The sequence below is a fragment of the Rana temporaria genome, chromosome 3, assembly GCF_905171775.1.
Source record: "Rana temporaria chromosome 3, aRanTem1.1, whole genome shotgun sequence".
NCBI lineage: Eukaryota > Metazoa > Chordata > Amphibia > Anura > Ranidae > Rana > Rana temporaria.
In genome coordinates this window covers 161,199,358-161,270,431 of record NC_053491.1, presented here as the reverse complement: position 1 = coordinate 161,270,431, position 71,074 = coordinate 161,199,358, and the positions used below count along the sequence as shown (strand labels likewise).

Below are 71,074 nucleotides of genomic sequence, written 5' to 3'. Positions count from 1 at the left end.
TTACAATGAGCTGACCTGTGACACGGACATTATGCTGGTCTTTTTTTGTATTTTTTTCGTACATACCGTTTTATCTGTATTTCTGCCCGGATTTCCCGCGGGAGTGGGCGTTCCTATTCACAGGGTAAGTCATTGACGTTCTTCCAACTGGCGCATACAGCTCGTCACAAGTTGCCGAAAGAAACCGAACGTCAGGTCGGCTCTATAGGGCGCTATACGGTCCGAAGAACGTCAATCACTTACCCTGTGAATAGGAACGCCCACTCCCGCGGGGAATCCGGGGAGAAAATACAGATAAAATGGTATGTCCAAAAAAAAAAGACCAGCATAATGTCTGTGTCACAGGTCAGCTCATTGTTATGTTAGGGCGAACCCCCGCTTTAAGGTGAAAAAAGATCTTGCGATTGCCGGCATCCAACCCCTCCCCCCCCCCGTTTTACTTACCTGAGCCCTGGAAAAAGTGCCATGTCGCGAACGCGCTCTTCCTTTTCCTGAGCTTCTCGGCTCTTCTTTGGATAGATTGATAGCAGTGCAGCCATTGGCTCGGGGGCGGGACCGAGTCCTGTATTCAGCGGCTATGGATGCCGAATATAGGACTTGGGAGCGCGCCTGCAAGGTAACCCCCTTGGGTGAGTGCCTCCCAGAGGGGGTTATCTGAGGCGGGGAGGAACCGACGAGACAGCCACTGTGGGACCCCAAAAAACGCAGTTCAGTGCCACTCTTTGCAAAACGAGTGGAGGTAAGTATGACATGTTTGTTTAAAACACAAAGATGAATACTTCAAACTGTTAACCAGTAGACAATATACATCAAAGTGGCACTTCCATCAGTAGAAGAAAAACTGTCTGGATAGTACATGTACATCAATGACATGTTTGTTATTTAAAGCGGAGTTCCGGCCACAATTTCACTTTTTAAATATAAATACCCCTGTAATACACAAGCTTAATGTATTCTAGTAAAGTTAGTCTGTAAACTAAGGTCCGTTTTGTTAGGTTGTTACAGCATTTAGACACTTTATAAAATAGAAATTGACTGGGGCCATCTTAAGTGTGGGCATCATGAAGCCAGACTGTATGACTTCCTGGATTTCAGCCTTGCAGATCTCGCACATGCTCAGTGCTGCACAAGCAGTGTCAGATCAGGTTTCAGCACCTGTGCTGTCCAAGTCACATGATTCTTTGAGACTGGGGAGTGCACAGACTCCTGGAAAGTTACACCCACTACATTCCCAGGAGTCTGTGCGGTGTAGGTTAGGAAGCATTAAGCACCTAGGTGCAGGAAGTGGGAAGATTAACTATTCTGCCTAGCAACAACACTTTGAAGGCATCTAAAAAAAAAATATGTTTTTCGTAAAGGACTAATGACATTTTTTTAAAACTACTGATGTAATGTTATATTTATGGGTGGAACTCCACTTTAAAAAAAAATGAAAATTTGAACCTTTACAACCACTTTAATGTGTCTACATTGCCCAAGGCTGGGGTAAGTTTAAGGCTGGCCATACACACAACAATCTGATAGTATAATCTATGTACAATCTATTTTTTATTCAATGTAAAAAATGTAATATGAGGAGACAAACCTATACAATCCAAATAATTTCTATTTAGTGACACAGATATATGGTACAGAAATTTTAATTTTGTGTTTTCTTTTTATTGCTAATTGCAATCTCTGTTGGAAATATTTCCTCTACTTTCTTGCCCTCATTCACAAGGGCAAACCTCTACAATGGTGATACAGACAGCAATACAAAATTATACTGTACTGTAATTTAAAAACATATGCAGACTGTAATTCAAAACACATACACCAAGAGGATCTGTAGTGAATGACACCAGGAAACCTAAATCGGACTGATTAGAGCTCACCTTTTATAATCTGATGAATTTAATATTTTCCCATTGATATCTGTCCCTTGAGAAAAAGCATTGCCTTATTATAAGAATGTATTTACAGGTCACCCCCAAACAGAGGCGTATCTAGTGAAAATAGCGCCTATGGCAAGCACTGAAACTGTGCCCCTGTCGAAACATTTGAAACCCATCTTTCAGATAACCTTAACAAAAAAAACAGCTAACAAAACTAGTGATATTTATCATCCCTTGTGATATCTTGGGTAGTGGCATATCCTTTTTATGGAGAAATCTGGGGCTTATTAGACCCCTGATCCCTCCTCTGCCCTCCAAGGCCAGGTAAATGCAGAACCAATACTGGAAGTGATGAAATATTCATCACTTAAGGCCTCAGTTTTCACAGAGGAGAGGGAGAAACTGATGTTCCTCCTTCTTTGTGCGCTGCCAATCCGACCAGATGGAATGGGATAGCCTGGGAGAACAGGGGAGGGCTGTGGCTGAATAGGGATAGCGCTGCCATTGTCCATTAGCAAAGGTGCTGAAAAGGAGATCCTGCCTATGCTCGGGAGGAGGCAAGATGAGACCCTCAGACCCTGGCAAGTGCCTTGCTGCCCAGCCACTCATGAGCGCCCCCTTCATATGGCGCCCATGGCACTTTCCATGGCTGCCATACCCTAGATACGCCACTGTCCCCAAATCAGTTTCAGTCTTTAGTTATGGGCAGGTGGGCAGAGTCAAGGAAATCATTCCTTCTTGCCCTGTTTAGCCATCAGTGCATCTGGAACAAGAAATTACTTTATTGTCGCTATGGTGTTGGGCTTGTGAATCTAGGGAAATAGTACAATTAAGTACATTGTGGTGGTGACCGTAATGGTTATATCCATCAATAATATACTAAGCATTTGTCCAGATCAAGGGTTTCACCAGACAATCCCCACAGCAATGTTGTTTTTGATTCGTTATTAATGATGGATAAACTGGTCAATGCATAAAGCCAACAAATGTTAGCCAGTGTTAACCATTTGAAAACTGTATGTTCTTCATTTACTAAAGGAGTAGGGGTGGTTTACTTTTTAAAGCGAATGGTCACCGAGATTTGTAAATAAAAAGAACCGTTTATTTTAAATATATACTACAAAAACATCTTAATTTCCCTTGCACATGATTAAGTGTTCAAATGACCACAAATGTGTGATAACACAAGCACTTACCTCCAATGTAAGGTGGCATAGACCCTGACCACCAATGTATAGGGGACAGACACTGACCACAAATGTTTGAGAGCACAGATACCAACCACTGCTATATAGGGCACAGACATTGATCATCAATGTAAGGTGGCACAGACCCTGACCATCACTATATAGGGGCACAGACACTGACCACCAATGTAAGGAGGCACAGACATTGACCTCCAATGTAAGAAGGCATAGACACTGGTCACCAATATAACTTGGCACAGAGGAAACCACACTAGGGCTCTAACAAGTGGTGAAACAAATAACAGTTAGCACAATACAATAATACATACTATAACAAATATCATAAAACATAGGTGCAGCACTAAAATATAATGAAATAAATATGTATGCAGTGTAATTAATCATAAGTACACAAATCAGTGTGCATCACCCTATATTGAATCAAAACCGAAGAAACGTCCAAATTAGATGGAAAAATGAGAGAGAACAAAATAAAGAAAACCAACTTAGGGACAGCAATCTTCCAATCAGGGGCATTGCTAGGTAGCAAAAATACCAGGGGCCAAGGCTGGAAACCGGGGGGGGAATATGCTGTATGTGATGCAGGCTTTTTTTTTTTTGCTTGGCTGTGACCCACCTGACCTACATACACTGACCTACCTGACCTACCTACACTGATGGTAGTAACCTACATACACTGACCTACCTGACCTACATACACTGACGGTAGTGACGGCAGTGACCTACATACACTGAGGGTAGTGACCTACATACACTGACCTACATACGCTGACCTACCTGACATTCACTGACCTACATACACTGACCTACCTGACCTACATACACTGACGGTAGTGACCTACATACACTGACCCTACATACACTGACCTACCTGACATACACGGACCTACCTACAGTACACTGACCTACCTGACATACACTGACCTACCTACACTGACATTTACATACACTGTCTCTGACCTACCTCAGCTCAGCCGTGGTGTGCGGTGTCACTGCAGGCAGGCAGTCAGTCATTCCGTCAATCATCTGAGGAGAAGAGGAGAGCCAAGGAGGAGAGCCGAGGAGCCTGGAGGGGAGAAGAGCCAAGGAGCCTGGAGGGGAGGAGAGCCAAGGAGTCTGGGGGGGCTGAGGAGCCTGGGGGGAGCTGGAGGAGAGCTGAGGAGGAGAGGAGAGCCGAGGAGGGGAGGAGAGGAGCGCCGCCTGAGCACCGAGCGGAATGTGGTGCGGCGGCCGCATTGTAATTCCCACCTTTTGGAGCCTGCAGCACCCATGATGGACGTCACACATCCGTGGTCCTGGCAATGGACCAGTGGGACATCCATCATAGGCGTTGCACAGGCTTCAGAGGGCGGGACCTGCTATGGCACTCGGCCACACTCGGCCACATTCGGCGATGCTCGGGATCAGATCAGTCCGGCGCTCGCCGCTCACTCAAGGATGACAATGCAGACCTGTCAGCATGAGACTCTGGGCTTTTCGGGGTCACATTCGGGGCTCCAGCCCCCCCTAGCCCCCCTTCCCTACGCCCCTGCTTCCAATCAAGTGGAAAGGAGGGATAGGTGTAGATTCTCAAACACTTCCAAACTTTTCCTGTTGTAAAAACACACAACACCTTGGTGCACAAAAAAGAGAGGGGCTTACCGGAAAGTTATGTGACCCCCAATAAAGGGTGGGCATCAGTGTGTTTCTCCACAATGGCCTGCTTTACTCAAAACCACATGTCAAAGAATTATGTTGCCATAGGTTGCTAAGCACACGTGCTCATTGTGGGAATGGATCATGAAAAAAGGAAGAGACAATATCCATAGCATAACCCAGTTAAAAAGCAGCAGTTTAATGTGGTAGATGAACTTAAATTAAAACAGAACTTCCTGATTGGCCACAGTTCCAGGGTGTCTGCCTACACTTTATAATGACAGTATGGGAACTTCCTGATTGGCGGCAGTTCCAGGGTGTCTACCTACAATTTACAATGACAGTTTAGTGCTTACTCCCATAGGAACTACTAGATTTGCAGGTCTTTCCCACACATAGCCCAGCAACAGGAATTTTCCACATGTTCTTCAAAGGCTCAATAAACAGTTGAGGTGTTTTGTTTTGTTTTTGTTAATTTAGGGGATACCTTGGATAGGAATGAGGCATGGGATGTCAAGAATTGAAGAACTCGAACAAACATTTGAGGACTTGCTAATGTCATTCCGTCAATCATCTGAGGAGAAGAGGAGAGCCAAGGAGGAGAGCTGAGGAGCCTGGAGGGGAGAAGAGCCAAGGAGCCTGGAGGGGAGGAGAGCCAAGGAGTCTGGGGGGGCTGAGGAGCCTGGGGGGAGCTGGAGGAGAGCTGAGGAGGAGAGGAGAGCCGAGGAGGGGAGGAGAGGAGCGCCGCCTGAGCACCGAGCGGAATGTGGTGCGGCGGCCGCATTGTAATTCCCACCTTTTGGAGCCTGCAGCACCCATGATGGACGTCACACATCCGTGGTCCTGGCAATGGACCAGTGGGACATCCATCATAGGCGTTGCACAGGCTTCAGAGGGCGGGACCTGCTATGGCACTCGGCCACACTCGGCCACATTCGGCGATGCTCGGGATCAGATCAGTCCGGCGCTCGCCGCTCACTCAAGGATGACAATGCAGACCTGTCAGCATGAGACTCTGGGCTTTTCGGGGTCACATTCGGGGCTCCAGCCCCCCCTAGCCCCCCTTCCCTACGCCCCTGCTTCCAATCAAGTGGAAAGGAGGGATAGGTGTAGATTCTCAAACACTTCCAAACTTTTCCTGTTGTAAAAACACACAACACCTTGGTGCACAAAAAAGAGAGGGGCTTACCGGAAAGTTATGTGACCCCCAATAAAGGGTGGGCATCAGTGTGTTTCTCCACAATGGCCTGCTTTACTCAAAACCACATGTCAAAGAATTATGTTGCCATAGGTTGCTAAGCACACGTGCTCATTGTGGGAATGGATCATGAAAAAAGGAAGAGACAATATCCATAGCATAACCCAGTTAAAAAGCAGCAGTTTAATGTGGTAGATGAACTTAAATTAAAACAGAACTTCCTGATTGGCCACAGTTCCAGGGTGTCTGCCTACACTTTATAATGACAGTATGGGAACTTCCTGATTGGCGGCAGTTCCAGGGTGTCTACCTACAATTTACAATGACAGTTTAGTGCTTACTCCCATAGGAACTACTAGATTTGCAGGTCTTTCCCACACATAGCCCAGCAACAGGAATTTTCCACATGTTCTTCAAAGGCTCAATAAACAGTTGAGGTGTTTTGTTTTGTTTTTGTTAATTTAGGGGATACCTTGGATAGGAATGAGGCATGGGATGTCAAGAATTGAAGAACTCGAACAAACATTTGAGGACTTGCTAATGTCTCTGGCTTCTGCAAACTGACTTCAAAAGTGCTGTCCACCTGTGGGAGTGATGATGTGTAAAACTATAAACAAGTAAAGGTTCCAAAACTAAAGGAGGTGCTGCTCCTTGCAGGAATGCCAAAGCACCAGGCTACTGCTGTCCCAAGCTATATAAATGGGGTGGTTTCTGGCTACTTTGCGCTGGCACTAAGCTGTCCCCTGGACCCAGACAGGTAAAGTATTGCATCCTTACTGTACTTTCTATACAGGCTTGGGATAGGTAGAAGCAGTGGCGATCCTGACCTCCCTGGGGCCCTAAGCAAAATGGCATGTCACATTAAAGTTGAGAAGCAGGGGGGGGGGGGGTTGGGCTGACATGTCACATTAAAGATTAAAGTTGAGAAGCGGGGGAGGGGGTGTTCTGCTATCGGAAATGACATCTTACATTAAAGTGAGAAGCGAGGGGTGGTGACTTCTTACCTCTTCTCCCATGCAGCCAGCGAGTTGAGAAGCGGGGTGAGGGGCCGAAAATGACTGTTCAGTAATTTGGGGGGCCCTAAGCGGTTTGCATAGTGAGCCTATAGGGCGGATCGGCCCTGGGTAGAAGTGTAAGTTACTTACTCAGTCCCTTTAGGTAAATCCTGAGACCCAAGGGGCTGCTGTAGAGTCACACTGCTGTATAGGCCTGGACTGATTTAACCAGTTCCCGACCCCCGCATGTACATATACGTCCACAATATGGCACGTACAGGCACATGGGCGTACACGTACGTCCTTGCCTATTAGCGGGTGGGGGGTCCGATCGGGACCCCCCCCGCTACATGCGGAGGTCGGGTCCGCTCGGGGAGCGATCCGGGACCACGGCGCGGCTATTTGTTTATAGCCGCTCCGTCGCGATCGCTCCCCGGAGCTGAAGAACGGGGAGAGCCCTATGTAAACACGGCTTCCCCGTCCTTCACTATGGCGGCGCATCGATCGCGTCATTCCCTTTATAGGGAAGACACAATCGATGACGTCATTCCTACAGCCACACCCCCCTACAGTTGTAAACACATACTAGGTGCACCCTAACTCCTACAGCGCCACCTGTGGTTAACTCCCAAACTGCAACTGTCATTTTCACAATAAAGAATGCAATTTAAATGCATTTTTTGCTGTGAAAATGACAATGGTCCCAAAAATGTGTCAAAATTGTCCGAAGTGTCCGCCATAATGTCGCAGTCACGAAAAAAATTGCTGATCGCCGCCATTAGTAGTAAAAAAAAAAAAATTAATAAAAATGCAATAAAACTATCCCCTATTTTGTAAACACTATAAATTTTGCGCAAACCAATCGATAAACGCTTATTGCGATTTTTTTTACTAAAAATAGGTAGAAGAATACGTATCGGCCTAAACTGAGGGGAAAAAAAATTATATATGTTTTTGGGGGATATTTATTACAGCAAAAAGTAAAAAATATTGCATTTTTTTCAAAATTGTCGCTCTATTTTTGTTTATAGCGCAAAAACTAAAAACCGCAGATGTGATCAAATACCACCAAAAGAAAGCTCTATTTGTGGGGGGAAAAAGGACGCCAATTTTGTTTGGGAGCCACGTCGCACGACCGCGCAATTGTCTGTTAAAGCGACGCAGTCCCGAACTGTAAAAACACCTTGGGTCTTTAGGCTGCATATTGGTCCGGGGCTTAACTGGTTAAGGATGTTTTCAGCTAAGCTTAGCTGAGGCTGGTAAAAGGTGTGAGGCTTCCAGCTGCTCTTCTCTCTTTCCTCTCTTTCTCCTGGCCTTCCTTCCTGCAGGGGCAAAGCCCCCCAGTACAGGGGTCCCCTCCAGGCAACTGAATCCTGCATTCTGCTCCCTGACTGCCAGGCTCCTGAGTATTTATGGGTTGTCTCTCTGCCTGCTGAGTCTTACCTCCTTAGGGATTGGTGGGAACTTCATAAATATTCAGGCTGCAGTCTCTGCTCTTCCACCCACTATATTCTAGAGCTATCCACATAGTTGTAGAAAACAGGGGAGGTAGCAGAACCACAGCCCTTGGAGCACTGCACAAAAAAATAATAATTAACCACTCCTTCTCTGCCTACAGAGGAGCCAACTAAATTTACCTCACCTAGCTACTAGGAGGGTGCTACAACAGTATTAGAACTTCCTGATTGGCCACACTTACAGGGTGTCTGATTACACTTTACAATGACAGTATCAGAACTTTCTGATTGGCTTCAGTTCGAGGCAAAGGTGGCCACTCATAAGGGATGCAGGGGCGCCTCCCCCCCATATCCATGCACCCGACCCCTAATCTTCATGCAGAGTGCCAAGCACATGGATTATAAATGTTTTTTTAAGCACATGATTAGAGCCTGAGCCCTTCTACATTAAGGTTGTTTGGGATGTTTCTACTACAGCTTGAAGTGCCTGCAACAACTGCCTCGTCTGCATAGGCGTGTGCAGGGGGGGTGTCAGGTGTGCCTGGGCACACCCTAATCATCCCAGGTGCCAGTGCCATTCAGTGTTGAGAAGTGTAGGGGGGCACATGAGCCATGGGGCAAGGGGGACCCACTGTGCCTTGTCACGCACTACATCCTCCCTCCGTCTCTCTCACCCCCTCTCTCTCTCTTGCCCCCTCTCTCTCTAATCCCCTCTCTCTTTCTCACCCTCCTCTCTCCCCCTCTCTCTCCCCCTTCCTCTCTCTCACCCTTCCACTCTCTCTCTCTCACCCCGTCTCTCTCTTAATCCCTCTTTTTCTCACCCCCCTCCCTCCCCCCTCTGTTCCACCCCCCCATCCCTCTCTTCCCCCTCTGTTTCCCCCCCCCCCTCTCTCTCTCTCTCTCTCTCGCCACCCTCTCTCTCACCCCACTTTCTCTCTCAACCCCTTCTCTCTCTTTCCCACCTCTCAACCCCTCCTCTCTCCCTCTTACCCATCTCTCTCTCCCCCCAGTTTCATACCTGCATGTGCATTGAGCAATAGGCTGCGCACACCTATGCTCGGCTGCCTAGTCTTGATTAGAAATTATGTAAGAATATAAAGCATTGGGTGGTTGTTAGTATTATTGCTACTATAAACCAGTGTTTTTTTATACTGACTAGTAGATGAAAGTTGCTTCTTGGGAGGTCGTGTTAGCCCCCTCCTGCCTGACAGAGGCCAAAGAGCAGCTGCTTGGGTTTTCTGACAGCTGTCAGAATAGAATAGCCTGACAGGGGAGAGTCCCCCATTCGGACCGTCAATGTGGATAGAGGAACCTGCAGGCTAAACAGAAAATCCTATCAATGTATGCCAGCTTTACAATTAGAAAACCATCAAATGAGCCCCTTGTGTAATGTAATGTAATGTAATGTAATGACATTCCTCCAGCTATTATCTGTTCTACATATCTATGAAAATTTGATAGCATAACTGAAAACTGCAAAGTGTGGGGAATGCAATCAGGGGAGTTGCGTGTTAGTTCAGCCAAGTTTGTGAAATGAGTGACAGGTGATGCTCGTCACATGATGCTGACTACATCTGTCGCACCTCTCTTTTCAGTAGTAGGCATCTAGTTAGCCAAGTCACATCTGAAGCAGTCTGAACAGTCCCCACTTCCTCCCAAATCATTATTACAAATAGTAGCATAGTAAACATTGCCTAATCACTCACAGAATTAAATGGTAGCTATCTCAATGTGTCCAAACTAAAGAATTTTAATAAGGCCACAATGCAGTGATGCTACTTAGGAAAACAAGTTTCCTAAAACATTTACATGTTTGTAAGTTTCTTTTAGGAGACAACACATGGCACTGCCTGTCAAACTCAGCGATTAAAGTCCATGGGGCTGTGTCACAACCATGATCCAAACATTTGGCTTGCAGTGCATTTAAAAAAAAAGCATTTAGAAAGCAGCACGACCACCTTCTGAACACCTGTCAGGAAAAAGAAAAGCTAACTCAGCTATCATGTGTGCCCAGAGTAAGGCGGACTCAGTGAGAACAAACAATTGGTTGGCACATGCAGTAGTATGTATCTATGATCAGACTTAAAACAGACAGTGGTTGGCACTTGCAGTCAGGCCCGGACTGGGACAAAAAATAGGCCTGGACACTCTTAGACTGAGCAGACAGTTTTTCCAGGGACCGAGGGGCAGGTGTTCACGGGGGGTGGTTGGTGACGAGATATTCACGGAGTAGGTCCTCTGCACTTTAATGTAAAAGGCCACTGTGATATAAAGGGGACAGCACTGTAATGATTAGAGTGATTAGATTAGAGTGATTCAGCCTGTGTGTCCTCTCCGGATCATCCTATCAGCAGAGCAGGAGCAGGAGGAGCTGCAGATCGGGATCATATTAACAAGTGGGTGATTACCTGCTTATTGTGCAGATCTCCATCTCCCTCGTCTCCTGCTATACTGATAGGGAGACATCATTGGAAGGGCAAGAGAGCCGGAAGGGAAGACACAGGCATGTCCGCATAGTGGGAGGTGAGCGGCGACCGTGATCTGTGTTAGCCCTGTCTGGAACGCAGTCATCACTCCCCTCCCACTGTGAGGCCCGGTCATCAACAGGCCACAGACTGGGCGGTCTGTGTCCACCGGGCAAATTCCCATTGTGCCCTATGGCCAGTCCAGGTCTGCTTGCAGTGGTCAGGTTCTAAGATAATTATGTGATATGTGAAATACTACAGTGCTATTACATGTAAATATAGAAAAAATAAACCACAACAATAACCAAATAATAATTGCTGCATAAATAAATAACGGTGCACTAAACCAATATTGAATGTGAAAATTAATAAATGTGCTACTATTAACTATAGTGGTAAGACAGTGTTAACTGAATAGTGTCAAACCTAACCAGGTGAATGAACACATAAGAACTAGAGTTGAGCGGACACCTGGATTTTCGTGTTCGGGTCCGAACCCGAACTTAAAAAAAAAAGTTCGGGTTCGGGAACCCGAACCCGAACTCCGAACCCTATTGTAATCAATGCGACACGGACTTTTAGAAAAAAAAAATTGCGGAGGTCCCGCAAATTCAATAACCAGACCCTTTAGGTCTGGTATGGATATTAAGGGGAACCCCGCCGTCAATTAAAAAAAAAATGACGTGCGGTTCCCCCTAAATATCCATAACCAGACCCTTCAGGTCTGGTATGGATATTAAGGGGAACCCCGCCGTCAATTTAAAACAAAAATGACGTGCGGTTCCCCCTAAATATCCATAACCAGACCCGTTATCCGAGCACGTTGACCTGGCTGGCCGCAGAAAAGAGGGGGGGGACAGAGTGCGGCCCCCCCCTCTCCTGAACCGCACCAGGCCACATGCCCTCAACATGGGGAGGATGCCCCATGTTGATGGGGACAAGGGTCTCATCCCCACAACCCTTGCCCGGTGGTTGTGGGGGTATGCGGGCGGGAGGCTTATCAGAATCTGGAAGACCCCTTTAACAAAGGTGGACCCCCAGATCCTGACCCCCCCCTGTGTGAAATGGTAATGGGGTACACTGTACCCCTACCATTTCATGAAGGAAGTGTAAAGTCTTGTAAAAAAACACACTGACACCGTAGAATAAAGTCCTTTATTAATAAAAAAAAAAAAAAAAAAAAACTCCAGCGGTGATAATCCACTCGTTCCCGGCTTCCTGCTCCAACGTTGTCCCGATCCTGCGACGGCTGCGGGTGATCTCCAGCGATGAGAAGATCGAGCGACGGCCGGGTGATCTCCGCTCCAGCGATGAGAAGATCCATCCGGAGCGCAGCATCGCCGACCTCCTCTCACCGCTGGACACAGCCCAGCGAATGACACGCTGGAGCTGTGACATTATTTATATAGAGGAGGCAGGGCCACCCGTCACGTGACCCCGCACCCTCTGACGTACCCTCTGCTACGTCACTTGGTAAGCCCCGGCTTCCCTCTTCCTGGGCTTCCCCAGTGATGTAGCAGAGGGTACGTCAGAGGGTGCGGGGTCACGTGATGGGTGGCCCTGCCTCCTCTATATAAGTAATGTCACAGCTCCAGGGAGTCATTGGCTGGGCTGTGTCCAGCGGTGAGAGGAGGTCGGGGATGCTGCTCTCCGGATGGATCGTCTCATCGCTGGAGCGGAGATCACCCGGCCGTCGCTCGATCTTCTCATCGCTGGAGATCACCCGCAGCCGTCGCAGGATCGGAACAACGTTGGAGCAGGAAGCCGGGAACGAGTGGATTATCACCGCTGGAGTTTTTTTTATTAATAAAGGACTTTATTCTACGGTGTGGGTGTGTTTTTTTTTTTACAAGACTTTACACTTCCTTCGTGAAATGGTAGGGGTACAGTGTACCCCATTACCATTTCACACAGGGGGGGGGTCAGGATCTGGGGGTCCCCTTTGTTAAAGGGGTCTTCAAGATTATGATAAGCCTCCCGCCCGCATACCCCCACAACCACCGGGCAAGGGTTGTGGGGATGAGACCCTTGTCCCATCAACATGGGGACATCCTCCCCATGTTGAGGGCATGTGGCCTGGTGCGGTTCAGGAGAGGGGGGGGCCGCACTCTGTCCCCCCCTCTTTTCTGCGGCCGGCCAGGTCAACGTGCTTGGATAACGGGTCTGGTTATGGATATTTAGGGGGAACCACACGTCATTTTTGTTTTAAATTGACGGCGGGGTTCCCCTTAATATCCATACCAGACCTGAAGGGTCTGGTTATGGATATTTAGGGGGAACCGCACGTCATTTTTTTTTTAAATTGACGGCGGGGTTCCCCTTAATATCCATACCAGACCTAAAGAGTCTGGTTATTGAATTTGCGGGGACCTCCGCACATTTTTTTCCCCCCGAACTCCGATCCCGGACCCAAACTTTTTCCAATTATTCGGGTTCGGGTCCGGGTTCGGGAAAAACCCAAAGTCCGTACCGAACCCGAACTTTACAGTTCGGGTTCGCTCAACCCTAATAAGAACCAGTAGGTAAATCATGCCAATAATCAATATGATAGATACAATTATAAACCAACACACCCCCTGTGGAGGGAGAACCAGTTCACAGTAATTGACTTGAATGGAAAAAATCCTCTGCACTTCCTATGCACTTCCTCTGGCTGTCACAGGCTAAACGTGGAGACTCTTCACACCAGTACAGCTCATATGAAACAGAGGAGTAGAGAAATAAAAAACCATGGTGCAATATGTAAGGCCAAGTGGGAGACAAAAGACTGCACTGTGTGGATGTACACTCACGAATCCGCGGATAACAGAAAGCAACTCGTAATGCCGCTCAGATAGATGATCTCCTCATTCGGATAACATCCGTCGATCCCGTCATTAGGCTCCTCCCCCGCGCGTAACGTCACTAGACACATGACTTAGTGGTTGGCACTTGTAGTAATATGTTTAGAAAAAATGTTACTGCGCTGATCCATCTTCTACGCGTTTCGCAATACTTGCGTCATCAGGAAAGCTTTCCTGATGACGCAAGTATTGCGAAAAGCGTAGAAGTGGTTTGGATACATACGAAGGGGGAGTGCACAGCGCGCAATCATCTGTTGAAACACAGGGGAACAAAGGCGAGGAACGCACGCCGCTCGAGAAACAACATAAACGCTGGTGAGCGGCTATAACGCTCGACACTGCCAAGGATACTCAGTGCCGGTCAGAGGCACTTTTCTTGCACTAAGGAAATCTTGCAAGAGGGAGAAGGAGGTTATACCCAGTGGCTATTAGAAAATAAACTATTTTGTGGCCTTTTATTGTTCGGGGTCTGGTGAGTGTTCAGTTTAGCCGTTGGTGATGGTGGCACGTGTTTGTCGGGTGGAAGAGACAGCCGCACCTTTAATAATCTATTTTGTATAAGAAGCATTACCAGCATTGAACTTTTCCTTCCTTTTTCCTGCATCGGAACTCACCGTTCAATTGACAAATTTTTTGCTGTTCCATTATTTTGAATTTTTTTGTATCGTTTGCACATTTATTAGTTATTTATGGGACTTTGATCATAATTTTATTTTATTTTATTTTTATTTTTTTATTTATCCACATAAGGAGCACTATCGGCGGTAAAATTCCCATCATGGGAGCACAACGTGCATTGATTTTGTCCTTTGTCGTTCCATGTTGACAATTAACCGCTGTTTTTTCACTTTCAGCATTTTGTTTATTGCACATTCTATGCAGTTTTTATAATATTTATTTTTGGTATATAAATGTGATATCCTCACACATGTTTATCCATATGGTACACCACTAATGTCGTTGCACTAGATATAGCACGTAATATATACTTGTTTGTGCACTAATTTAGCACATGGCTTAATAGCACTTTATGAAATTGCACTTTCAAAAAATCTTTGGATCAGCGCAGTAACATTTTTTCTAAACACATTTTTAACCTCCTGCTGGAGGTTCACACAGTATTGCAGCAGATCACTTACATATTTAAAATATAATTATATTTTTGCACCGGTGACATCCATATCACTTGTAGTAATATGGTGATCAGACTCAGAGTGGACAATTGGCTGGCACTGGTAGTGGTATGGTTCTATGATCAGACTCAGAAAACACAATTGGTTGGCACTTGTAGTGATATGGTGATCAGACAATTGGTTGGCACTGTTAGTGGTATGGTTCTATGCTCAGACTCAGAACACACAATTGGTTGGCACTTGTGGTGATATGGTGATCAGACAATTGGTTGGCACTTGCATTAGTGTGGTTGTATGATTCTGCCAGCCCTGTGTGTCTGAACACTGTGGATGAGATGAGTTTGTGCCGATCCGATTGCTCCTGTCACCTGTCACATGTCACCCCATCCCGGCTGCAGACAATTGTCGGGTCCTCCTCGTACATTAATAATCGCTGCCACTTGCCTTCAGCAGCAGTTGTAGGAAGGCTGAGAATTAGAAATCATTGCCATGAGACATTAGAGAGTCTTAGGAGAATGCTGCACATCTGGTTTCGCTTACCCTAGCCCCTTCAGTGGGCTCTGCATCTTATTCCAGCAGCTAATTGTATAAAGTGACGGGAGGCTGGTGACTGCCTTCACTACTTCAAATAGTCTGCATGAGATTAGAGGGGATCAGTCTCCTTAGGATCTCACATAGAGCTTGCAATCAATCTCTCCTGTCCGGATGGATATCCTCCCTGTACAGAGATCAGCTCACTGGTAACAGCACATAGGCCCTGGAGATCAATAGAAAGTGACATTGTGACAGTGCACAGCTTCATTATGATCACAGGTCACACTGCAAGAGAGGGATCTGTACTGATCACTATATATTATTCTGGGTATCTGCCAGGCATGCAAATCAAATGTCATGCAGTCATAAATCATGTTCTTAGGCTTTTATTATGCACAATCTCTGAACTGCCACTTTTGTCTGGTATGCATGCTGTGTGATCTATTAAGTTTGTAATAGTTAACTCAGGTGCTGTTGGTTTGTGTGTAAGAGGAGACTGGCAGCACAAGGCTCTGATGTCGCACACAGGAGCTGTCACCCTGCACTAGACCTCTGCACCTCCCACCCTACATGGACCAATAAGATCTGCCTTGATGCATGCATTGTTATTCATCAGAACACCGGCCAATCACAGATGGAATTCCATTGTAACCAAACAGGCTAAGTTGAAGAGCCTGGAGAGAGGACTTACAATCAAAGAGAAGGATCTTACCTAGGGTACAAGGACTGGACCACTGCATCCATTCATCATTCACTAGAGAGATGATTGAAGAATCACAAATAAAGGACTGCCTGAAATTATAAGTACCTGCTTGGAAGGCCAACAAAAAAAGCTACAGGAACAAATAAATGTTCTGGAGATGGAGAAGGGGACTTCTTTGGGACTTTGTCACTTGTGTGTCCTCCTGACCCTATTCATGGTGATCTTCCCCTGCTCGCATGGAAACTGGATGTAGGTACCTTTCATTTCTTTCATTGTCTTCAAATGTCCATAGATGATGATCCACATTGCACATTTTGTTATTCTTTGAAAAAAAAGATGATTTTATACTTTTTATCCTGTATTGATTAAAAGCAGCACCTATGATGTGTGTTCTTATCCAAGCGCTTCATCTTCTCACTGTGGTCATTAGAACCCAAGTATCCAATATGCGGTCATTTGTTCAGATCTATAGCAGAGAAGATTTGTAGTGTTCCAGTATCAGCACTCTCTTCCTAAACAGCAAAGCACATCTGGAGTCTCCAAACAAAGAACATGACAGCTCTCCAACATGTTTACATGCAGCTCGAAAATATGTTATTTCATTCCATCTCCATTGCAAGTTCAGTTCTGCTTTGTCAAAATATTCCTAGCTGACCTCCTTTGTTTCTTTCAGGGACTGGAGGATTTGGCATGTTCCAAAAAGGCATATTTTATAAGATGGATTAAAACATTATGGGTCAAGTCTGCTCTTTGCCCCCAGAGAAAACTATTTCTTGGAGGGTAGTTCTTTTTTTTCTGTTTGCAATTGGCAGCATTGTTACAAATTCATGCAATGCTGATTTTATTTTTATTTTTTAAAATCTAAGAAATAAATAATATTATGTCCTGTACATTTAGCTTTTGTTTATCCTGTATGAAATTGGCAACATTGTTCCAAATCCATGAAAAGTTTTTTTTCTTTCTTTTTTTTTTTAAATCTAAGTAATATACAAAATAGTTACATGTAGGTTTTGTTTTTCCTGTTTGCAATTGGCAATATTGTTCCAAATTCATGCAAAGGTTTTGTGTGTGTGTGTGTATATTATATATATATATATATATATATATATATATATATATATATATATATATACACACACAAATATATATATATATATATATATATATATATATATATATATATATGCAAGGTTTTGTGTGTGTGTATATATATATATATATATATATATATATATATATATATATATATACACACACAAATAAACATATATATATATATATATATATATATATATATACACACACACACACCACACACAAAAAACCTTTGCATGGATTTGGAACAATATTGCCAATTGCAAACAGAAAAAATAAATATATATATATGTATATATATATATATACTAATCAATAAATATATTTAAAGTACAGGTTATCTAATTTAGGTTTAGCGTTTTCCATTGCCATTGTTCAAAATTCATGTAAAGGAAAAAAAAACGCTTTTTTCTGTTTGCAATTGGCAACAATGTTCCAAACCCAAATTTTTATTTTTTATTTTTTAAATAATCTGATACATTTACAAATATTTCACAAAGAAAACAATGTACGTTTAGCTCCCCCCCTCATTTGGGAATATTGTTCGAAACCCAGTCAAAATTATTTTTTTCCATCAAAGTCAGAAAATAAATACAATTACTTGATGTAAAAAAAAAAATATATATATATATATATATATATATATATATAGAGAGAGAGAGAGAGAGAGAGAGAGAAGGAGAGAGAGATATGTGTGTGTGTGTATATATATATATATATATATATATATACACATACTTTACTTATATATATTTATATATATATATATATATATATATATATATATATATATATATATATATATATATATATATACACATTTTTTTTACATAAAAAATGCATGGATAGTGTTTAACATGGATTCCAATGGCCCTAGTACACACCAGTGCAGTGCATTCCAGTGAAGTCAACGAAAGTAGAACATGTTGCATTTATTTTGTATGGAACGCATCTAGAATGCTGCAAAAAAATGCATCAAAAATGCACAGGAGCGCACATGTCTTCAATTGAGATGAAGAATAAAAGGGGGGGGGGGGCACATTGAAAAAAAGCATAAACTCGTCAAAAATGCACCGGAATACATGAAAAATTTGCATGTAGAAACACATCCAGAACACAAAAATTGTGATGTGATGTGAACCTCAAAGTTTTTGTTTTTTTTTAATCTAAGGAACAAACAAAACTATGTCATGCAAGTTTTTTTTTTTTTCCGGTTTTTCAATTGGTAACATTGGGGTTAATTTACTAAAACTGGAGAGTGCAAAATCTGGTGAATGGTGGCCAATCAGCTTCTAACGTCAGCTTCTTCAATTAAGCTTTGACAAAAAAAAGCGTGGAAGCTGATTGGTTTCTATGAAGAGCTGCACCAGATTTTGCCCTCTTCAATTTTAGTGAATCAACCCCATTGCTCCAAACCCATGCATACATTTTTTAAATCTAAGAAATATGTTGAAACTCCTGCAGAATGCTTTACAAGAATTTCTTAGATTTATATATTATGTATGTTTGTTTTAGGTCTCTTTTTTGATTCTGAAACATAGTATTTATTTATTTGATTTTAAATCAAAATTGTTCCAAACTTTCTTTCGGTTCTCCGTAGTTGGAATGGCAGTTTTTTGGATCTGGAATAGGCGTTCGCACGTTGCACCCTCATTGTTAAAATTGGTAGCCTTGACAGAACAGCAAGTATTAGTTACATTGCACAGCTGTCTTCTAGTCATTTGCTGCATCTCTTTTGATTCTGGATTAAATAGATTACTGTGTGATGTTGTGATACCTTATCTGGATCAGATCTTTTATGGATGTGCTAATCCTCTGGATTCCTGTAGCATAGTTGAAACCCTGTGTACTGTTTTCCATGTGCGTTTCTTTGTTCTTCTGTTTGATGCTGGTGACATAAAATGCACTTCAGATAAGAGCTATATATATTTTCTTATTGTATGACATTTTTTTTTCTTGTTAGGAGTCTCTGGCCAAAATAGCCATAAATATCGCCAGTCAGTCTACTTGCTTGTTAGAAAATTGCCACATGTTAACACTTGGGTCTGAAGAATTCAGGGCTTTATTTACTAAGCAGCATTAAGCCACAAATACTGGAATTCTATACATTTCTGGTGCTCTTACAATAGGGACCTTAGCTCGGAGCGACTACATTATTTGTCCAAGTTAGTATCCAACTAGTCCAATAACTATTTTACGGTTTGCTGTGATAAATTATAATGGCTTCTCGAACCAAAACACGTGGATTGTTAAAGGAGTAACTTAACTGTAAGGTGTCATGGCATGCAGGTTTATATACTATTTATTACTGCAGTACTTCATTTGTGGTGTATGCAGACATTAAAAAATGAAGAAGAGGGGTGTACTGCGCTAATTCGATAAATGGTAAAAAAAATGAAGTGATCAGTGGTGAATGTTTGCTCTAAACCTATCTTTTTCAACCTTTTACCCAGTGGATCCTTTAAAATACTTTTTAAGGTCTTGGGGAACTCCTGCTGAAGCCACATCAATGGAGCCCAGTGGGAATAATGACCCCTATACTGGTGGCCAGTAGGAAGAATGCCCTTCTTATGGTGGTGGTCAGAAAGCTTCTCTTACAGACACTATGGGGGTTATTTACGAAAAGGCAAATCCACTTTGCACTACAAGTGAAAAGTGCACTTGAAATTGCACTAAAAAAGTGCACTTGGACGTCCAGTCGCTGAAGATCCGAGGGGGACATGCAAGGAAAATAAAAAACAGCATTTTAGCTTGAACGTGATTGGATGATAAAATCAACAGAGCTTCCCCTCATTTCAGATCTACCCCTCATATTTACAGCGACTGCACTTCCAAGTGCACTTCCAGTGCAATTTCAAGTGCACTTTTCACTTGTAGTGCGAAGTGGATTTTCCTTTCGTAAATAACCCCCAAACTGTCTAAGGCCACTCATCCTTGTCACCACACTTACAGTACAAGTGTTTGCATGAGTACAGCCAAAACCTGTCATTGATTTGTAAAGACCGCTGTACGCAAACACTTGTCTATCCTGGGTGCCTCCCAGCCACATTGACATGTCAACTGCGCCAATGTGAAGGCTTCATTCATGTGGGCATATGTATATTTTCCATACGAAATGCAGGTTTTTGTTAGCAGATGATCCTGTGTAAAATAGTATTGCAAAGTGGATTTGCCTTTTGTAAAGAACCCCCTAGAAAGGATCATTGGGTTCATACAGTTAGCTTGGCCAAGTGGCGTTGGTCCAGACACATTGTAGGCACCATTAAATGGGAGGTCAGTTAGCCTTAGCTTTAAAAAAAACAGCAAACTCTGGAGAAACCCTGTTAGAGAAAGGGTTTTCTGAACTATGGAGGTTACTATGGAGTTAATTTACTAAAGGAGTTGAAATTGCTCTTAGCAAAGTGAATTTTTACACTGACACTGACCATGGTAAATAAGGTGAAGGTGTTCACCCTAATCATTTGCAAGGAAATATCCTGTGTTTTTGTCATTTACCTTTGCAGATGATTGGGTGTTCAAAGAGTACAGTTTTACAATATTTACAAAGCTTAGTAAAAATTAATTTGGGCAGCAGTCACTATCCTTTAGTAAATCAACCCAATGTGTTTGGCTGACCCCAGCTAGGTCTTATGAGCGAGGTGAGGTTACACATAAGCATAATTTATGCACATAAATGTGCACCTATGTGCGTAGATTTATTCTAATGGCTAGAATAAGTGAATATTCTTTCCAACAGATTGAGTTTACACTCCAAAACTTTAAACGTCATATGGCTGTGAACGTGCATAAAAAAAAAAAATTGTGCCATTTTTCTGCCAACTTCAAATACAATATTGGTGCAAAAAATGAATATTTCTGTGTGCATGAGGCCTTAGAATGAGTATTGCACTGGGTTCTATCTCCTGTACCAGTCACGTGCTAACAGCCATTTAAGTGTGTGTATGACTGTGTGTCCCAAGCGTGTCACGATCCTACGGGGTAAAATGACCGCACCAGCCAAGCAGACTCTGGCTGGAAAAAGCGCCCAGAGGCGATTCAGTTCGCATGAGTTGCGCTATACAAGTCATTCATTCAAGTATGTGCTATTAAATAGACTCCATCAGTTTTCTCAACCAAGAGTCAGCTTACTTGCAAAAACCTGTTTGTAGACTTTCTTGTGCATCATCTTTAGAAGAGGTTTCCTTCTGGGACGACGGCCGTACAGATCAATTTGATGGAGTGTACAGCGTATGGTCTGAGCACTGAGCGGCTAACCCCATCAACCTCCGCAGCAATACTGGCAGCACTCATAAGTCTATTTCCCAAAGACAACCTCTGGATATGATGCTGCCAACGTGCACTCAACTTCTTTGGTCGACCATGGCGCGGCCTGTTCTGAGTGGAACCTGTCCTGGTAAACCACTGTATGGTCTTGTCCACCATGCTGCAGCTCAGTTTCAGGGTCTTCTTATAGCCTAGGCCATCTTTATGTAGAGCAACAATTTTTTTTCTAGGTCCTCAGAGAGTTCTTTGCCCTGAGGTGCCATGTTGAACTTCCAGTGACCAGTATGAGAGAGTGAGAGCGATAACACCAAATTTAACACACCTGCTTCCCAATCATGCCTGAGACCTTGTAACACTAACGAGTCACATGACACTGGGAGGGAAAATGGCTAATTGGGCATAATTTGGAAATTTTCACTTAGAAGTGTACTCACTTTTGTTGCCAGCGGTTTAGACATTAATGGCTGTGTGTTGAGTTATTTTGAGGGGACAGTAAATTTACACTGCATTAGACTGGAACTAAGGGGCCAAGCGTGACCCCCTGAAATACAAACCCACACCATAACCCCCCCTCCACCAAATGATTTGAACCAGCGCACAAGAGTAGCTACAAAGGGTGGGTCAACTAAATATAGGCCTACCTTACATTTAAGTACACAATGGGGTTTATTTACTAAAGCTGGAAAGTGCAAAATCAGGCTCACTTCTGCACAGAAACCAATGAGCTTTCAAGCTTTATTACCAAAACTTAATTGAACAAGCTGGGGTTAGAAGCTCATTTGTTTCTGTGCAGAAGTGAGCCTGATTTTGCACTTTCCAGCTTTAGTAAATAAACCCCATTGTGTACTTAAAAGTGGGGTATGCCTGTATTGAACCCTACTGACTAATACTGGGATGCCATTAAAGTTCATGTGGGTGTAAAGGCAGGTATCCCAATACTTTTGGTAATATAGTGTATATATTGCAGTTTTATGACTGGTAGCAACTTAAAAACAATACAATAACAAATAGTTTATGAAAATGAAACCCAATTTTGAGTAAATATAGTATTTTATTGATTTTACAAAGTTATAATCTGAAAGCAGTTTCACTGGTTGGCATTTCAGCACAGATTTACCTTTACAGGATTACAGATTTACCTTTCTGTTCGCCACTTAGACTGTCTAAATATAATATGCATCAAATTAATGACTTTTTTTTATATAACTGGTTTATTGTTTTTAAAAAGTAGTCACAATACAGAACAGTAAAAATAAAAGTGATGTATCACATTAAACAGTCATTTTTGAAAAATGACAGCTGGTCCAAGACGTGGATAGGCTGCATGAGAAAGTTGCAATAGCTAAAGAATACTAAATGGTTGCAAACTAATCAGCAATTAGGTTTACAATACTTGGTTACAAATGCTGCTGTATCTAAGACAACATCATGAAACCTCAGCTTAGGTTCACATTAGAGAGATCAAATCGCATGACAAGTCGCAGCCTATTAAAGGCAATGGCACTGTTCCAATTGGTGCAACACCAATTTTGTGGCGGCGCAACGATTTGCAAAACTAGTTCCTGCACTACATTTGCCGATTTCAGGTGTGACTTCAATAGACATCTGGGCATGAAGCCACACAGATGTCTATCAAGTAGCACCTGTGCTGATCTTGCTACTTTGAAATCGCACTACTTCAAGTGAAGTAGCACGATTTCAAAGTAGCATCAGTGTGAACCAGGGCTCAAACTGTAATTAGAAAATTAACTTGAAGTACCATTTTTTATATCTCGAGTTTGCCTGGCAGGTTCAGAACAGCAGGTGTATAACCACCCAACATGGAATACTGAGCAATAGAACCATATGATATAGTTTTAGTGAGAATATTGCTTGTCAATAGCAAAAGAATATATAAAGAACAAAACAAAGAAGAATGGGGAAAAATAAAAGTGAGGAGGGAGAGTAAAAGAATGCTATCCTGATGCTAGCGACCATCTAGGCCAGTGATGGCAAAACATTGGCACCCCAGATATTGTGGAAACTACATTTCCCATGATGCTCATGCACTCTGCAGTGTAGATGATCATCATTGGAAGTTTCAAAACATCTGGGGTGCCAAGGTTTGCCATCACTGATCTAGGCCCACTTGTTAGTGGGAAACTGGACACACCATAGGCAAAGTAAAGTAAAAAAACCCAGAGCAATCCATGTAGTGTTTTCTGTAAGTGGACACAGCTCCCAGACTAATGCCCTGTACACACGATCGGAATTTCCGATGGGTTAAAATCCGATGGAATTTTCCGGCGGAATTCCGTTCAAGCTGTCTTGCATACACACTGTCAGACCAAATTCCAACCGTCCAAAACGCAGTGACGTAAAACACTACGATGAACCGAGAAAAATGAAGTTCAATGCTTCCAAGCATGCGTCAACTTGATTTCTGAGCATGCGTGTTTCACACAGACGTTAGGAATTTCCAATAAACTCCGATGGGAAAAAGTCCACTGGGGCCCGCACACGGTCGGAATATCTGATGAAAAAATTCCATCAGACTTTTTTCATCAGAAATTCCGATCGTGTGTTAAATTTAAGAGAATTATGAAGACTAGCAGTGAGAATTTCCATGAGTTTAACATCTCGGATCCTTGTGTGAAGCTCAATGAGAGAAGGAGGCTCAGTGTTTTTCCATTTAAGAGCGCCCAGGCTTCAAGTCATGGTAACTATATGTGATAGCAAACTTTTGGCTGATTTAAGAAATCTAGTCGAGGGTAAATCCAGAAGGTAGGGAGAGACAGAGACAGGCAGTCATGTACTAGATCTGCCGTCTTCCAGTTTGGTGTAATAAACATGCAGTACCATGTTGGAGGAACCCAACATACATTTTACAATGCCAAAATCTGTCATTGGCTAATGGGTATATAGTATGGAGAAGCTCATAATGCATAATGCGTGTTTAGATGCTTGAGACCATATTGCTTGCCGAAAGGCAACTCTTCCTCCAGAATATTCTTCCATTTTTCATATAAGTATTTTTATATGAGGTTTGTACAGGCAGTGAATTTAATTAGTTGCAAGAGGGACCAGTTAGAGAAGTTTCCTCATTTCCTAATTTAGAAAACTGTCATGTGTTTGATAATGTCTGAGCATAGTGAAAGATTGTAAAGCCTCATACACACAATCGGACTTCCATCTGACTTTTCCATGGATTTTGGTCCGAATGGGCGTCGGCCGTGAACTTGTTCTACATACATAAGGCAGAAAATTTTCAACCAACTTTCACCAAATCACATGGTTTTTCAGCTCTTTACCACCACCCTTTGGGCAACTTCTGCTATTGTTGTCTGATCTTTAGCATCGATTCTGATCATGCGTGTTTGTACTTTAGTCCAATGGAGTTGTGTACACACGATCGGATTATCCTTCATCGGACATTTGTTGCCGGAAAGTTTAAGAACATTCACAGCGAACAACCCCAAAAAATTGTCTGATGGAGCATACACACGGTCGGATTGTCCGATAAAACATGTCCGTCGGACAATTGTTGTCAAAAAGTCCAATCGTGTGTATGAGCCTTTGGAGTCAATACAACACTTGTTTTGGCTCGTTAAATTCCTTTTGAAGTTCTGTAAAGGAACATAATTTTCTAGCTCTGACATCCGCCAGGTGTCCAAAGTGAAATAAGGCCTTAGACATCCAGGGTTGAGATAATTGTGAGGTTAGGCTATCTGTAACTGATGGAATAAAGAAGGGTGTCAATAGGGACGAGTCTGTAATCAAAGTATATACATTGTTTGCGTTGCCATATATTTCTAAGAAACGCAACAAATCTAAGCAGTTTAGATCATCCTGTATCCACGTTGCTACTCCATACTGTGGATTTGGGGTAGATAGGTGCTATTCACATATTCTGAACATTGGTCCAATGGTTGTTTACATATAAAGTAGACCAGGAGGCCAGTGACCTCCAATTAAATGACGTTTTATTGGACACAAAAGTGTGTTTTTGGGAAAATGCAGTTGTGTTCACTGTTAACATGTCTAATAAGTACCTGTACTATTTTACCCAACAAGCTTTCCTCTTAGTACTTTCCAGTAACAATAAAGGATCTAGGTCAATATCTAATACTTTTTTTTTTTATTAAGTTTTACCTGATCGCTATTTATCTTCAACCAAGCCATCCTAGGTGTGTATCTGCATATGTATGTATGGGGGAAGGAGTCCCTCTTTAAAAACATATTTTTTTACTTATTTTAAAACGCTTTTATTTTTTTTACCCACTTAACCTCATACCTATCACAAGGGGTCTGCAAAGCCCCTATGAGATAGTACATTTAGCATGACAGGTCATTTTTATGGTGACATCAGGGGCCACCTACTCATGATGATTTCCCTGCACTGCTTCCACAGTATTCAATTTTTTCCTACTCTGGCCAAAGCCAGACTTGATCTCAGTACTCAGGGCAGAGGGCACCCAGCTTTATAAAACAGAGAACAGATAGGTTTGCTGATCTCCCACCCCTTGCCATCCTAACAATCCAGCCTCCTATGACTTCCTTGGTGTTATTGTTAACCTCAAGTGTTGCTCAGGCTCATTATTGTATGTAAAAGCAGTTGCCTTGAGTGATGCTTGGGCTTAACTGTTATTAAATAGGATTCCGAGCAATGCTTGGGTGTAAATGTTAAGGCGGTAGGTAAAAGAGACCATAGGCAGAGCAAGTATCATGGCAGATATATTATTATTTACCCAAAGTTTTCAATATATGCTCTATATATGGGAAACAAACAATCCTTAAGACTGACCAATAACATATTTTATACAGTATAGAATTGAAAACTCAATAATTTGATTACTCATATATATATATATATATATATATATATATATATATATATATATATATACACTGTATAGCACTGTATATACTGTATAGCACTGTATAATCTCTAAATCTTTCAGACTTTCTTCTCTGTATATGGACAACACTGACTTCAGGATGTCCTAATTGTCAATCCAAACTTAAAGTAGAACTATAGACAAAACATTTATATAGTTATAACCCATCCGATTTGTAATTTTTTTTGTCATCTGTGTCCCATTGTGGAGATTTTCCTTCACTTCCTGTCCCCTAGCCAAACAGGAAGTAAGAGGAAATACCTGCAAATTAAGGGAATTCATTGGGGACCCCCAGGTCACCAGAACTAGTGTCTCCATTTACCCATTTATTACTGTGTTGGGGACAACACAAAATGTGTGATTTTCTTTTACTGTCCCTTTCAATAATAATGGTAAACAGGACAAATAAACATAGTGAATCTCCTTAAAGCGGGAGTTCACCCGAAAACAATTTTTTAACATTAGATTGAGGCTCATTTTGTCGACGTTCGGCTACTTTCGGAAAATCGTGGCGCGATGTATGCAACCGTTCGGAAGCCTGTCAGAAGGCTGTCAATCAAATAGGAACGCCCAGTCCCGCAGCCCATACCCGGAAGCGGCGGAGAAGATCTCTCTCTAAAATGGTAAGTACTGCTTCGATTAAAAAAAAACCACCCGATTCCCCTTGACAAAATGAGTCTCAATCTAATGTTAAAAATGTACTTTTTGGGTGAACCTCCACTTTAACGGGGACACAGACAGCAATACAAACATTTAAATCCCTCGCCACTCTATCCAAAACAAAAAAGTTTTGCCTTTAGTTATATTTTAAGAAAGATAAGCAAAAGATAGTGCCTATCATTTTTCTTATAGATAATCTTAGCTTGAGTTTTTTTATCAAGTTGGTTTTGTAAGTTCATCTTATAGTAGTACTAAAGCCTCAAATTTATTCACAGTATACATCTATATATGCCAGTGGAGCAGAGAATAAGACCCCTTTCACACTGAGGCGTATTTCAGGCGTTTTAGCGCTAAAAATAGCGCATAAATAACACCTGAAATAATTCTGCCCCAGCATTCTCAATGTGAAAGCCCGAGGGCTTTCACACTGAGGCGACGGGGGTGGCAGGAGGAAAAAAAATCTCCTGCAAGCAGCATCTTTGGAGCGGTATAAGAGCGGGGCGTTTACCGCTCCTATACCGCTCCTTCCCATTGAAATCAATGGAAAACCACGGAAATATCGCCGGCAATGCGCCTATGCAGTATTAACCCTTTTAAAACCGCTAGCGGACGAATATCGCTGTAAATACTACGGTATAGAGGTGCTAAAAATTGCGCCGCTATACCGCCACCGCACCTCCACTGCTCTGTGAGAAAGGGGCTTAAGAGATGTTTAAGAAAAGTGCATAAACACTTACAATTTGCTTTATTTACAAAGAGAGTTCCTCTGCACTCCTGCACTCTGCACTCCTTCCCTGAACTTCTGTTTGAGAGCACACAATTATAACTACCGGTACATACACAATCCCCCTACCCTCCTACTTGAGACTACATGTCACATAATGCCTGTGCAGGCAGCGTCAAAATGTGAGCCTGGAGTCCCTCTGAGATCGCACTCATAAGAGTGGCTCCGAAGGACCCTGCAAGGGAATGGAGCCACCCAAGGAGAGGAACCCTGGAGCAGAAGAAAGGAAAGCTTTTAAAAAATAAGCAGCGGACAAGGTAAGTACAAATGTCAGCTGCTATAATCGTTATAAAAAATGTAGGGTTCAGCAACACTTTAAATTTGTCAGTCATTTCTTAAAAACCAACCATGATGGAGAGTGTGAAGGGTCATTTTCTGACATCTTATGTGAGGCTAGATCATTATCAATGTTTAACTCAAACACCTCATTATGTGTAAGTGGAGTATTCTTTCTTTATGAAGCAGCAGCAGCTGCTGACTTTTTTCTCATTCTATGACTATTCATCTTAGCAATTCAATGAGATGGATCAAGCATGCGCGTTAGAATGTCTGACGAGTCAATTACTTGCCCCCCACCCTGTGCTGGCCAATGTGGTTCCTGCCACTAGCTTGTATGTCCTGTAGTGATGTAGAGCAGACTGGAGATGCCATTGTAGCATACAGGGAGTAAGCATTCTACCAAAATATTTGTAACAACCCGGGAGCAGAAAAGTGATGGGTATCCAATACACGGCCCACCAGAAAGGTACATGTATTCAACCTTCTTTTACAGAAGAGAACCTATGGTGGCAGGTGCAGGTAAAAGATACACCTGCAATATAATAGCATGAAATACAATAATTAGAGTACAGATAAAAGACACACATTCGCATTCTATCATAATAACATCTTGAGATACACTACATAACTGGAGCACTGTTTGCTAGGCAGAGTACCTCAATCTGAAATCCAGGTCTCACATACACTTTCCATATTTATAATATGCAGAATATTACACAGCTGCTGGGCCCAAGCATCTTTACAACTCCAGGCAGATATAAAAGACACAAATTAGTGCAGCTCTGTAGTCATTAAATTGATTGTAAACGCTAGATTTTTTTCCTTAAAGTAACAAACATGGTATACTTTACCTGCTTTGTGTAATGGTTTTGCAGAGAGCAGCCCCGGTCCTACTTTTCTCTGATCCCCCACTGGCACTTCTGGCTCCTCCGCCGAATGCCCCCATAGCAAGATGCTCGTGTGTGCTCGCTTCCGAGCCCTGCTCTGTGTGTCCATAAGAGCGTGGCTTGGTCCTACCCCCTGCACCCTCCTCACTGGTTGTGGTTGACAGCAGTGAGAGCCAATGCTCCCACTGCTGAATCTGAGCCAATGAGGAGGGAGAGAGTTGGGAGAGTCTCTGTTCTTGCGCACATCACTGGATTGAGATGGGGTCAGGTAAGTTTAAGTGAGGGGGGAAGCTGCATGTGGAAGGTTTTTTACCTTAAGCCCTGGTTCACACTGGGCTGCGGGAGTGAAGCCGTGCGAGTTCAGCTGGACTCGCACGATTTCACTCCCGCTGGCAGTCCCGATTTTGGCCGCGATTTAAGAGACATCTGTGCAAGTTTCTGCACAGATGTCAATGTAGATCGCGGCCCGAAATCGCAAAAAGTAGTACAGGAATTACTTTATGAAATCGGTGCAGCGCCGCAGATGCGGCGTCGCACCGATTTGGACGGTGTCATTACCAACAATTGGCGGAAAATGCCGCCGATTTGAGATGCGATTTCACATGTGAAATTGCATCTCAAATGGAAGCAAATCGTACCCAGTGTGAACCTGGGCTAATACATAGAATGAATTTACAACCACATTAATACAGAAGTAGACCTGGTATCAGCTCCTTGCAATCCACCGTACAGGGGAGCTCAGATTAGGGGAGGGAGAAGCAACACAAGGAGAGAATCAGTGTAAGGAACATGCTGAGAGAACAGATTTTGGCCTTGTACACACGACCGTTTTCCTCGACAGAATCCATCAAGAAACTTGGTGGCAGAGCTTTTTGGCCGAGGAAAACGATCGTGTGTATGTTTTTCGTCGAGAAAACTGTCGTGGAACTCGACGAGAAAAAAAGAGAACAGGACTCGTCAGGAGTCTCAATTTCCTCATTGTGTTTCTCGTCGGGCTGGTTTACGATGAGAAACATGTTCGTGTGTATGCTTAGAAACCCACGCATGCTCAGAATAAAGTATGAGACGGGAGCGCACCTTCGGTAAAAGTAGCGTTTGTAATGGAGATAGCACATTCGTCACGCTGTAACAGTCTGAAAAGCGCGAATCGTCTCTCACCAAACTTTTACTAACACGCAGTAACATGAGATTAGCAAAAGCAGCCCCAAGGGTTGTGCCAGTGGAATCGAACTTCCCCTTTATAGTGCCGTCGTACGTGTTGTACGTCACCGCGTTTGAGAACAACGAGATTTGGTCTTGACAGTGTGTACGCAAAGAAAGCTTGTCAAGATTCTCTAAAAAGCCTGACAACGAACTCGTCGAGGAAAACGATGTATCTTTTACGACGAGTTTCTCGGTCGTGTGTACGAGGCCTGACAGAAAGGTGAGTTCTTCTTCTTTCACTATTCAATGACAAGGTGGGGGTGGAGAGGAGACCTGTAAGGTTAAAATCAGGTCTCCTGTCCTGCTAGACAGGGTTGTGCTGTGTGGCAGAGCTGTGTAAATATCTGGAGTAGATGGACAGAAATACAAATCCTTTAGCAGGTAAAACAGTATATGGAATTCATCTATGTATTTAGATGTTTGTCAGGAGTTCAAATTTAACCATTTCTGTTTTGTAGAAGGTGCTAAGGTAAATCAGCTGTAATATACAGATCTGGCTTTTTAGTACATACAGAAAAAACAAAGGATAACAGCAATGTATATCAAATCTCAGCCCAGGTCATAGTTTTTCAAGTGAAGTTTATTTTAGCATATAGTATTCAGGGCATAACAGAATTCATATAATGATACAAACATAAAACTGAGATATACCCTCCCACAGCGTCCAATAACATCTCTGCGTTGACACCCGATTCAGTCTCTCTACTTCTCAGCTCACCTCTTCTGTCTCCTTACAAATCACTAAATTACTAACTGGCATTTCTTCCTGAGTGTCACACCACTTCCTCAAACTCAATCTTTCCAAAACTGAGCTCATAGTATTTCTTTTCCCTGTGCCCTCTCCCAAGACTATTCCATTGAGATCACAACTATCAGACCTTCCTCTCTTTCCAGAATAATAGATGTCATCTTAAAAATAAGACCTATCTTAACAAATGACATAATAAAGTGCCTAATTCACTCCAATATTAAATCTCGCCTCTTCAGGCTCATTGGCCTACATTCAGGTTATTCCCTATTCAATCTATCATGGATGCTGCTGACAGATTTAATCATATCCAACACTCTTTGCCAATCCCTCCACTGGTTTTCATTACCCCAATGCATAAAATTCATAATATATAGAGCCATTCACCAACCTTATCTCGGAATATCAACTGAAATCGTCCCGCCTGCTCCTCCCAAAACCTTCTGCTCTGTAACCCCCTTATCACCTCTTCCCAAGTTCACCTCCAGGACTTCTTTTCCTAAGTTCCTAAATATAAATATACAAGAGTTCCTCAAAAAGTTCCTCCACTTTATTTCACAGCCATCTTCACCACAGTTGACAACTAACTCTAAGGCCTCGTACACACGACTGAGGAACTCGTCGGAAAAGACACATCGTTTTCCTCGACGAGTTCCTTGTTAGGCTTGTCGAGAAACTCGACAGGCTTGCTTTGGGTACACACGGTCAAGACCAAATCTCCTCGTTCTCAAACGCGGTGACGTACAACACATACGACGGCAGGGGAAGTTCGATTCCACTGGCACAACCCTTGGGGCTGCTTTTGCTAATCTCATGTTACTGATGTTACTGTGTGTTAAGTCAAAGTTTGGTCGGAGACGATTTGCACTTTTAAGTCTGTTACAGCGTGACAAAAGTGCTATCTCCATTACAAACGCTACTTTTACCGAAGGTGCGCTCCCGTCTCATACTTTATTCTGAGCATGCGCGAACACGAAGTGTTTCTCGTCAAAAACCAGCCCGACGAGGAACACGACGAGGAAATTGAGACTCCCATCGAGGAAAAGGAGAACTTGTTCTCTTTTTTCCTCGTCGAGTTCCTCAACAGTTTTCTCGATGAAAAGCATACACACAACCGTTTTCCTCGGCAAAAAAGCTCTGCCACCAAGTTTCTTGATGGATTCTGTCGAGGAAAACGGTCGTGTGTACGAGGCCTTATACTAAACTGCAAGGTCAGCCGGCTTGCCAGACAGACTAGTCACATGACACTCTCAGACACAACCAGTTACTACTCCTCCCACCCTCATTGTTTCCAACGAAAATATAAAGGTGCGGAAACTTTTTGAAGACCCCTCGTACAATGATTCCTACATATGAAAGCTACTAATATTAAATTTTTGCATTCTTAAAGGAGAATGTTCTTTTTTTTTCTGCAGTATGTTGCCAAAAATACTGTTACCATTGATCTAATCATCTTTATTTACAACCTGGTAGCTGCCAAAAATTCTATACCGTAACAGAGAAAAGAAGTCAAACAAAAGTTTTTCACTGAAACACTTATGCCTTGTACACATGGTGAGACTTTCCGTGAAAAAAAGTCAGACAGGCTTTTTTTCTGGGAAATTCCGGACGTGTGTAGCCTCCATCTGACTTTTTTTATTGGAAGTCCGATGGACCTGTTCTCACGGTGGACTTTTGCATGGTCGAATGTCCGACCGTGTGTACAAGGCATTAAAAAGGTTTTTAAACTCTAAAAAAAAAAAGAAGGAAAACACCTGCAAGACAAAGGCATAATGAGCTTGTAATGCATCACATACTAGCTGATTATAAAATACTCACCTTAGAATGAAGCTTTCAATCGGTGCCGCTGAGACGGCTGACATTTTCCCCAGGAGTTTCTTTCGGGCGCTGTGAGTGGCCGAAGCTGCAATGACATCACTTACGCACATTTGCGCAGGAGCCGTCGTTCATGGCACAGGACTCAGGAAGAATGGCACCCGTGGCCGTTCCTTCAGAGCGCACGCGCCAGTGATGTCACTGACTGCATGTAATGTACATATCTCTTAAACTGTACACGTTTGGGAGATAATTACACTACCTATAGGTAAGCCTTATTATAGGATTACCTACTATAGGTAAAACTCTTTAAAGAAGAAACAATAGTGCAAGGAGCAGGAAAATAACCTTTGTCCTATTCATTTTGTGTTTGACTCTCTTAAGGCCCATACACACGGTCAGACTTTCGACCAACAAACTTCAAAATCAACAAGTTTTCACATTTGTCCGATCGTGTGTACGCTCCATCGGACCAACTTTTTCGTGTTTCATCGGACGAAAAGTTTGGTCTGCAAACAGACAAACTTTACGACAACAAAAGTCTGATGGTGCCTAGTCCGACCGTGTGTACAGCAAGCCATCGGACTTTTGTCCGAAGTACAAACACGCATGCCCAGAACCAATGTTAAAATCAACCAACAATAGCAGAAGTTAACCAAAGAGTGGCGATAAAGAGCAGAAAAACCATGTGATGTTGGGAAAGTTTTAGAAAAGTTTGCAGAAAAGTCCGAAAGTGTGTATGCTATGGGTGTGACCGGACAAATCACTTCGGACAAAAATCCAAGGGAAAGTTTGTTGGATGTCCGACCGTGTGTACGAGGCTTTAGACTCATGTCATTACAACAAATTTTCTTGATGTGTTTAAAAAAATTATTTATCTTTTACCGGGCTCTTTTGCTTGTCAGATGAAGACTTGATCAGGTTAATCATTTTTTAATTCACTTGCGGGTATTTTTTCTTGTAGGTGGCTTGGTGTTACATCTTTTGGTGTTCCAGAGAAGTTGGGTTGTTCCAACCTTCCTCTAAGTGCCCGACAGAAAGACATGTGTAAGAAGAAGCCATACTTGTTATCATCCATCCGGGAGGGAGCCAGACTAGGAATTCAAGAGTGTAGGAACCAATTCAAGCATGAAAGATGGAACTGCTCTATTGCACCAGCTTTATATACTACTAGTTCTTCCTTGTCCCTTTCTTTTCTGTCATCATCATTAGCATCAGCTCATTCAATCTTCGGCTATGAGTTAACCAGTGGTAAGTTATTTGTTCAGGCTTTATACATATGGTGCATGTTTTAGCTAACCACTTAACCAGTCCATCTTCAAGATGAAAACTGAAATTATACCATAAACAAATTTTCCTAAAAAATCGCAGTTTATTTTTCTACTAAACACTTTCTCTTCTCTTTTTTTTGTGGGCCTTTTCAGGTTTATTAAATGCTGCAGTGGAGAACTGTACTGAAAATTGTTACATTTCTTTTAATAATTTCACGATCCTGCATATTCACACCGCTCAGTTACAAATTAGAGCTTTCATATGGTTGACATTATCTGACTCAAAACCACATTACTGTAAAAATCTGAATTATATTTAAATTGCTACTAGCTATTTGAAGGGAAAACTTGTTTTAAAAGCAATTATAAGAGAAGCGTAATATGTCATAGGCACTCTAACTGACGAAGACTACCTTCTAGCTAACCCATTAGCCTAATGAGATTTATCCCATATTTGGCCAAGTCATCCTTGTCTAGGATTTCTGGTGAGAGCAAAAACATCCGCGATCCAGCCACTGGCATGGGCAATCGCACACAGAGATGGTATAAATGGCAGACCCAATTAGTAAAGTAGGTTCCAAATCCAGTAAGGGCTGTTTAAAAATGCTGTCACTTAACAGAGATTAATACTTTTTGGACATCAAATATTGTTACTTAGAGATCTGATTTTATTGACTGTGCCTCTTACAGACACGAATCCTGTTTTGTCAGGGTGTAATTGAGAACAAATTAGTTGAATAAAGCAAGTAGTGGAAATAATTTTGACAAGTAGTGTGATGCCAACCCTAAAACCAGAGATGGAAGTTAAAAAAAAAAAAAAATGTCCCACCACCATACAGCTATATTATGACAAATGGAGCGTCTTGCTGGCTTGTGGATGACACCAACACTCAGTCTTTATCCCCTCACATATAAAACCAGGAAGACTGTCACACTGGGAATCGGCTCCTAAATTTGAGCTTTGCTACAGCCATTTACATGACTAATGCGGCATCCATCGGAAAAACCTTGGATGTTTTTTCCGACGGAATTCCGCTCATGCTTGTCTTGCATACACATGGTCACACACATTTTCTCTGAACTTTCGACCACCAAGAACGTGGTGATGTACAACACTACGACAAGCCGAGAAAATTAAGATCAATGTTTCCGAGCATGCGTCGAATTGTTTCCGAGCATGCCTCGGAATTTTGCGCATCGGAATTGCTACAGACGATCGGATTTTCCAATAGGAATTTTTTCCGTCGGAAAATTTGAGAACCAGCTTTTTTCTTGGCGGAAATTCCGACAGCAAAAGTCCGATGGAGCATACACACGGTCGGAATTTCCGTTCTAAAGCTCACATCGGACTTTTGCTGTCGGAATTTCCAATTGTGTGTATGGGGCATTAGTCGGTAGTAGGGGTGCAACGGATCATCATTGATCCGTTCAGATCGGCACACCACGCAATCCGCGGATTGCGGCCATAGGAAAGGCCGCGGCTTCGGCCTAGCTCCGGAGCGGCGGCCATCTTGGTACACCCGGTGGTGACGGACTAGGTGAGATGTGGGGAGATGTGGACATTACAGGGGGAAGATGTGGACATTACAGGGGGGAGATGTGGACAATATGGGGGGAGATGTCGACATTACAGTGTGGAGATGACGTGGATATTACAGTGCGGAGATGATGTGGACATTACAGTGGGGGAGATGTCTGTGGATATTACAGTGGGAGAGATGTCTGTGGATATTAGAGTGGGGGAGATGTCTGTGGATATTAGAGTGGGGGAGATGTTTGTGGATATTACAGTGAAGAGATGACGTGGATATTACAGTGGGGGAGATGACATGGATATTACAGTGGGGAGATGATGTGGACATTACAGTGAAGAGATGACGTGGACATTACAGTGGGGGAGATGGCGTGGATATTACAGTGGGGGAGATGACGTGGATATTACAGTGGGGGAGATGACATGGATATTACAGTGGGGAGATGATGTGGACATTACAGTGAAGAGATGACGTGGATATTACAGTGGAGGAGATGGATGTGGATATTCCAGTGGGGGAGATGACATGGATATTACAGTGGGGGAGATGACATGGATATAACAGTGGGGGAGATGACATGGATATTTCAGTGGGGGAGATGACATGGATATTACAGTGGGGAGATGATGTGGACATTACAGTGTAGAGATGACGTGGATGTGGCAGTGGGGGAGATGACGTGGATATTACAGTGGGGGTGATGACATGGATATTACAGTGGGGGAGATGACATGGGTATTACAGTGGGGGAGATGACATGGATATTACAGTGGGGGAGATGACATGGGTATTACAGTGGGGGAGATGACATAGATAATACAGTGGGGGAGATGACGTGGATATTACAGTGGGGGAGATGAAGTGGATATTACAGTGGGGGAGATGACGTGGACATTACAGTGGGGGAGATGACATGGATATTACAGTGGGGGAGATGACATGGATATTACAGTGGGGGAGATGATGTGGATATTACAGTGGGGGAGATGACATGGATATTACAGTGGGGGAGATGTGGACATTACAGTGGGGACTATATATGGTGGTGATCAGAAAAATGATCCGATCCAAGGAACGATCCGAACCGTGAGTTTTTTGATCCGTTGCACCCCTAGTCGGTAGTTAGAAATGGACATTTATTGTTTACTATCACACATGGTGCTCTTTGCAAGCAGATGTGTCAATCATCCGTCCATAAAGAAACACCATTTTATTGCAGCATGTTATCTACTATGAATTATAAATCTCCAACAAAGAGAAATAAGAGTCCTTCTGTCTCTTGGCCATCTTTGTATCATTGTTACCAGCATTCAACATGTCCAGAGATTGCCATAGAAGCCTGTATTGAATCTCAGTTGAGGATGTTTCATGCACATACCATGCTGTTTCCCTTTTATATAACATGCAACATTGTTATCAGCCCCCAAACAGAAGTGTTTTTAGGAAAGTAAATGATATTAATTTATATTGCTTTGAATTAGTGGTGATAAATCCACTTTTATATTGGAGAATCTACTGTTATTCATCTTTACTAAGACAACACTCAAGCGCTGTGGCCTCTCTGTGAAGTGTTTTGACGACTCCTGCATGTGGTTAAACGAATATATTTTTTCCAATAAAAATATCACTTAGCACAAGGAAACCACGGTGAGATCTAATTGCAACATAAAAGCAAACATTAGAAACTCATGGGAAAACAGAAACTTTCTTTTACTGAAATGTTGTATACTGCAGAACTCAGCAGGTTTCTTAATACACATGTTAGCAATGTAAAAACCTTAAATGAAATTCATAACAAAAGAAAATATTTCTTGCCTCTTATAAAAATGCACCCCGGTCCTAGCCTCATTTAATATCAAATAAAAAGGTCAGTCTGATTGACTGATTATTTACACACATCTGTTTGAAGGGAAATAAGTTGTGCCAAAAATAATCTCTGTCTTTGTAGAAACCAAAGCCATGATAATTGGTAGTTTGAGTTTTGTTCAATACATAGACGTATAAAATATATACAGATGTGCTATGTTCCTTACATACATTTGTAAAGAAGGTTAACTTGGTAGTGTGACTCCAATTTAACGGGGGTTAATTTACAAAGGGGAAATAGGCTGTCCACTTTGCAAGGAAAGTTTCCCCTAGCTTAACAAATAAGGTGATTCTCTGGGACAAGGTCATTTAGAGCCCAGGGTGAACTTGCCACACTACACCAGCCCTCCCCCCCCCCCCCCCCAGATGTATGAGCATTTAGAGCTAGATTCACGTAGCTCGGCGTAACTTTTGGCAGGCGTAGCGCATCTCATATGCGCTACGCCGGCGTAAATCAGGGAGCCCAGAACGGTATTCTGCAAGATCTGGCGCCGTACGTTGCGGCGGCGTAGTGTAAATAGGCAGGCGTAAGCCCGCCTAATTTAAATGTGTAAGGTAGTGGGCGTGTTGTATACAAATTAGCCGTGACACCATGTAAATGTTTTCACGAATGAACGGCGCATGCTCAGAGTCACATCGCATATACTCCCTAAGATACGTCGGCTCAATGCTTTCGACGTGAACGTAACCTATGCACAGCCCCATTCACGTACCACTTACGTAAACGACGTAAAATTCGACGGCTGTTCCGACGTCCATACTTTAACATTGGCTGCGCCTCATATAGCAGGGGTAAAGTTATGCCGGACGTAAGCCTTACGTAAACGGCGTAGCGGGCGCAAGTACGTTCAAGAATCGGCGTATCTAGGTCATTTACATATTCTACGCGTAAATCTACGGAAGCACCCCTAGTGGCCAGCGTAAATAGGCAACCTAGATACGACGGCGTACTAACACTTACGTCGGTCGGAGGAAGCTATAATTCAGGCGTATCTAGCTCCCAGAATGGCACGCATAGATACGACGGCGCATCTTTCTACTTACGCGGCGTATCTATAGATATGCCGATGTAAAACAATGCTGAATCTAGCTAAGTGTCAGAAAAAATTCCACCCCCTAAAAGAAATTGAACATAAATCTGCATGTTTACCCCCTAAGCATAAATTCCCCTCCTCCCAGGACAAATTTGCCCCCCTGCTGAAATCCCACCTCCCAACAACAAATCTTTACACCCCCAACACATATGCCCTCCCCCAAAAAAATCACCCCCTCCTAGCACAAATCTTCTACCCCTCAAATTTCCCCTATGAGTGCACAACCCCCCACCACGCTAAATATCCCTTCCCAGCACAAATACTTCCACCCCCTCCAAAAAAATAGCTTCCTAGCACACATGCACCACAATTATTCTTACTAGGCCAAATCCCCCCCCTACCATATCACCTCTTTTAGCACAATCCCCCCAAATCCACCTCTTCCACCTTCTAGTACAAATCCTCTTCTCCTATCCCAACACAAATCCCCCTACATCCCCACTCCCAGCACTTCCACGCAGAATTCTCTTCCTAGAACAATCTCCCCCCCTTTCTGCCCCAGATGTCCCCCTCCCAAAACAAATCCCCTCCCCCTAATCTCCTCACAGCACCCCCCACCACCCACAATGCCCAGGGCAACCTCCCGTCCTGCCCACCCCTCCTGGCCCTGACCTCTGCTGACTTCCATAATCCAATCCGCCTTGCACTTGATTGATTTTCCTTGCACTTGATTGAGTATTATTTTCAAAGAGAATTTTACCACATTCAATAACCTAAGGTAAAATTTCCTTGCAAAGTGAATACCCTTTGCAACCCCAAAGTGTCCATGACATTTACGGCAAACCCCAATTCATCCAGTGGAAAATTATACAGCCTTTGATGTCCTGTGTAAGGTGCTTTCCTGGACTTGTAAAATTCTTTGTTCTGATGCCAAGTTACCCTTGCAGAAGCTGTTGAATGCTACTCTTACTGTTTAGTAACTGTGCAACAGCTTGAATTAGAGCATCTAGAACCCAATAGTCTGTACTGAAGTTCTTAAGTAGCCATGTCTCCTAATTGTGTCAAACAGGCAAAAAATGAAACATACTTGGCTTAATCTCCGAACCATGACCAATGCCATGATAGTTCATTTAATATATCGTAGCAATACCTGTCTCCCAACTGTAGGAAAAAGCACTCTAGTGTGCAGGATAGTGCATCTGCAAATGCCCCATCCCAAACAAACACTGTAAGCTCTGTCTTAGTTTGCCGTGATTGGGGCAAAAAAAGCTAAATAAGTGGAGAGCAAATATAAGAGCGTATTTTTTGCCTGGTTTGTGTTCAGGGGAGAACACTATTATATGTGTTGTGTATTTACCTTATAATTTTTATGTAAGATTAATAGATCTGATAGTTATAAGGAGACCTCCCATCACAGAGCTGGTTCAGGCTTGGGCAAGTTTGTGACAACAAAGTCAGAATTCTCTTCGCTGAGAGCCTGAGCTAATCCGAGAGCCTGAGCCAGCTTCTCCCTTCCCCTCCACTGCTGAGGGCTCCAGTGAGCACGGGGGGAAGCAGAGCGGAGAGCCAGTGACTTACTGGCTCTCTGGTCAGGGATCACTGAAAACTGAGAGTTTGAGTTTTAGAGGCAGCGGGGGATTTACAGTACAAGTGTTTTCATGAGTACAGCCAAAACCTGTCATTGATTTGTAAAGGCCGCTGTACGCAAACACTTGTCTATCCCGGGAGCCTCCCAGCCACATTGACATGCCAACTGTGCCAATGTGAAGGCTTCATTCACATGGGCATATGTGTATTTTCCATACGGAGTGCAGGTTCTTGTTTGCAGATGATCCTGTGTAAAATATACACCTAAAGTTCTTATGTCTAGACATGTACAGCATTCAGACTTTTCCCATTTTTCTAATGGCTATATGTGTGTACATGCGCACACATTTACATATAGTAAAATGCATCAAATCTGCAGATATGTACAGCCCTGGATGCAGCTGTGTCCTACTTTTTTGTACACTGCTAAACACAGCAGACATTTTTGTTTGTAGATACAGCTGTGTATTGCCCCATCAATTTCTATAGTGTTGTGTATAGATGCATTTAAAGCGGGGGTTCACCATAAAATATCTATATACCGTTACTTCCAGCATACTGCTGACATCAACAGTATGCTGTATTTTTATTTTTCGCTGTACTTACGTTTTTTTTGTTCTTTTCACCCGGCTTCCGGGTTCTCGCTCCCCCGGGGAGTAGGCGTTCCTAAGACGAGGCATAGATGAATGACGTGCGGGTAAATCTCGGCACGCCTTCCGAAAATATCCAAGATGGGACTCGGCACTTTACGGCGCCTGCGCAGTCAGCTCTACACAGCAGGCACAGGCGCCGTGAAGCGCCATAAAGAGCTGAGTCCCCGTCGGATATTTTCGGAAGGCGATGACGTGCTTTACCCGCACGTCAATGTCAATCGTCTCCTGGGAGGATCAACACTCACTCCCAGAAGACATTGCGCAGAGCTCCCCATCGGGGAAAAGAAGCGACACGCCCACTCCCCGCAAGGAAGAAGACCTGGAAGTAAGGCTGAAGACAGGTAAGTGTACACATTTAAAAAAAAAATGACAACGCTACAAGCCTTTATTAAGGCTGGAGATAGGTTAGATAAAAAGTTCATTTTGAGGGTGAACCTCCGTTTAAACGTGACATTTTGGATGCGTGTGTGAATGAGTCTTTATGCCAAAGCTAGTGTGAATAAGACCTTATCATCAGCTGTTCATGAACTTAATAAATAAGGTGGGGGGAGCAGACCCTGAGATCAGATCCATGCAATCATGGGAATAAATATGGTTGTAGCATGAAGATGGTTATGTTCTCCATAGACTTAAAAAAAAAAAATTAATACAAAATTAACACATGATGAGCTTCCTTATTTACAATATAAATAGAGCTAAACTTTAACTTAACCTATTTTCAGGTACCAAGGAAACAGCATTCATCTCAGCAGTGACAGCGGCAGGTCTGGTGCATTCTGTGACCCGGTCGTGCAGTGCTGGCAATATGACGGAATGCTCATGTGACACAAGTCTTCAGAATGGTGGCTCAGCCAGTGAAGGCTGGCACTGGGGAGGATGTTCAGATGATCTGCATTATGGAATGTGGTTCAGCAGGAAATTCCTGGATGCCCCTTATAAAAACTCTTCTGAGTCCGATATACTTAGTGCAATGCACCTACATAATAATGAAGCTGGGAGAGTGGTATGTATTACTGTGTAAATACATTGCAAGATAGGACAAGTACACTGCAGGGTTGTATTTACTAAAGCTGTATACAAAATTTGGTATGTGGGGATGGAGTGTTAAACACAATCAACCCTCTAGAAGGTACCATCCTCAAAATTCAATAATATAAATCAGTAAATATTATAGGACTTTAAATGTACATTCTTGGGTATATTAGACACAGACAGCTAAGATATATAAAAGTATAACATTTTTATTAGATATCACATAGATTAAAAGACTGATTTTAAACACATATTCACGAATTAAGCAGCCATATAGATATCTATCTTGGCCTTGGGATCCGGTTGATTAGCCAACCCGTTTTGCAGGAAAGCCACTTCATCAGGGCCTCAGATCTAATATAAATAAATAAATATAATATATAATTTATTTATTTACACACATATATATATATATATATATATATATATATATATATATATATATATATATATAATTTATTTATTTATTTACACACATATATTAATTATATATATATATATATATATATATATATATATAATTAATATATGTGTGTAAATAAATAAATAAATTTTATATATATATATATATATATATATATCTCATAGATAAGTATACATATAACATTTGCTCATTAAATAACGTAGTATCATAGGATATTTCAAATACAACTTAATTACATTTTTTTTTTTTTGGCTATATTAATTTCTTGTATTTTTAAAGGGTAGGAATGGGTTAAAACTCATCTCATTAGGGAGGGTCCTGCTCCTTTCCTACTCTATCCTAAAAAGGTATTCAGATGTTTTGGCTATACAGATACGTTAAAGCCAAGGTCCAGCTTCTGTCACTTTTAAATAGTTTACTTGGATGAAGCTGAAGTTGATGCTGATGCTACATACAATTTATACAGCGCTGACAGCGGATACATTTGTTAGTCAAGGTAATATAGTTCATTCAGAAATAAAAATAGATAAATAAATCCTGCGCTTAGGACCAAATGTGTATGCCAAAGGCATACAAAAAAAGTAATCCCCCTAGGAGGATAGCAAAAAGTGAAGAAAGTGTGGAAAGGGGGTAATGGCGCTGCCTACCCCTCTGTACCCCTAAACATTTGTAGGGGGAATGGACTCCTAACCAAGGGTCATTTAGTGAACTACTAGTAAGTGAACTAATACAATATTCAATGTGCAAAAACTATTATAAATAAACATTAATTTAATGATAAGATATATGTGTATACCTATACCAACCCTAATGTAGGTATGTGCAATATTATAACAACACAATTCCAATAACCATAGTATAGTGACAAAGAACCTTAATGACCATAAGGTAAAATATAGCACAACCAGTGCAGTGTCAGATACACCCTATGTCAACATAATAGAAATAATAATATGAAAAACCGATGGCATAAAATAAAAATCAAATAAAAATAAACAGAAAACAGCAACAGTTATATGATGCACCAAATATGAATCACATAGGTGAAGAATTGTCCTATGAGGAAACTATGACATACAGTGGGGATCGAAAGTTTGGGCACCCCAGGTAAAAATTTGTATTAATGTGCATAACGAAGCCAAGGAAAGGTGGAAAAATCTTCAAAAGGCATCAAATTACAGATTAGACATTCTTATATGTCAAAAAAAGTTAGATTTTATTTCTATCATTTACACTTTTAAAATTACAGAAAACAAAAAAATGGCATCTGCAAAAGTTTGGGCACCCTGCAGAGTTAATATCTTGTACTGCCCCCTTTGGCAAGTATCACAGCTTGTAAAAGCTTTTAGGAGCCAGCCAAGAGTCTTTCAATTCTTGTTTGAGGTATCTTTGCCCATTCTTCCTTACAAAAGTCTTCCAGTTCTTTGAGATTTCTGGGCTGTCTGTCACACACTGCTCTTTTAGGGTCTATCCATAGATTTTCAATTATGTTGAGGTCAGGAGATTCTGAAGGCCATGGCAAAACCTTCAGTTTACGCCTCTTGATGTAATCCCCCATGAATTTTGAGGTGTGTTTAGGATCATTATCCATTTGTAGAAGCCATCCTCTCTTTAACTTCAGCTTTTTCACAGATGGCATCAAGTTACCATCCAAGATTGGCTGAAATGTTATTGAATCCATTTTTCCTTATACTCGTGAAATGTTCCCTGTGCCATTGGCTGCAATACAACCCCAAAGCATGATTGATCCACCCCCATGCTTAACAGTTGGACAAAGGTTCTTTTCATTAAATTCTGTGCCCTTTCTTCTCCAAACGTACCTTTGCTCATTCCGGCCAAAAAGTTCTATTTTAACCTCATCGGTCCACAGAACTTGTTTCCAAAATGCATCAGGCTTGTCTATATGTTCATTTGCAAAGTTCAAACGTTGATTTTTGTGGTGAGGACGTAGATGAGGTTTTATTCTGATGACTCTTCCATGAAGACCATATTTGTACAAGTATCTCTTTATAGTGGAATAGCGTACCACAACTCCAGTGTCTGCCAGATCTTTCTGGAGGGATCGTGCAGTCAAACGTGGGTTTTAAATTGCTTTTCTCACAATCCTGCGAGCTGTTCTGTCTGATATTTTTCTTGGTCTTCCAGATCTTGCTTTAACTTCCACTGTTCCTGTTGACTGCCATTTCTTAATTACATTCCGAACAGAGGATATTGACATCTGAAAACGCTTTGCTATCTCCTTATAGCCTTCTCCAGCTTTGTGAGCGTCAACTATTTTCTAGACAACTGCTTAGAAGAACCCATGGTGCTGATTGTTGGGGCAAGGTCAGAAGAGTCTGGGCATTTAGGGCCAGATTCACAGCAGAGATACGACGGAGTATCTCAGATACTCCTTTCGTATCTCTCAGAGTATCTATGCGACTGATTCATAGAATCAGTTACGCATAGATAGCCCTTAGATCCGACAGGTGTAATTGCCGCCGCCGCTGGGGGGAGTTTGCGTCGTAAACCAGCGTCGGGTATGCAAATTAGTAGTTACGGCGATCCACAACGTTTTTTCACGTTCGCTACGTCGCTGCTAGTCTAGTTTCCCGTTGCAAAGTTAGTTGTTTTAGCTGCCCTAACTTTACACAGCCCACGTATGTGCTGTATAAAGTATGGCCGTCGTTCCCGCGTCGAAATTTAAAAATGTTTTCTTCTTGCGTAAGACGTCCGGGAATACGAAAGTACGCTACGCACGTCGCCGTTCGAAAAAATTACGTCACTTCGCGCAAAGCATGGCGGGAAGCGCGCCAAATTTAAATGGCACATGCCCCTTTGAATTACGCGGGCTTAAGCCGGAGGCCGCCGGCGTAAGTTTTGACGCAAGTGCTTGGTGAATCAGGCACTTGCGGCGGTGTAACGTATCTACGATACGTTACGCCGCCGCCATTCTACGTGAATCTGGCCCTTAAAACCTTTGAGATTGACATCACCTGGTCTTCCCAGACGATGATTGAGAACAATCCATGACACTGGCAGGTCTCAGCTTTGCAAAGGGGGCAGTGCATGCTATAACTTGTAGTAATTTCTCAGAGAGGAAAAAATTTGCCTCCCATAGTGTAGTATTCAAATAAAATTTTATTGCGGCCACTACTGTCGGCTATAACAAACGTAGTGTAGCACTTATATAAAAAACAGTTGTGGCCCAAATAAATACAAATAAAATAAAAATTCCAGGCTTGGCTACTATTAGCTACCAAGCTGATTAAAAACAGACTTACCAGGTGTTCGTAAAAGTCGCCTGTGCTAGCGAACAACAGCATGCGCTCCAGCTGCGTTCCACCTGGCGTTTCCCGGGAAGTAACGTGAGTGCGTAACTCCAACTTGCGCGTTTCGTCTTCTGAGTCTCTGGGGAATTACTACATCATTTGTTGCTGGGAATCCTTAATCGTGGACGATCCCGATCTATCAAGGGGAGCCCTGGAGTAACACAGTACCGGGAAGTCTGCACTGTATGTCATACATCCCCGGCGGGGTAGTAGGATCTGGTGAGTGGGGATCCCTGTGGGGGCAACACCGGAACCACTGCAAATCCACCATTTGTGACATAGGAGCACCTCCCTTACTGCAAGAAGTTGCACCATATAAATTATCAAATCCTTGTTTGGAAGCAATAGAACTTTATGTCATACTTTCCTCATAGGACAATTCTTCACCTATGTGATTCATATTTAGTGCATCATATAACTGTTGCTGTTTATTTGATTTTTATTTTATGCCATCGGTTTTTCATATTATTATTTCTATTATGTTGACATAGGGTGTATCTGACACTGCACTGGTTGTGCTATATTTTACCTTATGGTCATTAAGGATCTTTGTCACTATACTATGGTTATTGGAATTGTGTTGTTATAATATTGCACATACCTACATTAGGGTTGGTATAGGTATACACATATATCTTATCATTATATTAATGTTTATTTATGATAGTTTTTGCACATTGAATATTGTATTAGTTCACTTACTAGTAGTTCACTAAAGGACCCTTGGTTAGGAGTCCCATCCCCCTACATATTTTTAGGGGTACAGAGGGGTAGGCAGCGCCATTACCCCCTTTCCACACTTTCTTCAATAGTTCATTCAGGCCATCTTGATCCAAAGGAACTATTTTAAAGTGACAAAAAACTGGAGTTCCGCTTTAAAGGAAAACATCAAGGAAGGCTTTTTTTCACCCGGGGCTTGGTATAGTTAGTACCTGTAATTAGTAACATTGAACAGGATTTATTGGAGCTGTTTAGCTTTAATGAGTGTCAGGAACATGCAGCAGCATTTATAGCCATAATATAACTTGTGTGCACGTCTTCAACATTACAAAACAATATAAGTTGAATGAAATAATATGAATAATTTATTCAGAGAAACATGGAGACTACGTTTGGTAACTTCTCATAATATAAATGCTAATGCGCTATGGTTTTTTTTATATTTTAGGTTTTTGACCCACAACAAATATGTAGTATGTATTTGTAGGGGTTGTAGTATGTATTTCTGACTTTCCTCATATGCATGTTTTTTTGGGGGTCAGTGCTGTATAAAGCATTAAATCAATAGAATGAGTATAACATCCAGGCAAGTAGCACTTCAGATAAAGGTGCACAACAAAAGTCTGCATATTTACATTAGAAAAGATTTACAATAAAAATTTGACCTTTTATAAAGATCATATCATCTAAGTGCATGTATAGTCACAACATTATTAAAATTCTGGATAAAATAGGAAAGAGGTCAAACCCAGCCAGATTTGTTTACTGTCTATTTCCAGTGGGGCAGTTTCCCTTCACATTCTGTCCTATATACGTAACACAAAGTTAGAGGAAATCTCCCAAAGTTGTTCCTGAAACAGGTGTTCCCATTGGAAGATTCCCTGTTACCTCACAGATTTTCTCTCATTTTTTTCTCAGTAACAATGGTTACAATTCTCAGTAACAATGGTCACCAGTACAAATAAGGAGGGTGAATATCCCCATCTGGGACACCCGCAACAATAGGAATTTGACAGAAGGTCTATATCAGGGTTTCTCAACTAGGGCTCCTCCAGAGGTTGCTAGGGCTTCCTTGAGTAATGAGCAATTTCTGCCTCTCAGATAGGTTCCCACTGACATCACTGATCTTTTTAGCTATCTGTAAGGAGGTAATGCTTCCCAATTACCACAAATGTGATCCTTCTTCCCACTGACCATCACACTAATGTACAGTACCTTAAACTGAAGATAAAGTCATTTTTATATGGGGTTCCCTGATACGGAAAAGTTATTTCAAGGATTGCCTTGTGTTGAATAGGCTGAGAAAGGCTGTTCCAACTTTATACAAAAACAAAATAAGAAGGTTTGGCTTAGAGATATACTTAAAAGCAACTAGTTCATACAACAAGGTCCAAACCCTATGAGGGGAAAATATACAAGCAAGCTTTTCTGATGTTTATCAACCCTGACCAGTAGAGTTGGAGCTGGCAGGCTGGTGAGGGCTGTATTGGCTCAAGAGATGATGTTTAATTCTAAATATGACTGCATTGTGTTATATGTCAGTTGGGGCATGCAGTGAAGAACTCCAAGGTTATATTATGCCAGCTACAACGTTTTACAGGCAAAATCTGTAAAAAATGTTTTATATAATGGAGAGGAATGATTGCATCCATTGTGTTGTGATGTGTGTACATTACACTGTGTGTGTTCTCCAGGTGCACACCATCAGCTCAGCCTGTGTTATGTAAACCCAAGCCAGAACATTGGAAAAAACAGTTTACAGTACACTTGAAATCAACAGATGTGTCTCTCTTAGAGACCTGCTAAATTTGATAAATTGGACAATATATGTCATATTTAAAACTATGTGGATGGTGGGAAGGACTATAGTGACTACTTCAAAGGGTTATTCTTAGTCCTGTGTATTGTAATACTATTATAAATAACTGTAATATTAGAGTTAAGCCGGCCATAGATGGTTTGTCCCTGCTGAATCGGTCAAGATTCAAACCATCTATGGGCAGGCTGATTGTACCCAAGTTGATCCATGGATTGACTTGGGTACAGCCTGCATGCCGTTTTTTTTACGTGTGATTAATGCCAGTGGCTATAGCCGTTAGCAATAGTCACTGTGCACCCCATGCAGACCCCCATGCAGTTCCCCACGCAGAAGACAATAACTCCACCGGAGGGATTCCCCCATCAACACTGACTGTGGGAACCTAGTAATTTTGTTTCCTGCAACCTGTGGTTGCAGGAAAGAAAATCGTATCATCTATAGCCTGCCTTGAAGCCCCAGACTGGCATTAATATATTGTAGTAGGGATGTCCCGATACTAGTATCGGTATCGATACCGAGCATTTCCCAGAGTACTTGTACTCGGGGAAATGCTCCCGATGCTTCAGCGGATACCTGGGCAGGCAGGGGAGTTGCAAGTCTTCTCTCCCCCGTGCTCAGTGTTGTCTTCCCCCCGGTGCCGTTTTTCCCCGTCCGTGCTGCTCTCTCACCTCCTCCTGCCTGTTCGTGCAGTTCTCTCTTCTCCCCCCCCCCCCCCCCATGCCGTTCTCTCTCCTCCCCTTCCCCTGTCTGTCTGTGCCGTTCTCCCTCCCCTGTCAGGGGGGAGAGCGGAGGTAGGAGCCGCTAAGCCCGGCTCCTACCTTTTCCGAATGAACAGAGTCGGTGATCACTGACTCTGTCCATTCATATAACTGAGCATCGTAACCTCCTGTGTTTACGATGCTTCCGTTTATAAATGCAGAGAAGCTTCTCTACATTCATTTCAGCTGAGGCTGCTGAGAAAGGGACTGGGGAATCTGTGTCCTTAGTCCCTTTATCTGTCTTAAAGGGGAGATGTCAGAGGTCTGTTAAGACCCCTGAAATCTCACCAAAGACCCCCAACAGGGCTGATTAAAAAAAATAAAAAATTGCAATAATTCAAAAAAAAATAAAAAAAATTATGTAAATAAAAAAAAACACACACACTGACAATCCACCCCTCCTAAAAAAAAAAAAAATCACTGTAAAAAAAAAAAAAAAAAAAAATACTGCCACTGTCACATGACATTAACCACTTAAGCCCCGGACCAATATGCTGGCTAAAGACCCAAGGGGTTTTTACAGTTCAGGACTGCGTCGCTTTAACAGACAATTGCGCGGTCGTGCGACGTGGCTCCCAAACAAAATTGGCGTCCTTCTTTCCCCACAAATAGAGCTTTCTTTTGGTGGTATTTGATCACCTCTGCGGTTTTTATTTTTTGCGCTATAAACAAAAATAGAGCGACAATTTTGAAAAAAATGCAATATTTTTTACTTTTTGCTGTAATAAATATCCCCAAAAACATATATATATATATAAAAAAAAAAAATTTCCTCAGTTTAGGCCGATACGTATTCTTCTACCTATTTTTGGTAAAAAAAAATCGCAATAATCGTTTATCGGTTGGTTTGCGCAAAATTTATAGCGTTTACAAAATAGGGGATAGTTTTTTTGCATTTTATTTTTTTTTACTACTATTGGCAGCGATCAGCGATTTTTTTCGTGACTGCGACATTATGGCGGACACTTCGGACAATTTTGACACTTTTTTGGGACCATTGTCATTTTCACAGCAAAAAATGCATTTAAATTGCATTGTTTATTGTGAAAATGACAGTTGCAGTTTGGGAGTTAAACACAGGGGGCGCTGTAACATTTAGGGATCACTGTGTATGTGTTTACTAGTGTAGGGGGGTGTGGCTGTAGGACTGACATCATCGATCGAGTCTCCCTAATAAAAGGGATCACTCGATCGATGCGCCGCCACAGTGAAGCACGGGGAAGCCGTGTTTACACACGGCTATCCCCGTTCTTCAGCTCCAGGGAGCGATCGCGACGGAGCGGCTATAAACAAATAGCCGCGCCGTCGTCCCGGATCGCTCCCCGAGCGGACCCGACCTCCGCATGTACCGGGGGGGTCCCGATCGGACCCCCCACCCACGTCTAGGCAGGCACGTACAGGTACGTTGATGTGCCTGTCCGTGCCATTCTGCCGACGTAAATGTACATGAGGAGGTCGGGAAGTGGTTAAAAAAAGTATCGGTAATCGGTATTGGCGAGTACTTGAAAAAAAATTTGGTACTTGTACTCGGTCTCAAAGAAGTGGTATCGGGACAACCCTATATTGTAGAAAGTGAATTCTGTTTATTTCTTTATTTTTTAACTTTAAGGGGATGGTTTTCTTTTTTTCAATTGCACATAGTTAGTTATTCTTTGCAAAATTAATTCTCACAACATTCACTAAGCTAAGGGAACATTCCCTTGCAAAGTGAGCAGTCTATTTTCCTTTGGTAACTTTATGGGTCTGAAGTACATACATACATTGCTTTGATATACAAGTGCTTTGGATTACAAGCATGTTTCTGGAACGAAGTATGCTCGCAAACCAAGGTTTTACTGTATATACACTTGAACACACACAGTTGATTCAGAGGAAGGCAACCCCCCCCCCCTCCCCAGCAAAGCATGATCCAGTTTGCTCCAGCAGGGGAAATAATTACTTTCTGATGCCTCAAGAGGCAGTAGGATATTCCTTGGATCAACTGTACCTATAAATGCTAGTACCCAGTTATGTTATGTACATTTAGGAAAGAATCCAGACCTTTCTTAAAACAATCTACTGAGCTGACCAGAACCAGCTTTTGAGGGAGTCTATTCCACATTTTCACAGCTCTTACTGTGAAGAAGCCTTTCCGCATTTGGAGATAACATCTCTTTTCCTCGTAAAGAGTGCCCCTTGTCCTCTGCGGTGACCTTAAAGTGAATAACTCACCACCAAGTTTATATACAGTATTTGTACATTTTGATTATATCTCCCCCCTTAACCTCCTGTTCTCCAAAAGAGAATAAATTCATTTCAGCTAATCCTCATAGCCGAGTTCCTCCATGCCTCTTATCAGTTTGGTTGCCCATCTCTGCACTTTCCATCAAGTTCCCCGATATCCTTTTTATGAGCTGGTGCCCAAAACTGAACTGCATATTCCAAACGCGGTCTTGCTAATGATTTGTACCAGGGCAAAATGATATCTCTCTCTCTGCAGTCCATGCCTCCCTAATACAAGGAAGGATTTTGCTTGCTTTGGAAACCACAGCTTGGCATCGCATGCTATTATTAAGCTTATGATCCACCAGAACCCCCATATCCTTCTCTGCCATTGACTCCCCTAGTTGTACTCCCCCTAGTATGTATGATGCATGCATGTTTTTAGCCAACAAGTGCATAATTATACATTTATCAACATTAAACCTCATTTGCCACTTAGTTGCTTAAGAATCTTACTGTAATACTACGATATTCTTTTGATATACTCTGCTTATTGTAGACTTATATCTCTTTCCTAGGCAGTGGCTAAGCTTATGACAGTGGATTGTCGCTGTCATGGAGTCTCTGGGTCCTGTGCTGTAAAAACTTGCTGGAAATCCATGTCTTCATTTGAAAAGATTGGCAATTACCTGAAGGATAAATATGAGAACAGTATCCAGATATCCGACAGACTGAAACGAAAGGTTCGAAGGAAAGAGAAGAACCATCGAAAGATTCCCATCAGAAAAGAGGATCTTGTGTATACCAATCGTTCCCCAAACTACTGCGTGGAAGACCAGAAATTGGGCATTTCAGGAACTCATGGGAGGGAATGTAATCGTACTTCTGAGGGAGCGGATGGCTGTAATTTACTCTGCTGTGGGCGAGGATATAACACACATGTAGTTAGACATGTAGAAAGATGTGAGTGTAAATTTGTGTGGTGCTGCTATGTGCGCTGTAGGCGATGTGAGAGTATGACAGATGTCCACACCTGCAAATAAGGATTATGAGACAGACTCAGAGAAAGCCGAACGCCTTAAGACAATCTATACAGTGATAAAACTCATGTGCTATAAAGACTGATAATTTTGTTGGTCACTGCTGAAAATAATCATTATAGCATAGAATTGGGCCTATAGTTAGAGCACTTTTGGGTCAGTGGAAAATAGTCTAATTTAATGGAGCAGAAACTAGAGCAATTGATAATCTACTGCAATTTTCTTTGTTCTTAGCTCAGGTATAAGTTATGCACTGCATATGCATAGGCTTTTAAATATCCCTGGAATTGGATATATGCATGTTAGGAGACAGCATCTCTTCAAATCTCCGATATGAAATGTTTGCAGATTGGCAACATTAGCCAATTTATATTTTGATGGGTAGAAAATAAATGCTGGTTTCCTGCAAGGTTGTAAAAAATACCAGTTTCCAGGTATAGTTCTATATGGGGCTAAGTGCGCCCATAAACAAGGATTGGTCAAAAAATTTCCAACCAAGACACTGTAACCCATAGCCGGTTTCTGCAAGGATCAACCAAATGAATCAAAAACTAAGTATATCCATTAGCAGAGGTTTTGTTCTACAAGGACTGATTAGCCCATTTGTGATTGCAGTAACTATTTTTTACATTTTAAACTATTCTTTACCACAAACATAGCTTGGGGTTCTAAACATAAAGTCTAGAACCTGATTCAGCATACAACAAAGCCATATACAGTATGAGTACATCAAGTACACAGCAAAGCAGCTGTGCAAAATTTGTGGTGCCCTAATGAAAATGTGTTAAAATCAGCTACATCGATATTAGTTTTGCCACCACTGATGCTGGAATAACCAATATGTTCAATATCCAATAACACTGGTTTTAAATCTTCAGATCCATTGCTAACATCAATGGACAATTTTTCAGTGGAATGCTGGAATAGTCAAATTATAGTATTCGCTCAGGATTATTTGTCTTAAAGTGCCATTATACCTGTAGAAAATGCCACCTATGCTGTTTAGAGCAGCAGACCATAACTGAATAGGAGAATATCAGATTGATTAGGTCGGTGTTTCCCAACCTTTTTCAGCACCCTTTACATTTCCACACAATGTCAGGGCACCCCATTACAAAATTTAAAGGATGAAACAAATAGATTTACATAACAAAGCAACATCCAAATATGTAGGACATCCAACATTAGAGGTGATTTATTTTTACAAAACAAATATACCTTTGTACACTGGTACGGACTAGTATTTCAGAATTCCTCTTATAGCTAAAGTGACCCCAGTGATGATGGAGATGGGCAAAGAAAGATGCAGGCACCTGACATCCTCCTTATTAACCAATTACATCATCAGTTGTTGTTATTAGGATGCTAGCGGCTGGACCTTACAGTGCCCAAAATTGTAATGATGCACAATAAAAACATGTGGTTTGTGTAACAAAAAGACAGGCTTGATATGCTTGTTGGTTTGTTGACAATTTTTAGGCATTTTGCCAAGGCACCCCTGAAGAAGCCAAAAGGCATTTTAGTTGAAAAAGGCTGCATTAGGCAACCAGATCGTCAGGTTGTATGTGGTGAGCTATGATAGTACACTTCCTAACACCTTCCATGCAGTGCAGCAATAGATGTCCCTTAAGGACACCTTACCACTACAATTGTACCACAGGTTTTCAGAACTGGATCAGCCCTAAATTGTGTGCATGCAGGGATCTTCAGATTCCCCAACTTAATTTTTGGCCATGTTCAAAAGTTATGCCGCGTACACACGATCGGTCCATCCGATGAGAACGGTCTGATGGAGCGCTGTCATAGGTTAACCGATGAAGCTGACTGATGGTCAGTCGTGCCTACACACCATCGGTTAAAAAACGATCGTGTCAGAACGCGGTGACGTAAAACACAACGACGTGCTGAAGAAAACGAAGTTCAATGCTTCAAAGCATGCGTCGACTTGATTCTGAGCATGCGTGGATTTTTAACCGATGGACGTGCCTACAAACGATCGTTTCTTTTCCTATCGGTTAGGTATCCATCGGTTACATTTAAAACAAGATTGCTTTTTTTTAACCTATGGCTAAATAACCGATGGGGCCCACACACAATCGGTTTGGTCCGATGAAAACGGTCCATCAGACTGTTCTCATCGGTTTGACCGATCGTGTGTACGCGGCATGTCTCACCAAAAACTAGCTCTTACAATAGGGAAACCATAGCAGAATAGACATATCCTCAATTGTTTAATACATATGGTATAAACAGATTATTTCATTATAAACTGAGTAGTTATGTATTAGATCTATTTTTTCATAACTACTGCATACACAAGGAAAACCCGCTACTCAGGCTATGAAATGATAGAATACAGTATTAGTGACTACTGTATATCTGTGCAATTTTTTATTTTTTTTTGTAAAACCATTGTACTGCCCTTAATGTCAATCAAGAAGTACAGCTTAGTGCCACTGTATGTCAGTATCTGCAGATTTTGTCAAAGTTTTATATGGCCAAGTACAACAGTATGGCTACATATAGAGTATGATCACTATTGCAGTATGCAGAGACACTTACAGAGCATTACTATATTGAAGATAACCTAAAATACATCAGAGTGTTCTTTAATGCTTAAAGTAATGGTTGCCAAAGCTGTCCCTGTAAAGAAAAAAGTGAATATTCACCTCTCCTGCACAGTCCACATACTGTAGAATACATTGATAAGAAATTACTGGTTGGAGTTTCTTCCTACTGACTCCTACAAGACAGAGCGGTAATGCAGGTCGGTGGAAGGAACCTTTGTTCAGTTTATGAAGAAACTTCAGCAGGCAATTACTCAACAAAGTAGTGATGTCCCATAGTGTGGTCAACAGAGAAGTATTCACTTCCTTCCAAAGAGCAAGCTTTAATTAAGACTTTGATGACAGAGTCTCTTTATGGTTGACTTTTCATATTCTCTACCCAAATTTGCTAAATATTGAAAGCAATTATAATCTGAAAATACGTAAAACCATAATGAAAGCCATTTTGTATTTATACATTAAATTTTATATTTTCATATGAATATTTGTACAGTCTGTAAAAGCTCTTAAGAATATTGTGAATATTTGTATTAAAATGCCTTTTCTACTAGTTTTATATGTACATTTTGTAAATACTTAAGTTATGCAGTTTTCGCACTGGATGTGAATCCAAAAAAGCTTATATGGTACTTATTTGTATTCTGAAAGTATGAGTTTGTAAAGCGCTACAGTTTTCGTTTCAGCCCAAATAGCACTCAAACTGTTTAACAAATCTACATATATTTTATGTTATAAAGTGCATTTTAGTTTACTATCATTTCATAGAAAATGGTGTGTATTTTTTTAAACTTTTCCAAATATTAAAGAGTTTGTGAAAAAGTTATGTCACTTATGCCTACTGATCGTGATTTGTAAAAATGTACAAGGTGTTTTGGTTTGTTTCCTTGTAGGTCCAGAAAAACTGTGTTTTTGCAGCAGTCATGAACATTTCTGCAAATAAAGTTGAACTCCAGATGAGGAAAGGACAGGGTCAGAATCCTGGGGGTTGGGCAGATGGAAATGTCAAGTTGACTGTGCAGCAAGTATTTTATAAATACATTTTGTCTGGAGTAAGGCTTAACCTCCCTGGCGGTATGATTCTGTCTGAAAAAACATGCTGAAAGCGGTACATTTATTTTGCAAGGAAATTTGGCGTTTTATACTGTAGGCCTGTAATTTTTAGAAATAACTCACTTAAATCTGACCAAGCAAGAGTCTTGTAGGCATCCCGGGTATGATTTTTTTTTAAAACAAAATTATAAATTATAAAATAATAAATAATTATAAATAATTATAACAAATTATAATATAATTATAATAAAAATTATTCAATAATGTAATCAACTCAAAATCACTGAAATTTGCTCAGTTGCAGAATTGTTGCTGTCATTATTTTTTTTTTTTTATGACAAATTTCCCCACAAATCGCTATCGCACAATTCTGCAAGTGATTATAATTTATTATCGCTGTTTTCTAGCTGATCTAAAACCATTTATGACATAAAGGGACACTTTTGGACAATCTACAGTTTTTAGGCAGAAAGAACATTTTTTATTATATAAAAGTACATGCAGGGCACTGGGCAGACCACTAGGGACAAGGGGGGTGTGTATTTTTTACATACAGTACAGTAATCTATAAGATTACAGTATACTGTATGTAAAGTGTTTTTTGTTTTTTTTAATTTGGCGCCGTTCTCCGCCCCCGTGCGTCGTAACGTCGCAGGGAACGGAGATCGGCGACACACAGGGACACTGTGAATCGAGCGAGGAGGTCCCGCTCGCTCACACAGCATGGTGGCATCGCTGGATCCAGGGACAAGGTAAGTAACTTGCCTGTGGATCCAGCGAGAAGGTAAGCCGCGCCGCTGCACACTCTGCACGTCCACCCCGAGCGTGACTCGGGGATACCGATCCTATCATTGAAAACCAACCCCGAGTCACGCTCGGGTTTACCGCCAAGGGGGTTAAAGCGGGAGTTCGCCCATAATTTTTTTTTTTACCCGTAGCTTGATGCTCATTTTGTCTAGGGGAATCGGCTAGTTGTTTTAAAATCCGAGCAGTACTTACTTTTGTAGAGGGCGATCTTCTCCGCCGCTTCCGGGTATGGGTCTTCGGGAGTGGGCGTTCCTTCTTGATTGACAGTCTTCCGACAGGCTTCCGACGGTCGCATCCATCACGTCACGAGTAGACGAAAGAAGCCGAACGTCGGTGCGGCTCTATACTGCACCTGCGCACCGACGTTTGGCTACTTTCGGAAAATCGTGACGCGATGGATGCGAACGTCGGAATCCTGTCAATCAAAATAGGAACGCCCAGTCCCGCAGCCCATACCCGGAAGCGGCGGAGAAGATCGCTCTCTACAACGGTAAGTACAGCTTCGATTTTAAAACTAGCCAATTCCCCTAGACAAAATGAGCAGGAATCTAAGGGTAAAAAGTGGTATTTCCAGGTGAACCTCCACTTTAAAGGGCAATAATTAAAATACACAATTACCGTACTTTACACAGGGAAGCCCTACAGTATACCACCAAAAGCCACACCTGGGAACTGTCATTTGAGGCAGGAGTCTGGTGGGAAAGGACTGTCGTGGCACAGGTCGCTCATCACGATTGACAAAGATCTACATGAATAAGTGACATGGTTGACAGACACGATTTTGAGGGGGACCACAGAGAAAAAAAAATACTGCATAGGAATTGCATTCCCCATTTTTATACCAGACTCTTATCCAGGCATGTCACCTGATTAGCTAGGAAAGGGAGGGGCAGAACGTGTGCACCTTCTCCCTCAACCATACCAGGCTACTTGCCCTTAACATGGGGAGGGTTACCTTGCCACAGGAACATTGCCTGGCAAGATACCTTGTGCCCAAGTTGATAGAAAGAAGGACCTCATTCCCATATGCCTGGCCTAGTGAATGTGGGAGTATACAGAGAAGGGAGGACCATTAAATAAGGGGGCGATTCGTTGTTTGGTCCTCCCCATGCTACTCTTTCACTTAAAAAAAAAAAAAGTATTTTCTCAAGAAAAAAAAAGCCAGACAAAAACATAACAACCTATGCCACGACAATCCTCTTAGGTCGTAGACCATATTTAGTAAATTACATCACTTGTGATGGCAGTTGGCTGGTTTACAATTTAAAACAAGCCAGCAGGCAGACAGACAGAAATTGTTATTTAGTAATGGTCGTAATAGCACCATTAATTGAATGACGTCTGGAAGTAGCAGCTGACGGTTTGAGTGGGTAAATTGGGCACTTTGTTTCCCATTCTGCGACCTGCACAAAGCTTGGGTTTGAGTTGAACCAATGACCATCCCTATTACCTACATCTCCTGAATGGTTGTAAATCAAAGTCTGTGAAAATTAACTTGCAAACCCACTCCTAAACTCTTTGAAAAGCTGGCTTAAAGTATAACTTAAAGGGTCACTAAAGGAATTTTTTTTTGCTAAATGGCTTCCTTTACCTTACTGAAGTACTGGTTTCATGTCCTCATTGTTCGTTTTTGCTTTGGATGTTGCTGTAATTCCTCTCTGTTCTGGACACTTCCTGGTTGTCTGTTTCCTGAACACCACAGTACTGGGAGATTTCTCACTGTGGTCACTAATCAAGGAGGTGTGATTACTGTGTGTCAGCACCAATCCAGTTTCGTTTTACAAAGCATCACTGCCCTCTATTGGCTCTCTGGCTCTGTACATCAGAGAACCAGGAAACAACAGCAAAAACTAAACTGTAGGTACATTATATGATTGGTTTGTATCCATTTTTAAAGGGAATCCATTAACTATTATGTCTCTATACCCTGTAAACAGTCATTTCAGCTAAAAAAAAAAATTCCTTTAGTGACCCTTTAAGGCAAAAGTTTTTTTTTTTTTTTAGTTTTGTATAAAATGGAGAGGGATTAAAAACACCTATCATTTTTTATTGCTGTCTGTGCCTCTGGAGGAAGATTCACCCTCTCTATTGGTCCTGTTTACCATTATCATTAAACGTGAAAGTATTGCGGATGAAAACGGGACATACATGGGTCCCTATGTGATTACGGGTGTCAGCGGATGACCATCCGCTGACACCCGTAATTTGTCCGCCTCCGCAAAGATCCGCATTTGCAGACGGAAGAAATCCTATTTTTCTTCCTTCTGCCGGATCGGATGAACACGGACATACGGTCAGTGTTCGTCCGATCCCCCATAGGGGAGAGCGGAGGAAACACAGGGCGGTCCCTGCACAGTGTGCGGGGACCGCCCTGTCAGCTGCCAGCTCAGCTGGGATTTTACGGAGGATCCCCGCTGAGCAAAGCGGATACACGGAGCGGATCATTACTGATTCGCTCCGTGTGAAAGGGCCCTAAAAGAAAATCTCAAATTTTGGGTTGACATCAGAACACCAATATAGGGAATTCTTCCGATGGGAACAGTTCTGGTGATCCTGGTAACACGCCAGGATTCCCTCACTTTAGCAGGATTTTCGCTCATGTCCTGTTTTGGTTATGGGACATGAAGTGAAGGGAAATCTTCCCAATGAGACAAAGATGGCAAAAAAAACTGTCAGGGGTTATAACCATCCCTTATTCTATTCACAATGGCCATAAAAAAGGTTTGCCCTTAGTTACACTTTAAAACTGATTACGATTATATATTGCCATTGAGGACTACGTTCTGAAAATGCTAGCTGCCTGGCTGTTACGTTGTCCCACTAGCTTCTATACTTTCCAAGTCTCAGCCCTTGAACAAGTGTACAGATCAAAAACATTGCAGAAAAGTCAGAAGTTCTGATCTACATATATTGTCCAGGTCAGTACAACAAAGTAGGGGGGGCTTGAGGGTCAGCGTGGCAAACCAGGACAGACTCGATGTTTGTCTCATAACTGATTTCCTTTAAATATCAGTTAAATATAATTGAGGATAGCTTCATGAATTAATGTTTTCTGTAAAAAAAAAAAAAACACACAACATAATCAGTAGATCAACTCAGACCAGGAAAAAAAAAAAAAAGGGGGAAGAGGTTCATTGTACCACTGCCCCTCTTTTCAGGCAAAATAACAGGTTCACATTATTGCTGCCCCCTATTCCAGTCTTTAGAAGTAAAAGTGAAATACTGATAATTGAAGCATGCTCCCCTTCCTTCCTCCATACAGCGCTGAATGATAAAACGCTGGGTGCCAGCAATGTCATGTTGGCCCGCCGCGAGCTCCGTGAGTGTGAACGCGGGTGCCACGGACTCGATGTCTGCGGGGATACCCGCGATCGTCTCACAGAGAGGAAGAACGGGGAAAAGCTGATGTAAACAAGCAGTTCCCCATTCTTCCTAGTGACAGGACACTGATCACTGCTCCCTGTAATCGGGAGCAGTGATCAGTGTCATGTCACACATAGCCCATCCCACCTACAGTTAGAACACATCCCTAGGACACACTTAACCCCTTCAGCGCCCCCTCCTGGTTAACCCCTTCACTACCAGTCACATTTATACAGTTTTAAGTGCATATTTATAGCACTGATCGCTGTGTAAATGTGAATGGTCCCAAAAACAGTGCCAAAAGTGTCCGATGTGTCCATCATAATGTCACAGTCACGATAAAAAAAAAAAAAAAAAAAAAAAAAAAAACGCTGATCGCCGCCATTACTAGTAAAAAAAAAAAAAAAAAAAATTATTAATAAAAATGGTGCAAACCGATGTCCTATTTTGTATACGTTATAACTTTTGCGCAAACCAATCAATAAACGCTTATTGTGATTTTTTTACCAAAAATATGTAGGATACGCATCGGCCTAAACTGAGGGGAAAAAAATAGTTTTTTTATATATTTTGTGGAGATATTTATTATAGCAAAAAGTAAAAAATAGTTTTTTTTCAAAATTGTCACTCTTTTTTTGTTTATAGGTGATCAAATACCATCATCAAAAGAAATCTCTATTTGTGGGGAATAAAGGACGTCAATTTTGTTTAGGAGCCACGTCGCACGACAATTGTCAGTTAAAGGGACACAGTGCCGAATCGCAAAAAGTGCTCTGGTCTTTGGGCAGCCAAATGGTCTGGGGCTGAAGTGGTTAATGGTAAAACTCTACAAAACATCTGACTGCTAAAGCATTTCAGCTATACCATCTTAATTATTAGCCATCATTAACACAAAAAATGTGCATTTATTATTTTTATTTCTGGAGCCTCTAGCATTGCACCAGTGATCAGCAGACCTGTGAGTGTATCTGTGTGCCCATACATTGTATGGGTAAGCAGATATCATCTTACAGGAAGACATGGTAGTCTACAGTGAAGATCCGCTTTAAGGACTGTAACTAGTACCAGCATTTATGCTTGTTTGATGGGCTTGAATTGTGGACAGGTGCCCAGCTGTTTGAGCCGCCACTCCACGGACTATATTAAAGGAGAGGTTAAGCATTCATGCGTTTACATCACAGAGATCTGTTGCTTGGACATCCCGTAGTACTGTCCTGCTGCAGTAACTATCCTAGAATTAGCAGTAAAACCTTTCAGTGCGGTAAATACATGCAAATGTCAGTTTTGAATCAAAGAAAGCGCAAAAAAAAAAAAAAACTTTAAGGGCTAGATTCAGTAAGGATTCGCTTATCTTTAGGCGGGCGTAGCGTATCTCATATACGCTACGCCGCCGTAACTTTGAGAGGCGAGTCCCGTATTCTGAAAGAATTTGCGCCCGAAGTTAGGGTGGCGTAGCGTATATGGGCCGGCGTAAGCCCGCCTAATTCAAAATAGGCTGCTAGGGGGCATGTTGTATGCTAATTAATCGTGACCCCACGTAATTGACGCTATTAACGAACGGCGCATACACCGTCCGTGAAAGTATCCCAGTGCGCATGCTCGAAATCACGCTGCAAATAGTCAATGCTTTCGACGTGAACGTAACTTACACACAGCCCTATTCGCGTACGACTTACGCAAACGGCGTAAAATTTTCGAATTTTGACGCAGGAACGACGGCCATACTTAACATTACTATTCCAGCTATTTGATGGAATAACTTTAGGCCTGATAATGCGTTACATAAATGGCGTATCTGTACTGCATCTGCCGGGTGTACGTTCATGAATAGGCGTATCTAGTGATTAACATATTCTACGCCGACCGCAATAGAAGCGCCACCTAGCGGTCAGCCTAAAAATTACACTTTAGGATACGACGGTGTAAGACACTTACGCCACTCGTATCTGAGCCTTATTTAAGCTCATCTGGTTTCCAGAATACGCTTAAATTAGCGCCGCCGCACATTCAGACTTAGGCTGGCGTATCTACGGACGGCTGTTCTGCTGCAGTTAAAAGCATGTTTATTTTCTGTTGAAGACTCCAGGCACAGTGATCAGCTGCATTTGTACAGTGTAATTAGCTGCGGTTGCGTTTAGCCGCGGCACGATATTGAACGGGGATCCGACTTGGATCCCTGACAATACCAGGCACTGTGTATGGTATGAATCTTGAGGGGGAACTCCACGCTAAATTTTAAATAAAAAACTGGCATGGGTTCCCCTCCAAGAGCATACCAGGCCCTTAGGTCTGCTAGGCGCCCCCCCCTCCTGAACCGTACCAGGCCGCATGCCCTCAACATGGGGGGGTAGGTGCTTTGGCGCAGGGGGCGCCCCCCCACCCCAAAGCCCTGTGTCTCCATGTTGATGGGGACAAGGGCCTCTTCCTGACAACCCTGGACGTTGGTTGTCGGGGTTTGCGGGCGGGGAGCTTATCATAATCCGGGAGCCCCCTTTAATAAGGGGGCCCCCAGATCCCACCCCCCACACTGTAGGTGAATGAGTATGGGGTACATCGTACCCCTACCCATTCACCTGGAAAAAAAAAAAAAAAACACTACACAGGTTTTAAGTCATTTATTAGGCAGCTTCGGGGGTCTACTTCCAATTTTGGGGGTCTCTTCTGCTCGCCAATGCCTCCCAGAGCATGATGGGACTGTGACGTCATAAGAGGCCTACATAAATCATTGTGCGCCGCACACCTGGCATTACAGCAGGAGGAAGCGACGTGTCAACATTGAAGAAGAGAAGAGGGAAGAAGACTTCGCAGAAGGCCAGGCCCCTGCTAGTAAAAGAGCTGCAAGAAGCCCGGCAGAAGGACACCGCTCGCTCGTACCTACCCCCGTTCCTGACCGGGCTGCATGCTCGGATAAGGGTCTGGTATGGATTTTGGGGGACCCCCACGCCGTTTTTTTGGCGTACAGGGTTCCCCTTAAAATCCATAGCAGACCTAAGGGCCTGGTATGCTCTTGGAGGGGAACCCATGCCGTTTTTTTATTTTAAAAAAATGACGTGAAGTTCCCCCTCAAGATTCATACCAAACACAGCTGACACATTGAACTGTGATTACCTGCGGTTATGTGCAGATAGCTGCACCAAATCGCTCCTGGACGCAGTCAATTTTTTTTTTTCTATCTGCACCAAACCGCAGGTAACGAAATCGCAGCTAAATGCAGTGTGTGAAGGGGGCCATAGGAAAGCATGTGCTTCTAGCTGCGGTAGAATCACAGCTAAAAGCACCATTCTATCCTTCTGCTCAGTGGTTAGCACTGCTGCTTAGCAGCCACTGGGGTTGTCAGTTCTAATCCCCAATCACGGCACTACTTGCCTGGAGTTTGCTTGTTCTCCCTGTTCCTGCGTGGGTTTCCTCTGGTTTACTACAAAGACATGCTGGCAGGTTAATTGTCATGGTCTTGGTTAGGAGAAGATTTACATCAAGCATTCCATAAATTTGGGCTCCAAATCTTGACATAAATACAGACAATACTCTTCACTCATTTTGATCCAACAGGTAGGTATTGGTGGAAGATTTAAGGCAGTAGCCAACATTATGAAATCTGTACAATACAATTTTGTAAGAACACTAATGCTGCGTCGTATACCATTATGTGATAATTCTTACTATGTAAATACATTTCTTTATAGATAGTTTGCTATACAGATTGCTAAATAAACTCCCGAAGAAGACATACATTTGGCAAATCATGTCATGGCTTGTTTACACTTAAATATCTATTTCACCCTTTTTACATCTTACTTAATTTAATTTCTTATGCACATCACCTAGTAGGTGTATTTTTATCTGTGCTTTATCTTGTATTTGAATCTCACTATCCCTCTCATGTATCCCAATTTCCTTTGTGCTTGTTTTAATTCACAGTTCTTTTCCTTACATTTCAATGTGACAGCGCTACCCGGTCTACTATATACAAGATGAGTATTTATCTTACAGATTCTACCTGCCAACATTGACATAATACTCATCATACTATATACGTTCACTTGTTGGGGGCGCTTCAGTGCGAGTCTGGTGTTCCGGCGGACTTCTATACCTCAGCTCCCAGGGAGACTGATATGGTGGCTCTTGCAAACCAGGACTACCCGAGCTCAACATCCAATGGGGTGTAAGTTTGTGGATTTGACCATCTTTCTAACATGCAAACTCTTCCATAACATGGTCAGATTATCAACGAAACGCATCAAGCTTTTGGGAATGCAATTCCCCCCCCCCATTTCCATCAATATTTTTATGAATGAATTGTACATCACAAGGTTTACTCCATCATACTTATGAACTAGTTTCCCTGCTATGGCAATCATGTTTCACATCTTGTTTATATGTATGCAATGTATTACACTCAAATCATTAGGGTGTTTATATATGCTTCTAAAATTTACTGGTCATATACAATGTTGCGCAATTTGACACCTATGCAAATAAATCCTTACTCTTATATTGTGTTTTTAGCCTGCCTCATTTAAAGTCCCAGGGCCATATTCTCTAAGATTCAAGGGGGGCGGCGCGTAAGCCATTTACACTCCGCCGCCCCAACCTACAGGAGCAAGTGCTGTATTCCCCAAACACTTGCTCCGTAGTTTGGGGCGGCGGAGTGTAAATGGCCCGGCGTATCCACGCGTATATCCAAGGGGGCGGCTTGTATTTAAATTAAGCGCGCCCCCGATTCTAACGAACTGTGCATGCGCCGGGCTTAAAATAGCCCAGTGCGCATGCTCCAGTTCTCGACGTAAAGTCATATTCAAGAAGGACTTAGTAAAACGACGTACCCGACGGGAAAACACGAAGCGGACCCAACGCCACACTAAACATGGCCTACGTGGGACTTGCGTAAACTTACCCCTCATATAGCAGGGGTACGTTTACGCTTACGTAAGCGACGGCTACGCGACGCGAATTAGTTTGGGAATCGGCGTATCAGGCTCATTTGCATAAACAAATGAGACCTGAACGTAAACGCCACCTAGCGGCCGGCGGAGTAATTACATTTAAGATCCGACAGTGTAAGTGACTTACACATGTCGGATCTTCAGTGTATCTATGCGAAAATGATTCTAAGGCCGGGTACACACGGACAAACATGTATGGTGAAAGCGGTCCGTCGGACCGTTTCCACCATACATGTCTGCCAGAGGGCTTCTGTACGATGGTTGTACACACCATCGTACAGAAGTCCGCGCGTAAACAATACGCGGGGCGTGTCCGCGGTGTCGCCGCGTCGATGACGCGGTGTCGCCGCGACAATGACGCGGCGACGTGGGCGGCCCGCCTTTAAAATGCTTCCACGCATGCGTCGAAGTCATTCGACGCATGCGAGGGACGGCGGGCGCCTGGACATGTACGGTAGGTCTGTACTGACGACCGTACATGTCCGAGCGGGCTGAATTCCAGCGGACTGTTTTAAAACAAGTCCAGGAATATTTGTCTGCTGGGAAAAGGCCCGGCGGGCAAATGTTTGCTGGAATTCGGCCCGCTCGCGCCCACACACGACCAAACATGTCTGCTGAAACTGGCCTGCGGGCCAGTTTCAGCAGACATGTTTGCTCGTGAGTATGGGGCCTAAGAATCACTTGCATAGATACACTGGCCAAAAAAGAGAGATACGATGGAGTATCCTGAGATACTTCATCGTAACTTTACTCAGAATATGGCCCCCATACTTTATTTTTTGGACATACATTTCTTTTGGTAAAAAATAACCCAAATCAGTGTAGCAGAATACATTTTGACCTAAATTTATGATGAGTCGATTTACAAGATTTCATAATGTTTTTGTTTTTTCTAAATTTACAGTATTATTTTGCTTTATACAGTATTGAGAGAAAAAAAAAAAAACACACTGGTGATTAAATACCATTGCAAGAGAGCACTGTCTCAGATAAAAATTTCATTTGGATACAGTGTTGTATGACTGAGTAAACGTCATTTAAATGGTGAAAGTGCTGATAGCTGAAAAATGGACTGGACGGGAAGAGGGTTAAAGTGTCCACACTTGAAGTGGTTAAATCCTTTATTAGACTCTACTACCCCTAAAAAGAATCTCTATATACACATATACATATGTATGTGTATATATACACACACACACACACACACACACACACTAGTTAGTTATATACACATACACACACACACACACACACACACACACAAAAACACATCTTCCTGCAACACAGTAAAAAACATTTAACAATAGGAAACTTGCTAGTATGTATAAATCGCAAATAAAACAGCCCAGTAATGAAATGTAACTAAATCTTTATTTTTACTAAAAATGGCTTCTAAATGATATAGTGCAATCACTGGAATTAAAATTAGAAGCAGCGAGTATAAAAGTGTCTATTTACCAAACATGGACACAAGACGTCAGCAGTATCAGCAAAACTTTCACTGTAAAAACAACTAGCTGCTATATTGTATGTAAGTGCATCATTGGTAAACATGCAACTTGCTTACAAAAAAAAAAAAAATATTAATTTACATTTGCTTCTTAGTTTAGATTTACAGTCCAGTTGACCTTCTAGAAGGTATATATTTTCAATAATATCACTTACACTATACAATTACTTACATTTCACTAATGCCTAAACATTAAAGACACAAGAAATTCTGGGGTTGATTTACTAAAACTGGTGCAGTTTTGCATAGGAATCCACTTCTAAAGCCTTGTATACACGACCGGGTTTCCCCCGATGGGAAAACTGTGAGGAGAGCTTTTGGCCGGGAACACCGGCCGTGTGTATGCTCCTCACAGTTTTTCCGACTGCAAAAGCTGCCCAAAAACCGCCAGACAAAAAAAAAAAAAAAAGAACCTGCTCTTTTTTCCCCGCCGGCATTCCCGGCGGACTTTTTTTCTGGCAGTTTTCCTATGGGAAAAACTGCGATGGAGCATACACACGGTCGGGATTCCCGACCAAAGCTCTCATCTGAGTTTTCCCAACAGGAAAACCTCTCATGTGTATGGGAGAAAAAGCTACCGAGCAGGCATAACTTCAGCTTGTTCAGTTAGGCTTCGACAGACATGGAAGCGGATTGGTTTCCATGCAAAAAAACTGCACAATCAAATCAACCCCATTGTGTTAAGTTATTGCACGAAAGAGAAAAAAAAACAGACACCAGTAGGGTACATTCACATCTACGTATTTAAAAATGTTCGCTATAATGCACATGAGCACATTTATAATGCATTGTGGTGCGTTTGTAATGTGTAACATGTAAAGTGTGAAATGTGTTACCATCTATTTAAATTAAAAGCCAGTTTTGGTGCAAAATTGCATTTCAGACATTGTTAACGTAATCCTTCCAAACCACACAGCACTGAAAACCTGAATCTAAAAAAAATTGTCCCATTTGGAAGAAAAGTACAAAGCTCCTCAAACCAGTGGTCTCCAAACTGCAGGCCGAGGGCCGGATGTGGCCCTTTGCTTGCCTTTATTCAGCCCTTGGGGCACTATCCCTCCCACTGATACGAGACACTATTCTGACACTGACAATAGAGCACTATTACTCCCTATGATACCAGCAATGGGGCACTATTCCTCCCCCTAATACCAGATGTTTATCAACAATGATGCCAGGAAAATTTCCACTCCCGCTGGCCAAAGTCCAGCCCTCCAAGAGTCTGAAGGACAATAAACCAGCCCTTTGTTTAGAATGTTTGGAGACCCCTGCTTTAAACTGTACAGGTGTGAATGCACCCCTAAGGTTTACTGTTATAAAAGATAATAAAATGAGCTCATTGTGAACTTCACAGAGTTATTAAAAAGACAAAAAAAAGTTTAACTCCTTCACTGTAACATTTTAAATAGCTAGTAAGTACACAGAGAAGAGTTTTTTGCCGTTATTAAAAAAGGAACAAAGTGAAACATTTGCTATGATGTTCCATCGGTAAAAAGGCTAATTTTAATGGATAACAGTTTATTGGGAAGTTCACAGTTATGGTAAACATAAATGTTCTTTTCCTTCACTCTGACATTTCCTAACCATATAAAAATAGGGAGTTCTTAGAGAAGAGGTTAAACAATAGGACCACAGTAGGAGCTGACTATAGGATAACATACGACCATTGGGATCTAAATTCCTGTATAAATGTATAAAATTTGCTAGAAAAGGGAGTTTATTTTATGTTACATTTGTGCAAGTATGTATGAAATTTAATGGATACGCTACTAGAACACCTTTAGCACTCCTTAAAAACTTTCCACCGATGGCTGGGGTCAGTGTGGTCTCCCAAACATACTGCAGACCCAAGAGTAAAGCCGCGGGGTTTACCTTTAAACGTATTTTCTGCAATATCATCACCTGAATAGGAAATGCTCAAGTGGAAAAATGTTCTCTGATCTTTTTTTTTTTTTTATATATTGCACAGACTTAGATAAATAGGTCAGTTATGACCGAAGTCCTGTGTACAACCCAAAAATCAACAGGTATGTGGTATTTAAAGCAGAAGATTTCGTTATTTTATGCTCTATGACCTTGTGGTTTCAGCACTGCTGGCTGAACAGCACAGAAGTAATAGGCTTTCAACATTTTCCGCATAGTATGTCATTTACTCCTGTATTTGTATAAGGGGCCGTGTACATCACTACACAGAACATTGTGCCCCCCTCATAGTCCCATTCTATATTCCCCTCCTCACCTTCTCATTTGACAGACAGCAACTTTTTCGAAAAACAAGTAAAAAAAATAAATAAAAAAAAAGAGCTGATAGAAGACCAAGACAGTTGAAAGTGTTTGGGGGAGGATAGAACTGACCTATTATACACCCCATTCCTAAGAAGTGGTTCCTATGTAAGAATTCTTGTGAGGGAATATTTACATCACTTAGTAACACCTCAAAAGCCAAACTCTAGAAATTAGAATAAAAAAAAAAAAAAAAAAAAAGTATATATAAAATTCTCTCTACTCTAAGCAACGGTCTGTTGGCAGTCCCTCATTGTCATGTCCAATGCAGGGCTATGTACATAGTGTGGGGGTGGGCAAGCAAGCGACCATGGCCGTGAGTGGCTTGGAGAGGCAGCAGTGCTGGACTGGTTGCACCTCTGGGGGGACCCAGCTGGAGAATGGAATTTCTCTTAAAAAACCTAGACATAATGAGCATTTAACCCTTGCAGTGTAAGAAGAAGCTGCAACAAAGGGTATATTTTTAAATTCCCTGGAGTTGACCTCCTCCTAATGTTGAGGGACAGATTCTAGGATATTGCATATAGATAATGCAAAAGGTAACATGGATTTGAAAGTCTGTATACATGTACAATTTTTAATGAGCAATTTTCAGTGCGTTTGATAAAAAAAAAAAAAAAAAAAAAGTATCTTAATTCTGCTCTAAGGCTTTTGCTGCCACCGATGTAACCATTACGTTGGCTCCAGCAAACATACTCCTTGCCAGGGAGTTTGCTTTTATTTTTGCTCCTGGCTTTCTTATGAAAGTAATTTGGGTGACTGAAGCAGTAAATTGGTTAAATAAGTTCTCAGAACTGTAAACGTTCGCCAAGTACACTGGTATCTTAATGTCTCCTACAACGTTGGTAACCAATCTGCATTTTGTAAAACTCCAAGCCATGGTGTAAAAAGTTACTTTTACTGCCACATTCCCAAATTGCAATGCTCCTTCTCCTCCTTATTGATGGTAAACTCTTTCTATTGTATGCCTAAAAACTGGTAGTCACGGTACCTTTCCGTAGACACTTTTTTCAAGCAAAAATCTTACTGCGTTTCCAGTTCCATGTCAAAGTCTGTAGAACCAACTCTTTCAGAATCTCCAAAGCGCCAGTCATGCAACCTTGTCAAAGGGTTCTCCTCTCCCAGTCATAGAACTTGTGGCTTTCAGCATCATGTTACTTTGTATCTACTCAGGGACATACCTAGAGCATTTGGCACCTGTGGTGGATCCTATATATACCACCCCCCTTCACTTATCATGCCTGTACGCACTCAGCCCATTCATCGCGCCTGTACGCACTTAGCTGCCCCCCACATATACGTACACACTCAGCTAGCTGCCCGCCCCAGCTGTACACAGGCAGCCCCTTCCCTTCACTTGTACTCACAGCCCCCACTTGTAAGGTGGTCTTCCCAGTCCCAGGTCTTGTTTCTCCATGTCCCTGTGAGACACGAGAGGAGCTGAAATCCAAAAGGGAGGGGGGGTGAGGTGATTTCACAATCAGAGAATGCTTTGCATTCATTGAAAGAAAACAGAGTTCCATGAATGACGCCCGTGCCAAGCAAGCAACCTCCCTAGCTCACAATGCAGCAGGACCACCATTTGGCAAAGGGCCCGAAAAACAATGGAGGTTGTAGCGGTGCCCACTATAGCGATTTCCAGTTTTCGCTGGAAACCCAGAGGTATGACACATGCTTACATTAGTACAAGCTGGACAAACGTATGTACAAAAAAACCTTGACATACATGGAGAGTAGATTCCATTCTGGGCAATGGTTTCCCACTTTTGCCATGAAGGTAATTACCTTACCTAGAAAATCCTATGTTATAATTTTGACACTTTACACGTACACTCCCCCTGTTTGTCAACCAAAATGTTGCATATAGTTTATTTATTTTCATCAAACCAGAGTTTTGCAGCGCTGCTGCAGGACTATTTACAAGCTCTGTGCGGGCTGTTTTATCTTTCTGCTTTTATCAAGTGACATTTATTTTTAAGCAGCTGCTTTTATTACTTTTATTGTGTTTTATCTTGACAGATTTTGAATTGCTTGGACTTTGTTGTTTTTTCCTAAGCGCAGGGCTGTACTATCAATAGAGGGCCACTAATTAGTACTTTTTGTATATAGTTTACACTAGTCTAAAAATTGATTGATCCATTTGGTGAAGGGAAGCTGGAGATGCAATAATCCTGAAAAACGGCACGGTCTACTTTTCATCATATATTACACTGTGTGTACAATGTTCTAGATCACATTTATAAGGAACACCAGGAAAAGTTTTAGCAAGCAATCGGGTTTGATCGTGAGCAGAGATAAAGTCACTCTTTATAAAGAGGAGCTTGTTTAAAAAAAAAAAAAAAATCATAAGTGCCACACATTCAATATTACGCAACCATGAAATACTGTACATACATATTGAATTCTTGTGCTTCTTGATGTACTAAAAAAAAGGGAAACCTATAGTACCAATTTAACAGTGAATTGAAGATATATTGACGGCAGCCCATTTAAATCTTTGCTAAACTCCAGCACATTGGCGGTGTGGTTCACTACAAAACCTAATTAGTAAATGGTCCTGTATATGCATAAGGAGAAAAGAAACAAAAATCAGTAGACACAGACTTGTTTGTTAAAATTCTACTCAAATACAAAAAAAAAGCA

General features: G+C 42.0%; 2 protein-coding genes across 5 annotated transcripts in view; one reads left to right on the top strand and one right to left on the bottom strand.

The window, feature by feature from the left end:
* The first annotated feature begins 15,376 nt into the window (after window positions 1-15,376).
* WNT16 (Wnt family member 16) lies at window positions 15,377-53,161 on the top strand. Its single transcript, XM_040343742.1, has 4 exons — window positions 15,377-16,294; window positions 33,621-33,907; window positions 41,325-41,605; window positions 51,447-53,161. The coding sequence occupies exons 1-4, from the start codon at window positions 16,203-16,205 to the stop codon at window positions 51,909-51,911; spliced, it is 1,125 nt and encodes a 374-aa protein (XP_040199676.1). The 5' UTR covers window positions 15,377-16,202; the 3' UTR covers window positions 51,912-53,161.
* Window positions 53,162-70,882: 17,721 nt separating this feature from the next.
* Window positions 70,883-71,074, bottom strand: part of FAM3C (FAM3 metabolism regulating signaling molecule C) — a 71,005-nt gene continuing 70,813 nt past the window's right edge. For all 4 annotated transcript variants that reach the window (XM_040343741.1, XM_040343739.1, XM_040343740.1 and 1 more), the window contains one exon: window positions 70,883-71,074. This exon is cut by the window's right edge and continues 510 nt beyond it. The gene's annotated coding sequence lies outside the window, so the exon portion shown is untranslated.

Coding starts and splice junctions, on each gene's coding strand:
- WNT16 (XM_040343742.1), top strand. CDS start 16,203: ATGGAGAAGGGGACTTCTTTGGGACTTTGTCACTTGTGTGTCCTCCTG. Junction 16,295..33,620: donor TGCTCGCATGGAAACTGGAT/GTAGGTACCTTT, acceptor TTTTTCTTGTAG/GTGGCTTGGTGTTACATCTT. Junction 33,908..41,324: donor CGGCTATGAGTTAACCAGTG/GTAAGTTATTTG, acceptor ACCTATTTTCAG/GTACCAAGGAAACAGCATTC.